The sequence below is a fragment of the Salmo salar genome, chromosome 03 (assembly GCF_965601325.2).
Source record: "Salmo salar chromosome 03, fSalSal1, whole genome shotgun sequence".
Classification (NCBI taxonomy): domain Eukaryota; kingdom Metazoa; phylum Chordata; class Actinopteri; order Salmoniformes; family Salmonidae; genus Salmo; species Salmo salar.
Window position 1 is genome coordinate 43,275,017 of NC_138293.1, and position 72,089 is coordinate 43,347,105.

General features: G+C 42.4%; 3 protein-coding genes and 2 pseudogenes across 3 annotated transcripts; 3 read left to right on the plus strand and 2 right to left on the minus strand.

Annotated features, from left to right (window-relative positions):
- Positions 1-3,737: 3,737 nt before the first annotated feature.
- pnhd (pinhead) lies at positions 3,738-10,584 on the plus strand. The gene is made up of 7 exons (XM_082973094.1): positions 3,738-3,792; positions 4,395-4,487; positions 4,822-4,967; positions 5,290-5,566; positions 6,502-6,683; positions 9,804-9,862; positions 10,257-10,584. Exons 1-7 carry the CDS (start codon positions 3,738-3,740, stop codon positions 10,405-10,407), a joined length of 963 nt encoding a protein of 320 aa, XP_082829220.1. The 3' UTR covers positions 10,408-10,584.
- A 2,919-nt stretch (positions 10,585-13,503) lies between these two features.
- LOC106600474 (bone morphogenetic protein 2-like) lies at positions 13,504-15,791 on the plus strand (annotated as a pseudogene).
- On the minus strand, positions 15,788-19,698 carry LOC106600473 (excitatory amino acid transporter 1-like; annotated as a pseudogene).
- A 2,259-nt stretch (positions 19,699-21,957) lies between these two features.
- On the plus strand, positions 21,958-37,044 carry LOC106600472 (calcium and integrin-binding family member 3-like). Its single transcript, XM_014191831.2, is given in 6 exon segments — positions 21,958-21,972; positions 22,919-23,078; positions 34,163-34,289; positions 34,291-34,305; positions 34,307-34,333; positions 37,014-37,044. Coding segments are annotated over 6 exon segments (375 nt in total).
- A 5,592-nt stretch (positions 37,045-42,636) lies between these two features.
- On the minus strand, positions 42,637-48,016 carry LOC145877500 (ras-related protein Rab-8A-like). Its single transcript, XM_082973095.1, has 4 exons — positions 47,978-48,016; positions 45,748-45,837; positions 42,874-42,990; positions 42,637-42,726 (listed from the first exon to the last, which is right to left on the minus strand). The coding sequence occupies exons 1-4, from the start codon at positions 48,014-48,016 to the stop codon at positions 42,637-42,639; spliced, it is 336 nt and encodes a 111-aa protein (XP_082829221.1).
- Positions 48,017-72,089: the final 24,073 nt, after the last annotated feature.

Consider the following 72,089-nt stretch of genomic DNA (forward strand, 5'->3'; position numbering starts at 1 on the left):
GTGTAACAGTGATGGAGAGTTCAGTAATCTGCAAGCACACAAGAAGTGGACCAAATATTTTGAAAGGTCCAAAAGCATAGATTTTCATTCAGAGCTACTGAAGATTGCACAGTTTTTCTTTACTATTCCTTCTCACAATGCAAATGTAGAGAGAGTTCTTTCACTGATGTAAAGCCAGTGGACAAAGGAAAGGAATCACTTGTCTGAGTCACTGAAGGGGCTTCTGTGTACACAATACAACTTTAAAAACATGTCTTGCAAAGACTTTCATGCCTACTTGATTGGTAATCAAGGACTGTTGGGAAAGTAGGAATGCAAGGCTTTATCGTTGGGATTTATATATAAATGTTTCCCGATCAACTAGTTTGATAAGGTATCCCCTACCTTTTTACTAGACCCGATTACCCCATCAACACACGGCATTCCAAACGTTACTACGAGCCCGCCTAGATGTTTGTTTACTCACAACTGGTATGTGGAGAAGTACAGTATATCCAGTATGTGGGATGTCTGCTACATTAGTCAGAAAGTCTGTATGAATACACGTGTGACCAGACTGGTGACATGGCCAGAGCTGTCCAGAGAAGTTACTCTCCAATGGGAAAAGTATAGCCAACTACGCTACTTTAGCCACACAGGCTCTATGAATCATGGTGGTATATAAGGTATGAATACACGTAAGGCCAAACAGACAGGTGACCGGGCCGAACTGTCCAGAGCAGTTAGCCTACTCTCCGACCTCTGCTGGTGAGATAGGCAGTATGAATCCGTACATAAGGCATGAATACAAGTGCAGCCAGACAGACAGTCGATGATGGGTTGGGCCAAAGCTGTCCAGGGAGGTTACTCTCTTTTTATTTATTTAAATTTTTTCTCCCCAATTTCATGGTATCCAATTGGTAGTTACAGTCCCATCGCTGCAACTCCCATACGGACTCAGGAGAGGCGAAGGTCGAGAGCCATGCATCCTCCGAAGCACAACCCAGCAAAGCTGCACTGCTTCTTGACACAATGCCCGCTTAACCAGGAAGCCACCCGCACCAATGTGTCAGAGGAAACGTCGTACACTTGGCGACCGTGTCAGCATGCATTGCGCCAGGCAGGAGTCGCTAGAGTGCAATGGGATAAGAACATCCCTGCAGGACAAACCCTCCCCTAACCCGGACAACGCTGGGCCAATTGTGCGCTGCCCCATGGGTCTCCCGGTCGCGACAGAGCCTGGACTCTAACCAGGATCTCTAGTGGCACAGTTAACACTGCAATGCAGTGCCTTAGACCACTGAGCCTCTCGGGAGGCCCCGGGAAGTTACTCTCTAACAGGGTACATATACAACCCCTGTTGGACAGATGGCCTGTATGAGTAGGCCTACACGTGAGGCTTGACGTCAGCCTACTCTCTATCCGGCTGTGACTGAGCTCTCCTAGATAGCCATGGCTGTATGAATCAAAGACTGTACATAAGGTTAGGTATGAATATATGTGCAGCCAGACAGGTGATGAGGTGACAGGGCCAGAGCTGTCCAGAGAAGTTCGCTACTCACTTTCAAGAGGATTGTTACTGAACTCTCCTAGCCAGATGGCTGAGACTGGGTCAGTAGTACTAGTCAGTAGTCAGTCAGTACATAGATGTGATGGAACCAATACTGAATCATGTGATGGAACCCATACTGCAGTAGAGGCTTAGTGTTAATCATGGATATCTCAACAGAGACATAATCTCAAAGCCAGTCATACACCAAATCATCCAGTACATGCAGTAGGGTTTATACAGGAGCAGACACGCAGGCCAGGCAATATTCATCATCAGTAATCAAGGGCCGACACAGAAATAGAAACACAGACTTGATGAATGACTAAAAGAGTGGGATGAATCATGGATGGAATGGAGTTAAATTGAATGAATTTAGGATATGGGGGATTTGAGGTAAGGATAGCTTAACTTAAATCTTCTACTATAACAAATATAATGTTTTATTATTGCAACATTTTATATCATGGGAGTTTTATACCATGGTCGGAAAACCCCTCAAATTATTTATTGGGTTATTTTCAAATGCAGAATTCTTTATTTTCTCTAACACTGACATTACATTAACATGTACAGTATAACTTTGATGTCTGAAAACCACTAAACATTCTGGTACAGCTCACATTACAGATTCCCCTTACAATTCAAATGCAGCATTGAGGAAGGCCTTCCGGTTGAGGATTCAGGCCAATATAATGGAAAATATGATTTGAGACGCACATCATGCAATGCCTTGTGTATCTTTCAATCTTAGTAAATTGTGTACAACTTGAGGACAATAGTAAAGGCACTGTTAATATTGTAAATCATTGCTCATTATCTTTTTTGCTTTGTATTCAAGAGAAATAGCTTGTGTTCACAGTACATGTAAGCTAATCTTTAATGTAAAATCATAAATAAATAGTCCCAGGTCCAGTGGTACTGATGTTGCCACGTTCTATTTATGCTTTTTTTTTCCTGTGATAATTTCATAAAATTATTTGGGATTAGGGTAAAAAATGTATCATAATTTTGATTAGACATTAAACTGCATTATTCACTCTAACCTGAAGAAGGGAGGTTCAATAAATACTCGAGCTGGGTGTTGTCCTAATCAGGGTGTCTGATCAGTGGTTAGGTGTGACCCCAGTCACCTGATGTTGATCCAGTGATGTAGGTGAGACAGGAGAGGATCAAGACACATCCAGCACATCAAATACTAATTATTACCTTATTAATACAGGCTTACGGGATCAAAATTGACATAACAAATAAGAGCATTAACAATATACACAAATGTTGTTTGTACTTATGTATTATCATAGACTTAATTTGAAGCACACTTCTAAAATAAAGATACAAATGGATCTAGGTAAACTCATGAGCATTACTATGGAGTTCTAGAATGTTTTACTTGATTCCAAAATAGCCAAACTTGTCTTTCACATTTTGGAATGTCTGGGCTTGAACCAAATAATTTTCTGAAATAGATTACGGTTCAACCTTGTTCTAACAATACACGTTTGGCGAAATCATATCAGTTTTTCTACATCTAAAACTTTCCCTCCCTCTTGCCCTGAGAGAAAACAAGAGTGAAAACAGAGAGAGCGCATGGGGACATGGAAGGCTGGCCTGAGAGTCAAACCCCTGGGAGGACCCTGACCATTTGGCTTGATGTTGAATAAACACAAAGGTGTCTCCCCCCTCTAAAAACAGGCTCTGCTCTGCCCCATGCTGATCCTGTTTATGTGTTTTAGCCAGGTTTCTGTTTTAAGTCCAGGTGCTAAACACCTTCCCTCTGAGATAAGAGATGATTAATGCCTTTGAATGAGCAACGGTTTAATGGCTCAAAGCTTAATTAAGCTGTGGATGGACACACTCACCAATGGGATCCCACGGCATATATACAAGGGCCAGCCCAGCCAGCCGGCTGGGGTGAAAAGAAAACTCCATACTTTGGATATCATCCCTTTGATGTGAATGATGACCCCCGCCTTTTAGGACCCATCCTTGTCCCCTACCACCATGGAAATTTGATTAGCTTGCCCTTTTTAGCTCCACACCACTTGCAGAGAGGGTCCTTGGGCTGGTGGTGACATTTGTGACCAAAGCTTGATCCCATATAAATATCAGAGGGTGTGGAGACCAACAGGTCACTCGGTCAGGAACTAGCTATCAGGGAAGCTGTGCTTTGAGGAGGAACCATAAGGGAGCATAAGGCGTATTTACCATGGATATACTGCAGCCCTACCTACTGCTCATTCTGTGGGCTCTCAACATAGCCTGTAAGTACTGTTGTTTGTTTGTCTTTCTCTATTTGACCATAAAGCTCAATTGTGTACAGTGATGATACCTACTGATGGACTTCAATCAACATTAAGACTTTATAATCCATTTTGATACACAGTAGAACCAAGGCACTGGTACAAAGTGTGAACAGAACAGCCGTGTGACCTGCTGATGTGTATCTGAGTCTGATACTGGCTGTTTGATTTAAACTGTTTGATTTTCAGAACCTTGTTGTGTGATGTGCTATATTATAGATATTGCCTATGATGTGGTTCTTAGAAGAAAACCAAAGGATTTTACTAGTTTTATAGCAGTTCAAATCAGCCAAATCACTTTGTGAATACATACATGCTATACGTGAGAATGTTGTATGTCACTTTATTATTAGGTAGTGTCCTGGAACTGGCCATGACCACTAAGGTCCGGGCCTTCCATAATTAATGGAAAGGGAGGATCTGATCCTAGAGCAGCACTCCTACTCTGAGATGATATTATACTTGACCAAGGAATCAGAGCCCTGACAGCTCAGGAATGCTGATGTGACCTTGGACTGCACAGTACAAGGTGTTGATGTGTCTGTGTTTATCTTATCCAGCAGCTTCCTTGTTGAACAAACATGTGGAGCACAGGAACCCGTTTGCACTGAGAGCCTGCTGCAAGAGACAGAGCCACTTTGTTTACATCGGCCAAGGTAAATCAATGGTAAAGCACCATAAAAGGGCAGCACTGTCTCATTCCCCATACATGACTTCTAAAGTGGTACTATCAGAGTCTAGTCCCATACTGTAGCCAACTCTTCCCAAGGGACTAGGCTACTACAATGTAAAGTCTTCCAAAAACCCTTGACTATACATTCCCTTGTTTTATCATAGACTTATGCAATCAAAACGATATCTTCATGTACATTGGTGTAAGATACATGCTTCCATATAGACGTTTAGGGGCTTACAGAATTTGGGGGGAGAGAAATTGGGGGGCGTAGCAATGATTGTTGTTATCATGGATTGTTTACCTTGTGTCCTCAGACATCTCTGGTAGTCCTGTGAGTGTGGATGTGGGGATGTGCAGGACGCATTGTGGGGGAGAACAAAGCAGGACATCACATGAGGCTGGACTACAGCAGGGCTATTCCAAACATTCCTCCATGTTGGAGTACCTCAGGAGCAAAAAAGTAATTGAGCAGTTCCTCAAATGACCAAAAGAGAGCGCTACAACTTCAGGATTGTAAAGAGTTCAGGAATTCTAAGGAATAAAATCAGGCCTCCTTATTTGAGAATTTGATCAATAAAATACAAACATATATTCGATGAAGACAAAAGTAACTTTTTTTCTTAGTTAAATATGGTTACTATATTGTTGCATTACTAGGGACATTATTATCTCAACATTCGGGTGCTAAGACCCAAGATAAGAACACCATTACAACTTAATAGGCCTATAGTCTTGACTAAAAACATCTCTTGACATGTCTTCTATTTTTCCCATTATAAAAGGTAAAGGTCCGCAAACCTACCACTCCAATCAGTGCCAAGGGTTCTGGTCAGGTTACATCCTGCGGGGTGAACCATAACTGTGAGCCGACCGGGGTGAGGGTGGACCAGATGCTGCTGTTCAAGGGTCCCCGGGAGGTTGAGGTCATAGAGGAATGCCACTGTGAAAACAAACTGACCCAATGTGTCCGGGTTCCGGCACTCAAAACCTACTTCTTTAAGACCCCATACGAGACTGTCATCGATGTGGGAAGCTGTTCGGGTTCGAAAGGTTCTCCAGGTGTGTAGGCTTATCTTTCTGAATGACTACAAAAACAGCCAACATTTTGAGAAGGGTCTGACCGCGTCCAGAGAAGAAGTGCCTTCTCTTTCTGTTGTCTCCCGGCTACTTGCTCGTTCTACGGGTCGACTGTAGCATTGTAGCTAAACCTAACCCTGATCCTAACCTTAACCTAATTCACCCAACCTGTTGTGTTAGTTCTCATATCCTGCTCTGCTAATTATCCTAACCTTATACTTGAATTATCCTAACCTGCTACGTTAGTTCTCCTAACCTACTACGTTAATTATCCTTACCTGGTACATTAATTATCCTAACCTGACAAAGAGGGGGCTTGGTTTTCCCTGGGCTGTTCTTCCCTGGGCTGTTCTTCCCTGGGCGGTTCTTCCCTGGAGTTTCCCTGGAGTTTACCTGGATGCAGGCCGCAGTCAGTCCTTATTGAAACTTTATGGTCGCAAAAACGTAATGCGTAAAAAAAAAACAGGTATGGGAGATAATGTACAAATGTACAATGTGCATAAAAGTGTTGCTCGCATAGGGGTTAGGATTGAGCCCAGAGAGAGTAGATTATTATTTTTTGTCTCCCACAACCACTGATACATATATGTCCTTGTGTTCCTAAATTCAAACCTTATTTATTTTGTGTCATTGCTGTAATACATGGTATAACATTTTTCATAGCACTCATTGCTGTACCAACAATTTGCACACAAAAATAAGTTCCTAATGGTAAAGTTCTACTAATAATTCAGTGGTAGCATAATTACAAAGTCCATATCACAGGACGCATGGAAGACAATAGCATTTGAATAACAAATATCAGACTGAAACAGTTAATGGACACAGAGCTCATGAAACAGACAATCATCATGGTTCATGATCATGTTCAGAATCTAAGTAACTCTAATAATATTGAATAACTATTTCCTTCTCAGATGGGTTCTCCTGCGTGCCCACTAAATTTGACTCGGCCTTAGTGGAGACCCCTAACAAGGTAGACCTGGTCCAGACGGTGGAGGTCTGTGAGCTGAGTAAGAGCTGCTATAGAGTTCCCTACATGGAGTACTACTATGAAATAGTCTATGATGCTAACGGAGTCAAAGAGGAGAAACTCAAGGTGAGCTCACGTTCCGGTATCCTGTCTTTTTTATTAGCAACGCCCTGCCCTGTCAATATGCCAACTCTAGGAATGTATCATTTACTTTATCATAAAAAAAATAGCAAAAAGAAAAGCTTGCAGTAACACCTATGCTTTTTTACTTGTCTTTTGGTCTCATTCTTTATAGAAACTATTTTGCCACTCTTCTTTTTTTAATAATGAACTTTAAAGATATGCACAGACTACATAAGATTAACCCTGATCTTATTAATTTATCAGTTAGGCAGCTTCACACCAATCAGATGTTTAATCAGAGAGCAGAGGAAGTTAGTGATTCCATCTGAGTGTCAGACACACTAACAAGTCACCTCCATTTGTCAGATAGATCTGGAAGTAAAAGGTTATTGGCCCACTTTAATCAATTTCCCCGCACATCCAAACCACTCCCCACTGGTTGGCACCGCACAGTCAGACACAGCAGGTGTGAAATGTTGTACTCTTAATGTACACGTCTGTGACAGCCCAAAAAAGTGTTATCTGTCTCTTTGGCTGGGAAATAAAGAGATGGAGTCTCTTCAATGGGTTCAGCTCCAAAAAAATTGAAAAGTTTAAATGGATGGATGCTATGTGCACAGTGGCTTTTTATGGGGCACATTGCGAACAAAACACTTACACTGCCTTCAGAAAGTATTCACAGCCCTTGACTGACATTTTATTGGGTTACAGTCTGAATTTTAAATGGATTAAATGTAAAAAAACATTGTCACTACACACAATACCACATAATGTCAAAGTGGAATTATGTTTTAAAAAGTGTTTACTAATGAATTACAAATGAAAAGCTGAAATGTCTTGAGTCAATAAGTATTTAACCCTTTTGTTATGGTAAGCCTAAATAAGTTCAGGAGTAAACATTTGCTTAACATGTCACATAATAAGTTGCATGGACTCAGTCTGTGTGTAATAATAGTGTTTAACATGATTTTTGAATGACTACCTCATCTCTGTACCCCACACATACAATTATCTATAAGGTCCCTCAGTCGAGCAGTGAATTTCAAACACAGATTCAACCACAAAGACCAGGGAGGTTTTCCAATGGCTCGCAAAGAAGGGCACCTATTGGTAGGAAGGTAAAAAAAAATTAAAAGCAGACAATGAATATCAATTTGAGCATGGTGAAGTTATTCATTACACTTTGGATGGTGTATCAATACACCCAGTCACTACAAAGATACAGTCGTCCTTCCTAACTCAGTTGCCGGAGAGGAAGGATAATGCTCAGGGAATTCACCATGAGGCCAATGGTGACTTAAAACAGTTACTGTGATAGGAGAAAACTGAGAATGGATAAACAACATCGAAGTTACTCCACAATACTAACCTAATTGACAGAGTGAAAAGAAGGAAGCCTGTACAGAATAAAACATATTTCAAAACATGCAATAAGTTTGCAATAAGGCACTAAAGTAAAACTGCAAAAAATGTGGCAAAGAAATGAACTTAATGTTCTGAATACAAAGCGTTATGTTTGGGGCAAATCCAATACAACACATCACTGAGTACCACTCTTCATGTTTTCAATCATGGTGGTGGCTGCATCATGTTATGGGTATGCTTGTTATCTAGGCAAAATCCTATAGGAAAACCTGGTTCAGTTAGCTTTGCAACATAAACTGGGAGACAAATTCACCTTTCAGCAGGACCATAACATAAAACACAAGGCCAAATATACACTGGAGTTGCTTACCAAGACAAAATTGAATGTTCCTGAAAGACAACATTAAATATTCCTTAGTGGCCTAGTTACAGTTTTGACTTAAATCGGCTTTTAATTCTATGGCAAGACTTGAAAATGGCTGTCTTGCAGTGATCAACAACCATCTTGACAGAGCTTGAAGAATTTTGAAAAGAATAATGTGCAAATATTCTACAATCCAGGTGTGCAAAGTTCTTAGAGACTTTCCCAGAAAGATTCACTGGTGTAATCGCTGGCGAAGGTGATTCTAACACATATTGACTCAGGGGGTTGAATACTTATCTAATCAAGATATATTAGTGTTTATTTTTTACAGATGTTCGATTTTTCCTACACTTTGACAATACAGAGTATTTTGTGTAGATCGTTGACAAAAAAAATGACAATTAAATACATTTTAATCCCACTTGTAAGACAACAAAATGTGGAAAGGTCAAAGGGGTGTAAATACTTTCTGAAGGCACATGCATATATAAGATCAAACAAAAAATACACAGGGTTCAAGTGTGTACAAGGGGGTTCACCATTTTCAAGTCTTGCCATAGATTTCAAAGCCGATTTAAGTCAAAACTGTAACTAGGCCACGAAGGAACATTCCATTTTAGGCCTCCCGAGTGGCACAGAGGTCTAAGGCACTGCATTGCAGCGTCACTACAGACCATGGTTCGTTCCCAGGCTGTGTCACAACTGGCCATGATCGGGAATCCCATAGGGCAGCGCACAATTGGCCCAGTGTTGTCCGGGTTAGGGGAGGGTTTGTCCGGAGGGTAGGCCATCATTGTAAATAAGAATTTGATCTTAACTGACTTGCCTAGTTAAATAAAGGTTAAATAAAAATAAAATAAAAAAATAAAAACCTCAACCTGCAGCACCTTCTTGTTTAAGTAAATTGTATTTACTACTATTGTTTAAGACTAAGTATTTTTGTATTAATTTTTTGCAATATTGTTTGTTGACAAAGACAGAGCTGACAAAATATAGTTATTTAACTAATCTAATTCCCAGGTCTGTTAAAATCTTGCCCTACGAGGTCTGGACTACTGCTGGTTTTCTGTTCTACCTGATAATGAATTGCACCCACCTGGGGTCCCAGGTCTAAATAAGTATCTGATTAGAGGGGAAAAGAGGGGAAAAATGAAAAAAATGCAGTGGAACTGGCTTCAAGGTCCAGATTTGAATTCGAGGGCTATAGACTGTCTGCTACCCCCTCTCACAAAAGGTGTGAGGAGAGGAAACACAAATGGTACTTGCAGGTGTTAAATCAAAGCATTTAACATAGATCCCCCCTCCCTGCTGGTGGGTTGGCCTGGCTGGTGTTTTCAGCCAGTGGTGATTTGATTGCTGATGGCCTTGTCTCTGTATTGCTAATGTTCCAACAGGAAATAGACGTGGGCAGATGTTTAGGAGGCTGCACCACAGGAAACCGCTGTCTTCTCAGGTAAGCTGAACACATGCAGCTGCTCCCTCCCTCCCTGAAGCACCCCAGCCCTCCTCTCTTCTCCTCCTCCATCATTCTACCACCCCTATCCTAACAACTGCCTGCTAGCTTATAGCTCTAACACTCTGTAATACCCATAAAGTGTAGCTGTTGTGGTTTAAATACGGCTTGTTTGGTTTGGTTTCTGATTTACACTCCCTCCCAATTGTCCTCAAGGTATTTTCCATTTTCAAGTTTTGATTTGTGATTTCGGTGTATATTTTAGGGATAGGTCTATATTTTAACATTTGAAAGTGTGTCTGCCAGAGAAATAGATAAGACTTCAGTATTTGGATTGCTTTTTTATGACAAATGTTCAGTCTTACAACTTCTGTTTTCTTTCTCTGTATTGCAGAAGCCACTCTGATTCCGAAGTGTGCTATCTGTGGGCAGAGAGACCCACCAACTCTTGTGTCCCTCGGGGCTACGACAGCCACATGTCCCTCAACCAGCATGGCCAGATCCGTACAGTTCTTTCCATCTCCTCTTGTTTCTGTCAGTCCTGAACCAGTCCTCAGTATGATGCCCTCTAGTGGAGCAGAAACACACTGATATCCCCTGAGAACAAGAGGCTTCTGCCCTGTCAGGACCAGAAACAACCCTTATAGTCTCTAACCCTTAGCAAGTAATGTAGATCTCAAATACTTTGATAGGTAAAAGCAATGAATGATTGTAATCTCACTTGCCAATCCACTTGTCTATCTAAATGCAGCATTGAAGTGCCACATAAAGTGCCCAAGGATTAGGGGCTAGGGATTATATTTGTGTGGGGTCTTCAATTCTTCCTCGGTTTAGACTGCAGTCCTATACAATTAGTTTCTCCACAGTGTAGAGCTAATGATCTCATTGCAACAAATTGCTGGAAATATTCTTGTATTGTATGTAATATATGTATAAAATAATTTTCTAAATAAAACGTATTCCAAAACCATTCATCAACTGGCTATCAGCCATGAAATTATTGAGTGAACCCCAAACTGGCCCAAATTCTCCCATAACAGAACCAGTCAAAATTGGGACATACCTACTCATTCAAGAGTTTTTCTTTATTGTTCCTATTTTGTACATTGTAGAATAATTGTGAAGACATCAAAACCATGAAATAACACATGGAATCATGTAGTAAAAAGTGTTAAACAAATCAAAATATATGTTATATTTCAGATTCTTCAAAGTTGCCACCCATTGCCTTGGTGACAGCTTTGCACACTCTTGGCATTCTCTTAACCAGCTTCATGAAGTAGTCACCTGGAATGCATTTCAATTAACAAGTGTGCCTTGTTAAACGTTAATTTGTGTAATGTCTTTCTAAATGTGTTTGAGCCAATCAGTTGTATTGGGACAAAGTAGGGGTGGTATACAGAAGATAACCCTATTTGGTAAAAGACCAAGTCCATATTATGGCAAGAACAGCTCAAATAAGCAAAGAGAAACGACAGTCCATCATTACTTTAAGACATGAATGTCAGTCAATGTGGGAAAATTTCAAGAACTTTGAACGTTTCTTCAAGTGCAGTAGCAAAAACAATCAAGCGCTATGATGAAACTGGCTCTCACAAGGCCTGCCACAGGAAAGGAAGACCCAGAGTTACCTCTGCTGCAGAGTATAAGTTCATTAAAGTCACCAGCTTCAGAAATTGCAGCCCAAATAAATGCTTCACAGAGTTCAAGTAACAGACACATCTCAACATGAACTGTTCAGAGGAGACTGCGTGAATCAGGCCTTCATGGTCGAATTGCTGCAAAGAAACCACTACTAAAGGACACCAATAATAAGAAGAGACTTGCTTGGGCCAAGAAACACAGGCTGTCTAAGGGCTATTTGACCAAGAAGGAGACTGATGGAGTGCTGCATCAGATGAACTGGCCTCCACAATCACACGACCTGAACCCAATTGAGATGGTTTGGGATGAGTTGGACTGCAGGGCGAAGGAAAAGCAGCCAACATGTGCTCAGCATATGTGGGAACTCCTTCAAGACTGTTGGAAAAGCATTCCAGGTGAAGCTGGTTGAGAGAATGCCAAGAGTGTGCAAAGCTGTCATCAAGGCAAAGGGTGGCTATGTTTTTACCATAGATCTAAAAGCAGATTTAAGTCAAAAATGTAACTAGCCCACTAAGGAACATTGAATTTTAGGCCTTGTCACACTGGTATAAAGGATTTGGAGACAGGTGCAGGATTACACAATAGGGGTTTTTAATACACCCAAAACAAACACATATACAAAAACACTGAGCTGTACCCAAACAAAAGAACGAGGGTAAACCACATTGAACGACACCGGACGATACCCGTAATACACAATATATAAAGCACGCAGCATAACAGCTGCACCAACGCATAAGTACTCACACAACCAACAGACATGGGATCAATAACTGACAAAGACAGAGGGCACATATATAACATAACAATCAGGGGAAATGGGAATCAGGTGAGTGTAATCAGACAGTTCAAGGTTGATGATAATAAATCCTGTTCAGTGAAGCCTAGAAAGCCGGTGAAGTAGACCTCCGGAATTTATGAACAGAATGAGCAGCAGTAACAGGGGGATCCGTCACAGGCCTCCCGAGTGGCACAGCAGTCTAAGGCACTGCATTTTTTAAAACTATTTGCTAACTACCACCCAAGTGGTGACTGCCATTTTACAAATTCTTCATTTTACAGGACTTTTTCTCAATTTGCTAAAAACATGTGTGTAATGATGAAAGGAACCAAAAGGCATACCACCGGTAGTTCTTAATACTCACTATAAAACTTTTGTTAACCAGTAATAATGATAACTACAACATAATGTAAATAATACATGAATAATAAAAACCAATCTAGTGCCTAGTTCTGTTGCTAAAATAGCCCATGTGTAAGAAGATAGAGACTGCTACAATAGTCGAAAACAGCTGAACGTGAAAGACTACATTTAGCAACACAATTCGATTGCCACACACAATTGGCAATCAAAAAAGTTGATTAAGATATTTTACAAGAGTGTTCTAGTCTGGATATAAATGATTAATAGCTTACTGGAACTAAAAAAGCCAACTGTAATGCATCCTGTAAAATCCCTTAATTCCACGAGGGCGCACAAGCCTGAATTTATCCACACTAATAAATGTTGAATTTACACATTTAGAGATGGGTTCAATTATTGTAGCAGGATTTTAAAATTGAGTTTAGCGAGGTCAAAATAGTTGGTGTTGTGTTTGACCAGCTGCCAAGACATAATTAAAATGTAAATGAAGTGTACATCCCCAAATAGGTGGCCTCCTTATGTTTATACAAGTAGGCTAATTGTTGTTCCCGTAAGACATTATCCCCATTTGTCTAAATGAATGGATTCATTTGGTGGAGGTTAACCTCTTCCTCAGGTATGCTGTCTACAGAAAGGTTTAAGCATTTTCTGGATCTTTTACATTTAATGTTTTAATTTGACCCAAATTACCATGAAAACATAATTTTTTTCTCATCAGACATTGAGAGGAACGTTTGAATGAAATCTACAATCGGGTTCACACCTTGTTAAATTAGCCTTCCTTTACAATCGCTGATTGTTGGTTTACATTTGCGACTAAAGAGCATTCTTTTTTTATGGTTGTTGTCCGAGGGTTTAAGAGCACTGTAGCCAATGCTGGAGCATTTGATAAAAACTTGGGACTGCTGGAGGACAAGACACTGATGCTTCAAGGACCCACAACAATAATAATGCATCACCACTCTGAAAAGTTACCTGTTGCCATGATCATCGCCACGTTAGTGGGCTTGGCTACTGCAAAACCATCACTACATTTGGAAAATCACTTTTCCATGGAGAACAAATCTGAAGAAGTGCGTTTAGCTGCTATCAAGAGGCTCCTGGAGGTTTTTGGTATGAGGACCCTTCTCTCCTCAAGGGCGATAAGCAGCCGCCTCAGTACATGCTCGACCTGTACAACGCAGTCGGAGATGTGGACGACGTTACCAAGGACCCCTACATTCTGGGGGGAATACAGTTCGCATTTTCTTCGACAAACGTACGATTGGCCATAGATCATCTCTGTTATACCTACCTGCCAGTATGTATGATTCACTTCATACAATGGTTGAAATTATTTGTCTTTTATGCAGAAATTGCACACAGAAATGATGCACGGGTAGTAAGCCCAAAGTTTATCTATCATCAGGAAACTTTTGTTGCGTTCTCATCTTGACAATACGCATCCTTCTCCCATACAGTGCACAATGAACAAGTGGAGTTCCTGTTCAATTTATCCACAGTGGCCAGGAGTGAGAAGGTTTTAACTGCTGAGTTACCTCTCTTCAAACTGCAGCCCCAGGCCTCCAACATACATCACTTCTGTCAGGTAAATTACTGAATTGTTTCTCTTAGGCAGACATGCACTATCCCTCAACTCCTTAGACTACACAGACTCAACTGTTCCTTATCCTCCCAAAAGTATTAGCTAAGTTAATCCATTCTTTCCCTTTACAGATCAGTGTCTACCAGCTCATAGATTGCAACATAACGAAGGGTAAGAAGCTGTAGTCTTCTAGACTGATCCCTGTCCACTCCACTGGCTGGGAGGTGTTTACCATCACACAAGCTGTAATTCATTCATTAATTAACTCGCTCATCCACCCACCAACCCACCCACCCATTCCGAACCACCACATCCCTCTCCCTATAAAGGTTTGTTCCTGGATGGTTAAAGAGGGCAGTAACCTGGGTCTGCTGGTGACAGTGTGGACCCTAGGAGGAAGCCAGATGGATCAGAAGGTAGTTTGTTTCATTTTAGGAAGGAACCACCACCATGCTGGTGCTGTTCACTAATGACGGCCGCCGTGCTGCTGCTCTGGAGAACACACTCAAAGGTAGATTTTGACAACGCAACTGTGTTATTACATTGGTATTACAACATGATTCTCACTGTGTAGTTTTACTTAATCTTTTATTTGCACTAAAATCATAATTTACTATATCACTACTCTATTTAAGTATTCTATTTTACTATGTCTTTACAATAACATTTTATCACTTTAATCTTCTTTTAACAAACACTACCGTTGAAAAGGTTGGTGTGTTCCAATGGCATGTTGTGTTAGCTAATCCAAGTTATCATTAGAAAACCCTTTTGCAATTATGTTAGCACAGCTGAAAACTGTTGTCCTGATTAAAGAAGCAATAACACTGGCCTTCTTTAGACTAGTTGAGTATCTGAAGCATCAGCATTTGTGGGTTCGATTACAGGATCAAAATGGCCACATACAAAGGTCTTTCTTCTGAAACTCGTCAGTCTATTCTTGCTCTGAGAAATGAAGGCTATTCCATGCGAGAAATTGCCAAGAAACTGAAGATCTCGTACAATGCTGTGTACTACCCCCTTCACAGAACAACGCAAACTGGCTCTAACCAGAACAGAAAGAGGAAAGGGAGGCCCCGGTGCACAACTGAGCAAGAGGACAAGTACATTGGAGTGTCTAGTTTGACGCCTCACAAGTGCTCAACTGGCAGCTTCATTAAATAGTAGCCGCAAAACACCAGTCTCAACATCAACAGTGAAGAGGCGACTCCGGGATGCTGGCCTTCTAGGCAGAGTTGCAAAGAAAAAGCCATATCTCAGACTGGCCAATAAAAAGAAAAGATTAAGATGGGAAAAAGAACACAGTCACTGGACTGAGGAACTCGGCCTAGAAGGCCAGCATCCCGGAGTCGCCTCTTCACTGTTGACTGGTGTTTTGCGGGTACTATTGGTCACATTATGTCTCTGAGCATCCAACAATATCACATTTCCTGGACATGGCTTCATGCACAAGGTTCACATGAAACTTATATACAAGCCTCACAAAGAGCTCTCTCTAAACTGGTGGCAGGCTGTGTTATTCTCTGTGTGCAGGAGGGGTTTACCTCTCTAACTAAAGGGTCCACTGCTGCAATCTAGAGAGATGCTCCACGATGCCCACCCCCAGAGAGTCACCCAGCACGCTAGTGGTGGTCCTCAGATGATCTCTGGAGAGACAGAGAATATGGGTTAAGAAATTATGAAGACAATGATATGGAATGTTGTTGACAGACAGACAGCAACACGCACACTCGTATGCATGAATGTGCACACACACACACACTTTTCATGACATCTACAGGAACCAGTAGAAAGCTATAATGAGGGTGATGTCATTAGTGGGCAGACCGACAGAGTTCAGTACGATCACCATGGTGACCAGGCCAGCTTGAGGGATCCCTGCTGCTCTGATACTGGCTGCTGTAGCCGTGATGCTGGGAACAGGAAACAGTCTCGCGTATTCATATCCTGAAATCACGTTATCACGCTTCCTTTGGAGGTCTGGATAATTTTGTATTAGCTGAAATGGTTAGAATGGTCTGCTACATTATTGGATGTAACATTTCAAGAACCCTCACCCCACATGCCTGTAGAAAGGGTGCTGTGTGTTTTGTTCATCACTGTTTTTCGACCGAGTAGGACACATTTGCAGCACAAATGGAAGAAAACCTGGAAGAAAAACTTAATTCTGTTTTGCCAGAAGTGTGCTCTATACACAAAATCGAGTCGATGAAGGCATTAGAATCTCTCTGCTTGAATACTCTCCGCTCAAGCAAAGCATTTGATTGGTTTGTCGTGTTGCGAGGCGTCACTGATTTACAACGGGTTTGGACCCCTTTCTAGCTACTTCCTGCCATTCACTTCATCAGGCTTTCCAATTAGGGAAGCCTGGTTCTTGACAAAGATAGATAACTACAGAATATGACTATAGGGCCCTGAGGTTTACTGACTTCAACTTGCCTGGTCCCCCCTCCAACACAATGTAATTCACTTTAGCTTCAACAGTACATAACTGTAATGTAACCAAGAAAAATGTATTTTCAGGGACTATAAAATTACTCCAATCTTAACTCCAATCCATTATTATTCAGTATCGTAATCTACCTGATGGTAATGACCTGGCCAAAGTTGAGGTCCATGTGAGGATAGCCGCCACAGCCTCGTAGACCTCCGTCCCGTCCATGGCGCCCACGGGGAGCATGAAGCGCGTCACCCTCTTGTCTACGCCATTTGTATCCTCCAGATAGCGGAAGGTGATGGGCAGGGTGGCAGAGCTGAGGCTGAAAGAAGCAGATGGTTTGGAACTAAATTACATAAGTGGATGGATAGATGAATGAATTTCTGTTTCAATCATAAGACCTTCATCAGGACCCTGAGTTTATTATTTTATGTTATTCAACATAATAACACTGATAATAGCAAATAATGTGTTGTACCTCTTCCTGAAGTCCAACCCAAAGCACCAGGGTGTGCAGTGTTTCCTGAGTAGCCTCACCTGGAGGAGGTGCCCAGTGCAGTGAGTAGGGCCTGCAGCAGGCCTCCTATAAACAGGTAGGGGTTCCTGTGAGGTAGAGCAGGGGCAGGGAGATCAGGCTGTGGACCAGCAGACCTGTTATCACAGAGTGTACATGCCTAGCTGACCCCTCATCTCCCCAACGTCACACATCTCAACGATTTTTCCAGCAATCAGGAACAAGATTCCTACCTGTGGGATGGAGACCAGGGTGGGGCAAGATTAGTGAAGAGAGACAAAGGGAGCTCAGCAGATTTCCACCATTCACATACTGTAATTTGTAAAAATAAAAAATACAAAAATAAAATAAAGCATTGGCCTGTTCTTGTAGCCCTGGGTCTTCAGGAAAAAAGGTATACAATGTTTATCTATAAACAATGTTTAAAACAAACTATACATACTACTATACAGTATAATCCCTTACCAGATGATGATGCTGACCAGGCGCATGATGGCTTCATTCAGGCAGTCAAAGAAGTCCTTCAGTGGCTGTCCCCGTGTCTTCATCCCTCCCAGGACCAGACCAAAGGCTGTAGAGAAGACCACCAGACCCAGGGCATTAATTTCGCTGGATGAGCCTGCTATAGGCATCATGTCCATCCCCTGTCTGGGATGGAGGAGGTGATGGTCCCACTGGTCTAGGCAAGATTGACCATGGTGGTTATGTTCTTCTTGGAGATTCTCTTGGAGTAAAGGGTTTTATGCTAGATGGATATTGATAGAGATTTATGTTAATGTTACTCGTTGATTTTCCTATGAAAAGAGATATGTAAATCATCAAATAATCCTAATCTTGGTGGGCCTTTTGAGATACAGGAAAAGAAAAGGCTTGACCTCACCTGTTTGAAACAGGCTTCCACCAGATTAGAAGGGAACATGTTTCTAGTAGAAAAACAACCATTTGGTGAGCAACACTGACAATAAGCACTCAACAAAATACATACATACATATATGTGGAAAATAGATGCTTAACCCTCTACTTACTTTTAGATTTAGTACAACATTATCAATTATTTTGTCAGGAGTTTTTCCCTAACAACATGAGCTGACCAGGGAAACATTGATCCCCCTATGAATGACGAATCACCTTTAAAAATAGGAATATTAAAAGGTAGGCAGGCTCATGTCACCTACCTTTAAAAAATCCAAACAGTTCTTTAACTGACCAGATCCATGAAGGAGTCTAGAGTCTGCACCGTCTTAATGGTGCCACCAGAGGGTGCTGTTGCAGCCCAGGTGCCTTTCCCTGGCTGGAGTATTATCACCAGGATGATGCTAGTGAACACAGCGATGATGGTGTAGAAGATGATAGCCTGAACACCCATCCTCCCTGATGCTTTATTGTCCAGAGAACTAATCCCTTGAAGATAGAAACCAAGGAATGGCTGAAATAGTAGTCTAATAATAGGATGTGATTGCGTGCATGCATACGTGTGTAATTCCATGCGTGCATGCGTGGGCATGTGCACTTCCTTTACCTGTGACAAGACTGGAGACGATGAGAGGAAGCACCAGCATCTGCAGCATCCTGATCAGCAGCTCTCCAGGGAAAGATAAATATTTATTCTCTCTGGCCGTCATGTCCCGGGAGCACAGAGCGAAACCCACACCAACCCCTAGAGAGAAATAAACTAACAATAAACAAATTGAAGTCACTCAATTCAGAAAGTGATTTGAATTTTTAAAAACGAAACCAAAATAACGTTTTGATATAAATAGATTCTCCTTTTCAGTTTATTGAGAAATCATTGCAAATGTATGTAATTCTTTCAATTATTGAATTGGAATTTCAGTTTATTTCCTGAATTCTCTGAATACAATATACAGTACAATATAATATAGAAACATTTATAATTGAATTGTATATATTATACAATAAAGAGAAATGTGAGCTCTGTATTTTGAAAATGTAATTTCACTTCCCTATTATGGCTGCAGCCACAGTGAGGACCACAAAGGCATTCTTCCTGAGGTGGCTGATAGCATGGTCAGAGCTCCGAGTCCCGTGGCTCTGTCCCTGCCTGGGTCTCTGTGCCCCGTTCTGGGCTGGGCATCCCTCTTTTCTATGTCCTCAGCAGCCAGAGAAGAGCCATTACAGCTGGGAGGCATCAAGGTCAAGATACAGGATATGGTTTATTATTTCTACCTGACCATAAGGATCATTTTAATACCATAGAATAAGCTATAGAATGTAACAAAAACATAACCAACTTTCACAATAGAAAGTTGGTTAAATTAAACAATAATCATCAAATTTTCAATTGTTAGAAACCTTTTGTCAAATTTTACCAAAACTGTCACTCGTGTTTATCCAAACATTAACATGGTAAGAAAATATTTGCTCACCTTTTTTAAATGTAAATATTCCAGATGTCCTTCCCTGTTTATTTGCCAGCGCTTTAGATTACCATCAGAATAATCTTTACTTGACGTGCGGTTCTGTCTGGGGCTCAGGGCGTAGGCCAACCATGTCTCCTTCAGATTAGGAAAAGGCACTCAACACAAAACTACTGAATATCCACCTGTCATCCAATGATATGACTTATTTTAAAGTTAATTACAAAATACCATCTAAATGTATAGGACATGTACTGTTTCCAAGGCATGCTCGCAGACTATACATTCCCATAGCTACAGTTGAAGTCAGAAGTTTACATACACCTTAGCCAAATATATTTAAACTCAGTTGAACAATTCTTGACATTTAATCCAAGTAAAAATTCCCTGTCTTAGGTCAGTTATGATCATCACTTTATTTTAAGAATGTGAAATGGCAGAATAAAAGTAGAGAATGATTTATTTCAGCTTTTATTTCTTTCATCACATTCAGAAGATTACATACACTCAATTAGTATTTGGTAGCATTGTTGAACATGGGTCAAACGTTTTGAGTAGCCTTCCACAAGCTTTCCACAATAAGTTCGGTGAATTTTGGCCCATTCTTCCTGACAGAGCTGGTGTAACTGAGTCAGGTTTGTAGGCCTCCTTGCTCGCACACACTTTTTCAGTTCTGCCCACAAATTTTCTATAGGATTGAGGTTAGGACTTTGTGATGGCCACTCCAATATCTTGACTTTGTTGTCCTTAAGCCATTTTGCCACAACTTTGGAAGTATGCTTGAGTTCATTGTCCATTTGGAAGACCCATTTGCAACCAAGCTCTAACTTCCTGACTGATGTCTTGAGATGTTGCTTCAATATATCCACATAATTTTCCATCCTCATGATGCCATCTATTTTGTGAAGTGCACCAGTCCCTCCTGCAGCAAAGCATCCCCACAACATGATGCTGCCACCCCCGTGCTTCACGGTTGGGATGGTGTTCTTCGGCTTGCAAGCCTCCCCCTTTTCCCTCCAAACATAACGACGGTCATTATGGCCAAACAGTTCTATTTTTGTTTCATCAGACTAGAGGACATTTCTCCAAAAAGTATGATCTTTGTCCCCATGTGCAGTTGCAAACCGTAGTCTGGCTTTTTTAATGGCGGTTTTGGAGCAGTGGCTTCTTCCTTGCTGAGCAGCCTTTCAGGTTATGTCGATATAGGACTCGTTTTACTGTGGATATAGATACTTTTGTACCTGTTTCCTCCAGCATCTTCACAAGGTCCTTTGTTGTTGTTCTGGAATTGATTTGCACTTTTCGCACCAAAGATCGTTCATCTCTCAGAGACAGAACACATCTCCTTCCAAGAGCGGTATGACGGCTGCGTGGTCCCATGGGGTTTATACTTGCGTACTATTGTTTGTACAGATGAATGTGGTACCTTTAGGTGTTTGGAAATTGCTCCCAAGGATGAACCAGACTTGTGGAGGTCTACAATTTTTTCTGAGGTCTTGGCTAATTTCTTTTGATTTTCCCATGATGTCAAGCAAAGAGGCGCTGAGTTTGAAGGTAGGCCTTGAAATATATCCACAGGTACTCCTCCAATTGACTCAAATGATGTCAATTAGCCTATCAGAAGCTTCTAAAGCCATGACATTTTCTGGATTTTTCCAAGCTGTTTAAAGGCACAGTCAACTTAGTGTATGTAAACTTCTGACCCACTGGAATTGTGATACAGTGAATTATAAATTAAATAATCTGTCTGTAAACAATTGTTGGAAAAATGAATTGTGTCATGCACAAGGTAGATGTCCTAACTGACTTGCCAAAACTATAGTTTGTTAACAAGAAATTTGTGGAGTGGTTGAAAAACGAGTTATAATGACTCCAACCTAAGTGTATGTAAACTTCCGGGGGGGGGGGCTGTGGGGAGGTCTCGGATGGCGGTTGGGAGCTTGGGCCGGTGGATCGCTGGTTTGGGTCCCCGTTTTTGACCTTGTGTAATATCTGTCGACGTGCCCTTGAGCAGGGCTTTGACCCTGGTTGCTTCTGTGTTTCGCTCTGGACGGGAGTCTGTTAGATGACTAACGTGATGTAGTTGTTGAGCGGCTTCTCTGCAAGTATATTGTATGTTTTAAACATAAAAAATACAATAAAAATGCCTACAACAGTTCATTTTTCTTTGCACCTGTTGTTTTATCACACAGACCATTTTCTGATATATTGATAACAAAGCCAGAGCAGATTTCATAATATACAAAATAGATATTACAAAGTCTGACTCTGATGTGATATCTGATATTGTATGTAGTCAACTTCAACTTTCTTTCCCCCTCGTAGACTATTCTACCGTTATTGTGACTTGGCACCACTGACCAGCCAGATGTGAGACTACCATACGAGCAGTATGCCGGAACTGAAAGTATACCCCCATTAGTGGATACGTCCCAAATGGCAACCTATTCCCTAGATAGTGCACTACTTTTGGCCAGGGCCTTAGTGCTGTGGACAAAAGTAGCGCACTATATAGGGAATAGAGTCCCATTTGGGATGCAGCCAATGTGTGATTATTAATACACAACTAATTGATAACAGTCTCTGAGCGTCTATGTGTTACCTGACTCTATTAAACTTGAAAGAGGCCAGTGAGGACCTATAGGGCACACTTGGTACGATTGGGTCTATTATGCTCATCTTTCCCACACACACACACACACACACACACACACACCACACACACACACACACACACACACACACACACACACCACCACACACAATGACAACAACAGAAACAACTGATATCAGTGCCCTCAGGTCTGTTGTTGTGGCACCTGAGCGAAAGGGAGATGCCCTTCAAGCCCTGTACTCCTCTTGGCTATTTCCTGTTCCTCATAGAGGTTGTGTAGTAGCCGGAGCTGGTTTAGTGAACCTTGCCTTAACACAAATCTTCAGGACTAACTCCCCGCAATATTACCAAGTCTTTAGCTCAGTGTGTTAGAGTTCAAATCTTGTGTTAGTCACAGGGTTTGTTTTCTCCAGCTAAGGATCGTTGACTTGTGTTAGCTCCCCAAACGAATGAGGCTTTAGCTCAGTGAGCTAACACAAACATGCAGGGGAATCCGGGTTAAAATCCTGTTTCAGTAATAGTGTTTGGTCTCTTCTCATGACAACACATTTCAGAGGCTTGCTTACTTATGTTTGCTCCCCAAGTTAATGCCAAGGTTTTAGCTCAGCAGTCTAACACAGCAGGCTAACACAGCAGGCTAACGCAATGACCTACGTTCAGTAACAGTGTTGCATCTCTCAAACAGAAGCGATGCCAAGGCTTTAGCACAGTGGACTAACACAGACGTGTCTCTCCTCAGGACAACCCATTCCGCCAGAGGATCGCTGAGGTTTTCTCAGAGGACAGAGAAGGAAACATGACTCTGGATGACTTCCTAAATAAGTTGTCATTGCTGAGTGAGATGTCTCCACGAGACCTGAAGGCCTACTACACATTTAAAATAAATCGACAGTCAGTGGGCCAAAATTCATATTGTCTAGTCAATCATAGAAAGGGAAGTTAATTAGCAAACAGACACACAAAGCAATGTCCAAGACAAAGTCCATAGAAGATGGGATCCGACCTGGGTTCAAATACTAATTGGTCTATGGCCCTGGCAGTCTATGGTCATGGATAACTATTAATATTTAAGAAGCAACTTACAAAAAGGGCCTCATTCTTGTAGCCATGGAGGTGAGCAGCTGGAGCAGAGGCTATAGATGTACAGTATAATAACCACGCTTGGAGGACCAAAAGGTTGTGAAGGATTGATAAGGGCATTATAGAGGAGTCCAGGCAGCCTATAGTGCCTTCAGAAAGTATTCACACCCCTCGACTTTTTCCACATTTTGTTGTGTTACAGACTGAATTAAAATGGATTCAATTGAGATTGGGGCATTGTGTGTAGGCCAGTGACACACATAATGTCAAAGTTTTAAAAAAGTATGAAAAAATGAAAAGAAGTTCTTGCGTCAAAAAGTATTCAACCCCTTTGTTATGGCAAGCCTAAGTAAAAAGTGTTTTACAAGTCACATAATAAGTTGCTTGGCCTCAATAAGAGTGTTTAACATGGTTTTTTAATGACCTAATCTCTGTACCTCACATATACTGTACAAATATCTCCAAGGTCCCACATTCAAGCAGTGAATTTCAACCACAAAGACCAGGGAGGTTTTTCAATTCCTCGCAAAGAAGGGCACCCATTGGTAGGTGGGTAAAAATAAATTAAAAGCATACATTGAATATCCCTTCAAACAGGGTGGTTATTAATTACACTTTGGATGGTGTATCAATACACCCAGTCACTACAAAGACACAGGCGTCCTTCCAAACTCAGTTGCCGGAGAGGAAGAAAAACGCTCAGGGATTTCATCATGAGGCCAATGGTGACTTTCAAAGCAAATCAAATCAAATTTGTCAAAATGCGCCGAATACAACAGGTCTACCTACAAGACCTTAACCATCAAAGCAGTTAAGAAAATACCTATAAAACAATTATAATAATAAAAAACATTACAAAAGTATAACAGAATGAAAATGTTATAAAAAATTATAAATAAATAAGTAAGAGTGTCACGACTTCTGCCGAAGTCGATGCCCCTCCTTGTTTGGGTGGTGCTCGGCGATCGACGTCACCGGTCTTATAGCATGATCAGTTTTTCATTTTCCATTGGTTTTGTCTGGTCTCCTTACACACCTGTTTCTTATCCCAGTAATTACATGTTGTGTATTTAACCCTCTGTTTCCCCTCATATCCTTGTCGGTGATTGTTTGTTATGTACGTGTTGTTTATGTATCGGTGTGCGACGGTTATTGTTTACCCAGATTATTTACTACCTTGGTTTTGGAGTTAGTTTTTTAAAATAAATACTCCATTTTTTACCACTTTGGTTTCTCCTGCGCCTGACTTCCCTGCCACCTACATATACGGATAATGACAGAATCACCGACCATTTTATTGAAGTCAGCAGGAAAAGATATCGCGGACAGGGAGGTGGAGGAGCGCATCCAGAAGAATGCAGAGAGGATACTACATCTATGCGCTGCTCTGGATCGCGCTGTTCAGATGATGGACCGCTTGGAGAGATGGGAGATTCATCCAGCACCTCCACTAGCCCAACCGGGGTCGATCCAAAACGCCCTTTGTCAACCTGAACCGGGTGGTATCCGTCTAGCCATGCCTCGGGGTTACGACGGAAGTGCTGCCAACTGCCGGGGTTTCCTGTTCCAATTAGAACTTTGTCTGGCCACGGTCCACCCAGTTCCATCAGACCGTGAGAAGATTTTCGCCCTCGTCTCGTGCCTCACCGGGAGAGCCCTGGAATGGGCCAGTGCTATGGTTGAAGGAGGAGATGTGGCGTTGGACCATTATGAGGAGTTCATCCGCCGTTTCCGGGCAGTCTTCGACCACCCACCCGAGGGCAGAGCGGCGGGTGAGCGCCTCTACCATCTGAGGCAGGAGACGAGGAGCGTCCAGGATTTTGCATTGGTGTTCAGGACCCTGGCAGCCGGTGCGGGATGGAATCATGGGGCCCTGATCGACCATTATCGCTGCAGTCTGTGGGAGGACGTCCGTCGGGAGCTGGCCTGCAGAGACACCACCCTCACCTTCGACCAGCTGGTGGATTTGTCTATCCGGTTGGACAACTGGCTGGCTACTCGAGGACGTCCAGATCGGGGTCTGGTGGTTCCATCCTCCCGCACCCCTTCTCCTATAACCATGGAGCCAGGAGAGAGGGTGCACAGGGAGACCGGAGGGAGTTCCCGCTCGTGCACCATCGGTGCCCGCAGAGGACACACTGCTGGTCGGTGCCGGGTAGGTTCTTCTGGGAATCGAGGTAACAGGCAGGGCGCTCTGGCGCCACCCCAGGTGAGTAGGCACCATTCTCATCCAGAGCCCTCTGTTTGCCCATATATTTGTGTCTGTCACTTTTCCTGATTTTTTTCCCCCCCTCATTCCCAGCATAAGGCACTAGTAGATCCAGGCGCGGCTGGGAACTTTATTGATCAAACGTTGGCTCATTGTCTAGGGATCCCTATTGTACCGGTGAAAGTGCCTTTTCCCATTCAAACCTTAGATAGTCGACCATTAGGGTCAGGGTTGATTAGGGAGGCCACAGCTCCTTTGACTATGGTGACGCAGGGGGGTCACAAGGAGAAAATTAGTATTTTCATTATTGACACTCCTGCGTATCGAGTGGTGCTGGGTCTGCCCTGGTTAACTAGTCATAACCCCACTTTTTCTTGGCCACAGAGGGCTCTTACGGGGTGGTCGCGAGAGTGCTCAGGTAGGTGTGTAGGGGTTTCCGTTGGTGCTACTACGGTGGAAAGTCCAGACCAGGTCTCTACCGTGCGCATCCCCCCTGAATATGCCGATTTGGCTCTCGCCTTCTGTAAAAAGGCGACTCAATTACCACCCCATCGACAGGGGGATTGTGCGATAAATCTCATGGCAGACGCTACACTTCCCAAGAGTCACGTGTATCCCCTGTCGCAAGCGGAGATGGTAGCTATGGAGACATATGTTTCCGAATCCCTGCGTCAGGGGTACATTAGGCCCTCCATCTCACCCGTCTCCTCGAGTTTCTTTTTTGTGAAGAAGAAGGATAGGGGTCTGTGACCATGCATTGATTATCGAGGTCTTAATAAAATCACAGTGGGGTACAGTCACCCGCTACCTCTGATCGCCCCGGTGATTCAATTAATGCACGCCGCTTCTTCTTCACAAAACTGGATCTCAGGAGTGCGTACAACCTGGTGCGTATCCGAGATGGAGACGAGTGGAAGACAGTATTTAGTACCACCTCAGGGCATTATGAGTACCTTGTCATGCCGTACGGGTTAACTTGTTATGGATAGGGGGCAGTATTTTCACGGCCGGATAAAAACGTACCCGATTTAATCTGATAATTACTCCTGCCCAGAAACTAGAATATGCATATAATTATTAGCTTTGGATAGAAAACACTCCAAAGTTTCTAAAACTGTTTGAATGGTGTCTATGAGTATAACAGAACTCATTTGGCAGGCCAAAACCTGAGAAGATTCCAAACAGGAAGCGCCCTCTCTGACTATTTCTTGGCCTTCTTGATCATCTCTATCCAAAACATGACATTTTCTAACGCTCCCATAGGCTCTCAGAAGGCGCCAGAACGTTGAATGATGACTTTAACCCGTACGGCATGACAAGGTACTCATAATGCCCTGAGGTGGTACTAAATACCGTCTTCCACTCGTCTCCATCTCGGATACGCACCAGGTTGTACGCACTCCTGAGATCCAGTTTTGTGAAGAAGAATGGCTGAAAAACAGTAACGCATTTGGATAGTGGTCGATCTGAGAACAATGAGACTGGGGGCGCGTGCACGAGACGACTCCATGTTTTTATTTTTTCGTCTTTGAACGAAAACAGGGTTTCCCCGTCGGAATATTATCGCTTTTTTACGAGAAAAATCGCATAAAAATTGATTTTAAACAGCGTTTGACATGCTTCGAAGTACGGTAATGGAATATTTTGAAATTTTTGGTCACGAAACGCGCCGGGCGCGTCACCCTTCTTTACCCTTCGGATAGTGTCTTGAACGCACGAACAAAACGCCGCTATTTGGATATAACTATGGATTATTTGGAACCAAACCAACATTTGTTATTGAAGTAGAAGTCCTGGGAGTGCATTCTGACGAAGAACAGCAAATGTAATCCAATTTTTCTTATAGTAAATCTGAGTTTGGTGAGTACCAAACTTGGTGGGTGTCAAAATAGCTAGCCATGATGGCCGGGCTATCTACTCAGAATATTGCAAAATGTGCTTTCACCGAAAAGCTATTTTAAAATCGGACACCGCGATTGTATAAAGGAGTTCTGTATCTATAATTCTTAAAATAATTATGTTTTTTGTCAACGTTTATCGTGAGTAATTTAGTAAATTCACCGGAAGGGTGGGAATGCTAGTTCTGAACGTCACATGCTAATGTGAAAAGCTGGTTTTTGATATAAATATGAACTTGATTGAACAAAACATGCATGTATTGTATAACATAATGTCCTAGGAGTGTCATCTGATGAAGATCATCAAAGGTTAGTGCTGCATTTAGCTGTGGTTTTGTTTTTTGTGACATTATATGCTAGCTTGAAAAATGGGTGTCTGATTATTTCTGGCTGGGTATTCTGCTGACATAATCTAATGTTTTGCTTTCGCTGTAAAGCCTTTTTGAAATCGGACAGTGTGGTTAGATAAAGCAGAGTCTTGTCTTTAAAATGGTGTAAAATAGTCATATGTTTGTAAAATTGAAGTTTTGGGATTTTTGAGGAATTTGTAATTCGCGCCACGCCTATCATTGGATATTGGAGCAGGTGTTCCGCTAGCGGAACGTCTAGATGTAAGAGTGCTCCATCAGTCTTCCAATCTTTTGTCGACAAGATTTTCAGGGACCTGCACAGGCAGGGTGTAGTGGTGTATATCGATGACCGTCTGATTTACTCCGCTACACGCGCCGAGCATGTGTCCCTGGTGCGCAAAGTGCTTGGTCGCCTGTTGGAGCATGACCTGTATGTCAAGGCTGAGAAATGCTTGTTCTTTCAACAGTCCGTCTCTTTCTTAGGATATCGCCTATCTACGTCAGGAGTGGAGATGGAGAGTGACCGTATTACAGCCGTGTGTAATTGGCCGACTCCCACCACGGTAAAGGAGGTGCAGCGATTTTTAGGGTTTGCCAATTACTACCGGAGATTTATCCGGGGTTTTGGTCAGGTAGCTGCTCCCATTACCTCACTGCTGAAGGGGGGTCCGGTGTGCTTGCAGTGGTCGGCTGGGGCGGATAGGGCTTTTAGGAAACTGAAGGCTCTGTTTACCTTGGTTCCTGTGTTGGCTCATCCGGATCCGTCTCTGCAATTCATAGTGGAGGTGGACGCATCTGAGGCTGGGATAGGAGCTGTGCTCTCTCAGCGTTCGGGTAAGCCACCTAAGCTCTGCCCCTGTACCTTCTTCTCTAAGAAGCTCAGCCCGGCGGAGCGAAACTATGATGTGGGGGACAGGGAGCTGTTGGCTATCGTCAAAGCTTTGAAGGCGTGGAGACACTGGCTTGAGTGGGCTAAACACCCTTTTCTCATCTGGACTGACCACCGCAATCTGGAGTACATCCGGGAGGCGAGGAGACTGAATCCTCGCCAGGCAAGGTGGGCCATGTTTGTCACCCGTTTTGTGTTTACCCTCTCTTACAGACCAGGTTCCCAGAACGTCAAGGCAGACGCACTGTCCCGGCTGTATGACACAGAGGAGCGGTCCATGGATCCCACTCCCATCATCCCAGCCTCTTGTTTGGTGGCACCGGTAGTATGGGAGCTGGATGTGGACATTGAGCGGACGTCACATACAGAGCCCGTTCCCCCACAGTGTCCAGCTGGGCGTCTGTACATTCCGTCCGCTGTCCGTGACCGATTGATCTACTGGGCTCACACGTTACCCTCTGGTCATCCTGGGATTGGTCGGACGATGCGCTGTCTTAGTGGGAGGTACTGGTGGCCCACCTTAGCTAAGGACGTGAGGGTTTATGTTTCCTCCTGCTCAGTGTGCGCCCAGTGCAAGGCTCCTAGATACCTACCCAGAGGTAAGTTACAACCCTTACCCGTTCCACAACGGCCGTGGTCGCACTTGTCGGTGGATTTCATAACCGATCTTCCACCTTCACAAGGTAACACCACGATCCTGGTCATTGTGGATCACTTTTCTAATTCCTGTCGTCTCCTCCCTTTGCCCGGTCTCCCTACGGCCCTACAGATGGCGGAGGCTCTGTTTACCCACGTCTTTTGGCACTACGGGGTGCCTGAGGATATAGTGTCTGATCGAGGGCCCCAGTTCACGTCAAGGGTCTGGAAGGTGTTCATGGAACATCTGGGGGTCTCGGTTAGCCTTACCTCAGGTTTTCACCCCGAACGTAACGGGCAGGTGGAGAGAGTTAACCTCTCTAGGCTTAAATTTCTCAAACATATGACTATTTTACAGCCATTTAAAGATAAGACTCTCGTTAATCTAACCACACTGTCCGATTTCAAAAAGGCTTTACAACGAAAGCAAAACATTAGATTATGTCAGCAGAGTACCAAGCCAGAAATAATCAGACACCCATTTTTCAAGCCAGCATATAATGTCACCAAAACCCAGAAGACAGCTAAATGCAGCACTCACCTTTGATGATCTTCATCAGATGACAACCCTAGGACATTATGTTATACAATACATGCATGTTTTGTTCAATCAAGTTCATATTTATATCAAAAACCAGCTTTTTTACATTAGCATGTGACGTTCAGAACTAGCATACCCCCCGCAAACTTCCGGGGAATTCGCTAACATTTTACTAAATTACTCACGATAAACGTTCACAAAAAGCATAACAATTATTTTAAGAATTATAGATACAGACCTCCTCTATGCACTCGATATGTCCGATTTTAAAATAGCTTTTTGGTGAAAGCACATTTTGCAATATTCTAAGTACATAGCCCAGGCATCACGGGCTCGCTATTTAGACACCCGGCAAGTTTAGCACTCACCATAATCATATTTACTATTATAAAAATGTCATTACCTTTTGTTGTCTTCGTCAGAATACACACCCAGGACAGCTACTTCAATAACAAATGTTGGTTTGGTCCAAAATAATCCATCGTTATATCCGAATAGCGGCGTTTTGTTCGTGCGTTCCAGACACTATCCGAAATAGTAAAGAAGTGTCGCGCGCATGGCGCAATTCGTGACAATAAAATTCTAAGTATTCCATTACCGTACGTCGAAGCATGTCAACCGCTGTTTAAAATCAATTTTTACGACATTTTTCTCGTAGAAAAGCGATAATATTCCGACAGGGAATCTCCTTTTCGGCAAACAGAGGAAAAAATCCCAAAGGCGGGGGCGGTCGGGGTCACGCGCATAAGCTAGTGTCTCTTGATGGGCCACTTGAGAAAGGCGATAATGTGTTTCAGCCTGGGGCTGGAATGACGACATTCTGTTTTTTCCCGGGCTCTGAGAGCCTATGGAAGACGTGGGAAGTGTCACGTTAGAGCAGAGATCCTTAGTAAATGATAGAGATGGAAAAGAAGTTCAACAAATGGTCAGACAGGCCACTTCCTGTAAAGGAATCTCTCAGGTTTTGACCTGCCATTTGAGTTCTGTTATACTCACAGACACCATTCAAACAGTTTTAGAAAATTTAGGGTGTTTTCTATCCATATGTAATAAGTATATGCATATTCTAGTTACTGAGTAGGAGTGGTAACCAGATTAAATCGGGTATGTTTTTTATCCAGCCGTGTCAATGCTGCCCCCTAGCCCTAACAGGTTAATCAGGATGTGGGTAGGTTTCTGAGGTCTTATTGCCAGGACCGGCCGGGGGAGTGGGCGGCGTTTGTGCCCTGGGCAGAGATGGCTCAGAACTCGTTCCGCCACTCCTCCACTAACCTCTCTCTCTCAGTGTGTGTTGGGGTATCAGCCGGTTCTGGCCCCTTGGCATCAGAGTCAGACCGAGGCTCCTGCGGTGGACCACTGGTTCCGGCACGCGGAGGAGACCTGGGACACAGCTCACGTCCACCTTCAGCGCGCCGTACGACGTCAAAAAGCTGGCGCAGACCGTCACCGCAGTGAGGCCCCGGTGTTCACACCCGGGGACAGGGTCTGGCTCTCGACCCGAAACCTGCCCCTCCGCCTGCCCTGCCGGAAGCTGAGTCCGCGGTTTGTGGGGCCGTTTAAAGTCCTGAGGAGATTGAACGAGGTACAGTATATCACAAAAGTGAGTACACCCCTCACATTTTTGTAAATATTTGAGTATATCTTTTCATGTGACAAAACTGAAGAAATGACACTTTGTTAATGTAAAGTAGTGAGTGTACAGCTTGTATAACAGGGTAAATTTGCTGTCCCCTCAAAATAACACAACACACAGCCATTCATGTCTAAACAGCTGGCAACAAAAGTGAGTACACCCCTAAGTGAAAATATCCAAATTGGGCCCAAAGTGTCAATATTTTGTGTGGCCACCATCCTTTTCCAGCACTGCCTTAACCCTCTTGGGCATGGAGTTCACCAGAGCTTCACAGGTTGCCACTGGAGTCCTCTTCCACTCCTCCATGATGACATCACGGAGCTGGTGGATGTTAGAGACCTTGCACTCCTCCACCTTCCGTTTGAGGATGCCCCACAGATGCTCAATAGGGTTTAGGTCTGGAGACATGCTTGGCCAGTCCATCACCTTTACCCTCAGCATCTTTAGCAAGGCAGTGGTCGTCTTGGAGGTGTGTTTGTGGTCGTTATCATGTTGGAATACTGCCCTGCGGACCAGTCTCCGAAGGGAGGGGGATCATGCTCTGCTTCAGTATGTCACAGTGCATGTTGGCATTCATGGTTCCCTCAATGAACTGTAGCTCCCCAGTGCCGGCAGCACTCATGCAGCCCCAGACCATGACACTCCCACCACCATGGTTGACTGTAGGCAAGATACACTTGTCTTTGTACTCCTCACCTGGTTGCCGCCACACACGCTTGACACCATCTGAACTAAATAAGTTTATCTTGGTCTCATCAGACCACAGGACATGGTTCCAGTAATACATGTCCTTAGTCTGCTTGTCTTCAGCAAACTGTTTGCGGGCTTTCTTGTGCATCATCTTTAGAAGAGGCTTCCTTCTGGGACGACAGCCATGCAGACCAATTTGATGCAGTGTGCGGCGTATGGTCTGAGCACGGACAGGCTGACCCCCCCCCCACCCCTTCAACCTCTGCAGCAATGCTGGCAGCACTCATACGTCTATTTCCCAAAGACAAACTCTAGATATGACGCTGAGCACGTGCACTCAACTTCTTTGGTCGACCATGGCGAGGCCTGTTCTGAGTGGAACCTGTCCTGTTAAACCGCTGTATGGTCTTGGCCACCGTGTTGCAGCTCAGTTTCAGGGTCTTGGCAATCTTCTTATAGCCCAGGCCATCTTTATGTAGAGCAACAATTCTTTTTTTCAGATCCTCAGAGTTCTTTGCCATGAGGTGCCATGTTGAACTTCCAGTGACCAGTCAGTATGAGGGAGTGTGAGAGTGATGACACCAAATTTAACACACCTGCTCCCCATTCACACCTGAGACCTTGTAACACTAACGAGTCACATGACACCATGGAGGGAAAATGGCTAATTGGGCCCAATTTGGACATTTTCACTTAGGGGTGTACTCACTTTTGTTGCAAGCGGTTTAGACATTAATGGCTGTGTGTTGAGTTATTTTGAGGGGACAGCAAATTTACACTGTTATACAAGCTGTACACTCACTACTTTACATTGTAGCAAAGTGTCATTTCTTCAGTGTTGTCACATGAAAAGATATACTCAAATATTTACAAAAATGTGAGGGGTGTACTCACTTTTGTGATATACTGTATGTTATAGGTTAAAGCTTCCCCCCAATTACCGCATTAACCCCTCGTTCCATGTGTCTCTCCTCAGGCCGGTGGTGGCTGGCCCGCTCCAGGAGGCCGAGGTGCGGGAGGTTCCTCCGCCCCCTCTGGACATTGAGGGGGCCCCGGCGTACTCCGTTCGATCCATCCTGGATTCGAGACGTCGGGCGAGGGGTCTTCAGTACCTCATGGACTGGGAGGGGTACGGACCGGAGGAGAGATGCTGGGTTCCGGTGGAGGACGTGTTAGATCCTTCCATGCTGAGCGAGTTCCATCGTCTCCATCCTGATCGCCCAGCTCCTCGTCTCCCGGGCCGTCCCCGAACTGCTGGAGCCGATGCACATCTTGTGCCGCGCGTCGGGGGGGGGGTGGGGGGGTGGGGGGGTGGTACTGTCACGACTTGCAAAATTTGCAAAAATGTCTTCACACAAACTGGTGCGCTTGGCACCTACTACCATACCCCATTCATAGGCACTTCAATATTTTGTCTGGCCCATTCACCCTCTGAATGGCACTCATACACAATTCATGTCTCAATTGTCTCAAGGCTAACAAATCCTTCTTTAACCTGTCTCCTCCCTTTCATCTACACTGATTGACATGGATTTAACAGGTGACATCAATAAGGGATCATAGACTGACGAGGTGAAAGCTACGTTATGGAAAGAACATTCATAATGTTTTGTACACTCAGTGTACATGTAGCCTGGCTGTTCAAAAAAGGACTTGATGACAGATAAAGATGTTTCACCGCAGGCGATGGAGCGGAGACAACCACGGTCATGGGTCAATTAACATTTTCAGCCATTCATTCATAAAAGAAAATGCATAGGAAATGTAGGAAAGCTCCATTCAGAAAGGCTTAGCTACTGGATGAAACGAAAGTAAAAGCATCTGAACTGGCCTTTTCTCTCAATAGATATGAGGTCTGTTGGTTATGTTAAGGAACATGGAAATATGATACAGTAAACAACCTTAGTCATCATACATAGTCATCAGTCATACATCATATACAGTATTATACATCAAACCAGGACTTAGTGCATACATATTGGCTAAGTGAAAACAGACAAAGTCCTTGAGACTAGTAGACTACCTAGCTTACTCTGTTCTTCCTGCTCTCCTCTCAGACTTCAACAATAACTTCCTGTGTAAGTCTGACCTGGAGAAGACCCACGAGCAGATGGAGGACAAGGTGCGGATGGTGTGTGAGAAGGTGATCGACAAGGCTGACCTGGACAACGATGGAAGGCTCTCGGGAGGACTTCCAGCACGATTGTCCGCACACCAGACTTCCTCAGGTCTGTCTGGTGTGCAGAGTGCCTTCATAGTTACAGCCAGTTGCAACCCGTCATTCAAAAAGTTGCCTGTTTTGCATGTTATTTTGGCATTAATACGTGTCACATATCAGTTTGCAAACAATGAAACAAAAATCAATAAATCCTTGAGTTAATAAACATGGTCTCTTTTGTCGCTTTCTTGAGTAAGGGAACTCCAAAATGCAGCCTAGCTCAGTGATCTCTGTGGTGATGGTGCAGGCGGTGGAAAATACAGAGCGTAGGGGTTATTAAGTTAATGTCTTCTAGTTGCGCCGTGATTGGCTCAGTGTTCTGTCACTCATGGGGACATTACGTCACCGCGAAGTCTACGGGGAGAACTCGAAAATTCAAGCCCCTTGGGTGCTGCCATAGAGTTACATTAGAAGTGTTGATCCACGAAGGAACAAGGTTATTGGCCACAGGTAAAAGTACATCAAACCTTTATTTATCTTACAGTTCTGACCTGGTGTAGAGGGAGAATACTGTAAGAATGCCCATGTTCTGAATTCTGTCGCTGTACATTTCAAAAGTGCTGAACAAATAGCTATATTGATTACATCTGTCCTAGCTCGCTCTTTAATGTCTTAATCAAAATTACGGATTGCCTCTTATCTGCTCTTCGTCCCCGTATGCCATAGTTTGTACATCTCAATAGTCAGTAGAAACCACATTTGTTTAAACAAGTCAGCCATAGTGGCTATGTTTTTTAACCTCTATGGGCTAGGTGGGATGCTTGCGTCCCACCTACGTAACAGCCACTGGCAGCCTGTGGCGCGATTTTCAAAACCGTAAAAATCCTATTACTTCAATTTCTCAAACATATGACTATTTTACAGCTATTTAAAGACAAGACTCTCGTTAATCTAACCACACTGTCCGATTTCAAAAAGGCTTTACAACGAAAGCAAAACATTAGATTATGTCAGCAGAGTACCAAGCCAGAAATAATCAGACACCCATTTTTCAAGCCAGCATATAATGTCACCAAAGCCCAGAAGACAGCTAAATGCAGCACTCACCTTTGATGATCTTCATCAGATGACAACCCTAGGACATTATGTTATACAATACATGCATGTTTTGTTCAATCAAGTTCATATTTATATCAAAAACCAGCTTTTTACATTAGCATGTGACGTTCAGAACTAGCATACCCCCCGCAAACTTCCGGGGAATTCGCTAACATTTGACTAAATTACTCACGATAAACGTTCACAAAAAGCATAACAATTATTTTAAGAATTATAGATACAGACCTCCTCTATGCACTCGATATGTCCGATTTTAAAATAGCTTTTTGGTGAAAGCACATTTTGCAATATTCTAAGTACATAGCCCAGGCATCACGGGCTCGCTATTTAGACACCCGGCAAGTTTAGCACTCACCATAATCATATTTACTATTATAAAAGTTTCATTACCTTTTGTTGTCTTCGTCAGAATGCACACCCAGGACTGCTACTTCAATAACAAATGTTGGTTTGGTCCAAAATAATCCATCGTTATATCCGAATAGCGGCGTTTTGTTCGTGCGTTCCAGACACTATCCGAAATAGTAAAGAAGTGTCGCGCGCATGGCGCAATTCGTGACAATAAAATTCTAAGTATTCCATTACCGTACTTCGAAGCATGTCAACCGCTGTTTAAAATCAATTTTTACGACATTTTTCTCGTAGAAAAGCGATAATATTCCGACAGGGAATCTCCTTTTCGGCAAACAGAGGAAAAAATCCCAAAGGCGGGGGCGGTCGGGGTCATGCGCATAAGCCCAGTGTCCCTTGATCGGCCACTTGAGAAAGGCGATAATGTGATTCAGCCTGGGGCTGGAATGACGACATTCTGTTTTTTCCCGGGCTCTGAGCGCCTATGGACGACGTGGGAAGTGTCACGTTAGAGCAGAGATCCTTAGTAAATGATAGAGATGGAAAAGAAGTTCAAGAAATGGTCAGACAGGCCACTTCCTGTAAAGGAATCTCTCAGGTTTTGACCTGCAATTTGAGTTCTGTTATACTCACAGACACCATTCAAACAGTTTTAGAAAATTTAGGGTGTTTTCTATCCATATGTAATAAGTATATGCATATTTTAGTTACTGGGTAGGAGTGGTAACCAGATTAAATCGGGTATGTTTTTTATCCAGCCATGTCAATACTGCCCCCTAGCCCTAACAGGTTTTAAAAGGCAGTAAATGAGGCTAAATTAACTGTTTCACTGCCAGACAAGGTTCCACTGATAGCCAGGTGTAGCAGTGATAGTTGTTGGGACTCTGCTGTTGGGACAGCTTTAAGTAGGCCCTAACAGTTTATGGGCACTGTTCGTCACCACTATAGTGCAATTAATGTATTGTTTAGTGTTGTGGCTTTCTTGGCATGTATACACGGTTTTTTTTTGGGGGGGGGGGGGGTTTGCCCCACCAAGATTTACATGCTAAAATCACCACTGGTTAGAGCCATGAGATTTTCCTGACACATAATGGGGAAATAACAAGCCATAACTTCATACTTGTTATTTTGAGGGCTGGTTTTCATACACAGATTTAGCCCAGTCCTGGATAACACATGATCCATTGAGCATGCTTTTTTTTAGTCCAGGTACAGTTCTTAATTAGCCAGGTAAGTCAAAAACCTGTATTCTAACATGTCTGTTGTCTTTATTCCCAAAGTACCTTCCATAGGATAGGATATGAAGACTAAAGAGATGCCATAAACACTAGCAATGAAAAATACACTTTAGGAAGAATTACATTGGATTCCACCTTGGATCGATCTAGAGTGCCTTCGGAAAGTATTCAGACCCTTTGACTTTTTCCACTTTGTTAGGTTAAAGCCTTATTCTAAAATGGATTAAATCGTTTTTTCCCCCTCATCAATCTACACAAAATACCCCATGATTACAACACAAAAAACAGGTTTTAGAATTTTTTGCTAATTTATAAAAAAAAAAAAATGAAATAACATTTACATAAGTATTCAGACCTTTACTCAGTACTTTGTTGAAGCACCTTTGGCAGCGATTACAGCCTCAAGTCTTCTTGGGTATGACGCTACAAGCTTGGCACACCTGTATTTGGAAGTTTCTCCCATTCATCTCTGCACATCCTCTCAAGCTCTGTCAGGTTGGATGGGGAGCGTCGCTGTACAGCCATTTTCAGGTCTCTCCAGAGATGTTAGATCGGGTTCAAGTCCGGGCTCTAGTTGGGTCACTCGAGGACATTCAGAGACTTGTCCAGAAGCCACTCCCGCGTTGTCTTGGCGATGTGCTTACAGTTGTTATCCTGTTGGAAAGTGAACCTTCACCCCAGAGGTCCTGAGCGCTCTGGAGCTGGTTTTCGTCAATGATCTCTCTGTACTTTGCTCCGTTCATCTTTCCCTCTATCCTGACTAGTCTCCCAGTCCATGCCACTGAAAAACATCCCCACAGCATGATGCTGCCACCACCATGCTTCACTGTAGGGATGGTGTCAGGTTTCCTCCAGATGTGACGCTTGACATTCAGGCCAGAGTTGAATCTTGATGTTCATGGTCTGAGGCCTTTTAGCAAACTCCAAGCGGGCTGTCATGTGCCTTTTACTGAAGAGTGTATTCCGTCTGGCCACTCTACCATAAAGGCCTGATTGGTGGAGTGGTGCAGAGACAGTTGTCCTTCTGGAAGGCTCTCCCATCTCCAGAGTGACCATCAGGTTCTTGGTCACCTCTCTTACCAAGGCCCTTCTCCCCCGATTGCTCAGTTTGGCCGGGCGGCCAGCTCTAGGAAGAGTCTTGGTGGTTCCAAACTTATTCCATTTAAGAATGATGGAGGCCACTATCTTCTTGGGGACCTTCAATGGTGCATGAATGTTTTCGTACCCTTCCCCAGATCTGTTCATCGACACAATTCTGTCCCGGAGCTCTACGGACAATTCTTTCGACCTCATGGCTTGGTTTTTGCTCTGACATGCACTGTCAACTGGGGGACCTTAGCTACACAGGTGTGTGCTTTCCAAACAATTTCCAATCAATTGAATTGACCACAGGTGGACTCCGATGAAGTTGTAGAAACATCAAGGATGATCAATGGAAACAGGATGCACCTGAGCTCAATTTAGAGTCTCATAGCAAAGTGTCTGAATACTTATGAGAATAAGATATGTTTTTTGTTTTCAATACATTTGCAAACTTTTTAAAAAACCTGTTTTTACTTTGTCATTATGGGGTATTGTGTATAGATTGATGAGAACCTTTCTTATTTTAGCCATTTTAGAATAAGGCTGTAATGTAACAAAATGTGGAAAAAGTCAAGGGTTCTGAGTAATTGCTGAATGCACTGTAAACATTCTCTAAAATATGTTGTATGAACATTATACAGTAGTGTGTGGGCCTTCTTGTTTCTTCATGGCAATGTAGGCCAGCCCAGAGCCTTATGTTTTAATCCAAGTACATTGGCAGCTGACCTGCTATTGCAGCTAAATAGTATATTATGAAGATCTAACTCCTATAGCTAACAGGATTGGGCTCCTTAACTATGATGACCAACAGTAAATTTGTATTCTCGTCTACCGGGGCTCAGTTACAGCAGGCTATAGAAACATCTGCCGTGATATTTCACTGAACCATGGAGGAGTAATGGAGGGAGAGGCATCTGTGTCATGGACGTATAAACACTCCATTCTAAACTAATTTGTTCAGCTGACACTCAATAGTCCCTATCCACAATGTATGTCGTCACTCATTAGTGCACACACCGTAGGCAAAGGTTTTATAATGAAAATGAGAGAGAACAACCAAAAGTTCAGGTAGTCCCTCCCTGTTTTGGTCATTTCCCCCCCCCCCCGTTTAGTTTCCAGTAAATAAGGCCTGTAACAGTCATTTAAAATAAAACATTTACAAATCAGTTTTTTTTTAAGAATCTTATATTAAATTGAAAGCACAGATATCTACAAAACTGCAGATCAATTTCAGTATGATTTTAGAAAGTACAGTACAATTAAAGTAGACATTTTTTACATGATGTACTTACAACAATTTCTTTCAAAATGTAACTTATGTTATTTGATTCTCCCGGTGTACCTCGCAATCGACAATGGAATGAAAATGTGCTCTTAATTTGTTTATTTTTTTTTAACTTAAGTGATATGCATTTAGGGATGAATCGTAACTTTTCCTAATCCGGCATTTTCACTTAGTCATGCATTGATGTCAATGGAGAAAATCATAATTCACACCTTTACTGACAGAAAGAACAAGGAGACATGGATAACACATTTTACTGTTGTAAGATTAAAGCTATCAAAAGAAAGAAAACAGTCATCTCTCCTTTGTGCCAACTTCTGTCTACCCATCTTCAGTATCACAAAAAAATGTAGCATATCATTGCATTGAAAGTACCAAAAATAGAAGGGGAAAAACCAAGTATAGATTGGTCATATGCTTGGTTCAAGGCAAGACAAACAAGTCCATACTCTTTCAATAATAGCGTCATCGAATTCCACGTCAAGAGACAGGTTTTTAAAGGAAGAATGTATGACATGTGGGGCAACCATTTCACAGATATAGAACTCTCAAAATAACAAAATCACAGAAATACACAAAAATGGAGAGGTCCAAATGTCATAATGCATAGCTTCAAACTAGGCTGGGTGACAGCCTGTTTCTGCTCTCTTGCCAACTCCTTCTGGAATTCTCATGTCAAACACTTGCAATGGCTTGACAATGACGGAATTGACAAGAGCACAGACAGATCTGGGACCAGGCTTGCTCCAAACTGGAAAATACTGAGTATTAGTTATTATTAAGACATGTGGTTTAGAGGAGGGTGCAATATTAGGTCCCAGTACAGTAGTAGATATAGAAAAGTGCAGGCTAGGATAAAGGAGTTGGCATGATAGCACAAACAGACTGGCACTCAGGCATGTAAAATAACAGGAAGTGGAAAACTGGAAAGTCTGGGGTAAAGAGGACTCGATGGTATAGATCAACAAAGCAAAAATGTTTACATAACACATGCACATTTTTTCTTCCATTTCCAAAACATTACACAGCATTTTAATGGAATTGTCAGTGCATACTAAGGATATTTTCTTGCTGTTAGAACACACAATGTATTATTCCCATGTTATAACAGCGTCCGCTGGTGATATGGTGCCACCTAGCTGTCAAACAAGGTTCTGACCAAAAGGACAAACAAAAACAGAGGACATACTACAACAAACAAAAACTTGAAGTTGACTGGTTTTAACTTGACTTCATAAGCCAAGAGATCATCACATAAGGAGTATACTTAAATCTGTCAGGGCAGAAGCATACAACTAAAACTGTAAACACCATACCATAACAAATTATTGTTGGAACAACCACCATGACAATGTAGGATTTCTTTACTGATACCAGGGCCCGTATTCATCAAGTATATCAGAGTAGGAATGCTATTCTAGGATCAGTTTTGCCTCTTAAATCATAACAAATAAGAGGGAGTACCAGATTCTAGATCAGCATTCATATTCTGAGACATTTGTCAACACATGCCCTAAACCGTAGAACACAAATTAAAAGTAGAAAAGGATCGAAAGCCATTTATAAAAAGGTGTAAGAATTGTCTAATAGAATTCATATATTATCTAAGGTATGGACAAAGTATCTACCACTCATTACCATAATCCAATCAAATAGATCAGAAATGCCATTCAATTCAACCAAAATAAAATGCTCGTCTTGTATTGCGAAATAATCACTTGGCACAGACTTCACACAGGTTACTGGTAAAAGTGCAAGGAATGGATTGGAAGGTGTTTTGTCTGTCCACACTGTAACATTGATGTTTGTACAAGCAGACAGACAGATACACACCCCTGTTCAGAGATGTCATATAGCTGGGGATAAACCAGATCTCATGAATGGATGTTGTTGCTGTGCTGCCCTGACTGAAAACAAATACACTACGGGTGTGTCTGAAAAGGCAACCTAATCCCTATGTAGTGCCCTACTCTCTGGCTGGCTAAGTGACAACTCTGTACAATATTACATTTCAACAAATTTTACACTACTGTTCTAAAGAAACAACAACACTGTAGAGCTGGAATGTAGTCCCAGGCCTTGTCTTAAGAGGTAAACCTTCAAGGACATTCGTGTGTGAAGGTTCTCAAGCCTGAAGAAAAAAGACCAGGGACTGGCAGTAAACAAGTCAAAACAACAGCGGAATAGCTACAGCACAAGAACATTCAGAGAAAGCGGCTTGTTGCAATTCAGGCATCTCATGTTTAGAGTACTGTAGCATTAAATGATTGTCTAAAACGGAACAGAATAGAATGCACATAGAACAAATTGTCTTTCTTTCAGTCTGAATAATCAAATGATTTAGTGATCACTTTCCTGAAAAAAAGTGCATCTTCAAGGCAAATTTCATCATTCATTAAACAACTCTGTTTCATCAAACCAAAAAAAGCTTATCAGCCTCTGGACCATGTTAACAATGTGGCTAGAGAGTAAATATAATCTAAACATCCACATCATGTTCCCTAACCCAAACCTCTGAGGTTATTCAAGCTACTCTAACAGGGAAGTAAGTGGGGCTCCAACTTTGGCAGTTGTGCATCCAGGTGGGTGAGTGTGAAAAATGTAAAATGTTATACATAGAGAGACCAATGTGAAACAGAAGGACGAGCCCATCTTTTGTGTGAAATTATATTTTAACAAAGTTTTGAAAAACGAGTGGCGTCTTCACCGGTTGGTCAGTCTGTCTGACTCGTGGAGAGAGAAACACGAGCTTGGTGGGCGAGCTGGAAGAACTGCAGCATCACCAGGTATCATGTGGACGTTGTGAATGGGAGACGTGGAGTAGTCAACCTGCCCTTGAGCATGATGTTGGGAGAGGAGGACAGGGAGGGAGGCAATTTCCAATTCTCTCCCTACCAATTCCCGTTGGTCCTAAGTCTTCAATGTTCAGATCTGTAAGGTGTAAACAGTATGGTGGAAGCTCCAACACTAAACTGCTTATACCTATCCAAACACTTCAGATGCACAAACATCTAAAAGGTTAGGTCCAAGGGGAAGAGGTAGGGAATGAATTGGGACTGGTTGAAGAAAATAGGTAGAAGGAGAGGGGGTGCTGGGAGCAAGCACAGTCCAGTTGTGTCCAGCTAGCCAGCGCCCCAGCCAGGGATGGGCAGGCAAGGCCTTGGGTGTACATCCCAAACAGCACCCTATTCTCTACATAGCGTACTACTTTTGACCAGAGCCCTATAGGCCATGGTCAAAAGTAGTGCACTAAATTGGGAATAGGGTTCCATTTAGGATATAACCTTGGTCTGGTCCTCACAGTAGGGCACAGGGGAAGAAGCTGATCTTCTTCTGGGGCTCAGAGATCTTCACCCCGTGGCTGCTCCCCTGGGGACTATTGCCCTCCTGGAACAAAGACAGTTTATTTTTAACTTCTTAAAAAATATATATATTGTTGACATTCTTAAAGTTCCTTCTTTAAAACCTAAGTCATTATTGAACTATAATCTATTGTTCATATGGAAAAGTGGAAGAAAGGGAGGTTGAACTTACCAATTTTGTGTCCATCTTCGATTTGATGTCTCTGGCAAGTGTCAAAAACGCATTTTCCACATTGATATTGGCCTTTGCACTGGTCTCCATGAACTTGATACCATACTCCAACGCCAGCTGAGAAAAAAAGGGAGTAATGCTTTGACTCTACATCAGGGACATCAGAATTTATTTTGCCCGTGTCTTCAACGAAGTTTGGAGGTTCGCACTGCCTTGCCGCGGAAAGTTGTGGTGGATAATTCCTCTATCCATCAATTTTGCCATATCTGATGCTTTCTGAAACTGTAGCCTTTGTTTTCCATCAGTTCTGTAATGATTTCAGTGGTTATTACCAGGCTAATGTTACTATTAGGCTTGGGCCGTATGCCATATACTGGGGTATTTGGAAATAGCCACTAAATGTTTTTGAATACAGTCAAAACTATTTATCTCAAGTTTTTCAATACATTTTAAGATTTGTAGCTACTTAATTAAATACCTGCAGTCAACTTGTGCAATACGTTAGGAGATAAAGCAGATAGCGTTCTTTATTTCACCGGTCACATTATGAAGCTTACCATAGTTCACCAGAAAAGTTGAGCCAGTGAAATGTTTGTTTGTAAATAGCAAAACGGGAGAAAGTGGTAGCAGGTGAGTCCAGCTGTGTATTGGTAGCAGGTGAGTCCAGCTGCGTTTTATATTGAAAGTCAGTGTTTTTCTTGCGTCAATAGAGTGATCAGGGGCCTGCAACTATAGTTCTTTCACAGAGAATACATTAGTGCAACACATTCGGCATAAAATAGCATCATTTTCATCAGATGACAACAGAATTGCAGCGCTATTTGGCTGGCAGCCACACAAATAAATGAGCTTAGAATGAAAAAGCAAGGTCTTTTGGCAAATATGATACATGGCCATCATATTTCTGTTTTCCATAGAAAGAATGTAGCCAGTTACATTTCCTAATGTTTTTCTTAAAGTTAATCTTGCATTTTACAGGAGAAAAGTAGGATACACCTAGAAAAGAACCAGAGAAAAGTAGCTACACATCAGTCAGAGCGTGGTCTGCTGATAGAATGCCTGTTCGTGAATTCTCACCAGAGCGGAGAAGTGCAACTGAAGCAAAGATGTGTCGAGCAGGAATTTAAGCATTTTAGATCAGCATTTACAAAACGCAGCCAGATATTCCTTATACAGTCCCTTTTTTTCCCCTGCGTGACAAACACAGAATTCTGTGTTAACTAGCAAGTTAAACTTAGATGCATTCTCTAATCCTGCCTGTTCTGGTCAGAGAAGTGTTATCTTTCTGCCGTGTTTGAGAAGTCAAAGCCATTGGATGAATTATATGTACAGCTGCCACTGCTATCTTGATTTTTTGTTGTTTTTTCTCCTCTCCGTTCTTGGCCCGTCTGCTCCTCCAACCTCTTCTCTGACCAGAACAGGCAGGCCTGTTGCCCTAGCCACTCCAGACAGACAGTGTGTGCACATGCTGCACCAGAGCCAGTACAGTTCTTCCTTCAGACAAGCAGACATTTGGCAGCTACTATCTATTTATGTATAACTTTATGAGCTGATTGCCTGTCATTACAATTAGTTTATTTTTGATTGTGCTCGATAACATATTTAGCAAGCAACCTCCATGGAAATTCGCTATTACTTGTGCTAATTATGTTAGCTTTCTGGTATAGACGACCAATGGTCTTTTTTGCATTTTTGCCGCCCCCTTGTGTACTAAGCCGGTAAAACCGTAAATCCTGGGATGAGAGAAGGATGGTATGTTGACATGAAAATCTGGATACCGTCAATCCTAGTTACTATCGTCATGTGTGTTACTAGTTACTATCGTCATCCTAGTTACTATCGTCAGTTTCTATCTGTTTTTTTTATATGTACCTACACAACATGTCAGGCCACATGGCGGACTTTGTGTTATACAATGCTCTACATCAGTGGTCGCCAACCGGTCGAGCGCGATCGTATTGAGCTGTTGTCGGTAGCTGCACAAAAGTCCTGCCCAATCAGATATCTCAAATCACTGTGGCTACAGAGCTTCCATGACCCTGGCCACAGCCAAGTTTAATAGGCTACTAGCCTGCGTAAGATTTAACAACTTTTAAAAACATGACTACAGAGAGAATGTCAACGAATACAGAAAAGACCTGCCGTTTTTATGAGTGAGTTCATGTTTAAGTTCATATTCAGGATTGTCACAGTTTTTATTCAACACTATTACAAAACGCGCTTCTCAGTACTTCCGCTCGGGCTGCAGCTGCAATGAATGAGTAGCCAAGAATTGATAGCCCTGTGTTTAATTATTATTAGCAGCTCGTCATGTCGATTTTAATATTAAGGAATATTTCACTTTCTCTGGTCATAGGAACAACATGAATTTGTGCATGAGGCAGATGCGGTGCAACTCGAGTTTCGCCATTAGGTGGAAGACCGTGTCCCCTCTCTCTGGTCAGTCTCACCGGAGGGAAAGGAAGGAGAGAGCAGGGACCGTGAGAGGCGGTTGGCAAAAATAATTTTGAACGGGCATCCAATTCGGAAAACTCGGGCATCTTCCTAGAGCTCAGAATTTTCAACCTGAATATCACTGACGTCGTGATTTGATCTTAACAATATTGGCAGGCCAATCATATAGCCAATATGCTGTGATAATGTATTAGGCCTACTGCCCAAACCTCATTACTAAAAAACTGTTTGTGTGAGGTTAATGTAAAAAAAATAATAATATGAGCAGTAGTTCTCAGCTTGCTTTTTGACTGCAAAAGTGATCTTGACTCAGAAAAGGTTGGTGACCACTGCTCTACATCATCCAAGCCATTTAGGCTGTACAGTAACAACCACAAGAACTGAGCTTGTGATTAATTACATGATTGCAGCAGAACTCACCTTCTCTCCCCTTTCTTTGGACACCTGCCGTTTGTCATTGATGTCACATTTGTTACCAAGGACCATCTTCTCAACATCAGCCGATGCATGCTATGGAGAAGACAAGAGTGGTCGGTAATGGGCTCCAAGTGGCACAGTGGTCTAAGACACTGCATCTCAGTGCTAGAGGCGTAACTGGCGTAACCTGGTTTGGATCCAAACTGTATCACAACCGGCCGTGATTGGGAGTCCCATAGGGATTGGCCCAGCGTCGTCTGAATTTGGCCGGTGTAGGCCGTCACTGTAAATAAGAATTTGTTCTTCACTGACTTGCCTTGTTAAATAAATAAATAAAAAATAACAGTAAGGCAAAATCCTTCGTGGTGTAGCCTAGGCTCTCTCTCTGTATGAAAAGCAGTCCACGCTCAAGGAGAAGTGCATGAAAAGGACACAACTTACCATATCTGTAACTTTATCTTCCTGCCATCTAGTTCTATTGTTCTAATCTTAAAGTCAATGCCTACAGGAGAATAATAAGAGCGACAGGGAATATGAATTTAGATACTATTGTGTGTAATGGCTAGGTATGACTCATCTCTAGTAGCATACAGTTACATCTACAACTTCCTATACAATAAAAAATGTAAAAGGTTCATGTTTATGATACGTGGCATCAACAGCATCCAGGGTAAACTAGCCGAATTGTTAACTAGCTGGATAATACGCCATGAATTATGTTCTGCACACGCCCACTTCACAGAGGACGCTCTTTAACGGAAATATGCAAATACATGTTACAACGCACAAATAGGATCTCGCTAGCTCATGCCTGGCTCTGCCCATCTCCTAGTTTGTTCGGCCCACTATGTTTCATTCGCTCCCACTATAAACGACATAGATGAACTATCTTGAGTTAGTTAGAAATATATTTGGCCCGTAGCTACACTTTAACATTTGGATTTAGCTAGCGGATTTAAAGATAACATCAGCTATTTACTAGGCTAACAATTAGTAAACTATAGAAAGTTCAGTAGCTAGCTAAAATGTTTGGATAAGATATAGCTATGTACTACAGCTAACGTCAATGGCATTGTAACTTTACACTGTATTCAATGTGATTGTAGATAATCAGTTAGCTAACTAACCTTACTTAGTCCGTTACTCAATAATCAAAGGCTAATAAGCTAACTGCTTTATGTGGTGATGAGACGTTTTGTAAACATGGAATTGTGTGGCTAACCAAAGTCACACCTACTTATGGTGTAAAAAAAAACACCTACCTATGGTGGAGATGAATGTGGAGTTAAATGCATCCTCTGAGAACCTGAACAACACGCATGTCTTCCCGACACCAGAATCTCCGATTAACAGTAATTTAAACAAATAATCGAATATGTGCTTTGATTTCAATTAAACACAGGTAGGTTATGCTACATTTTGTTAACACCATCTGTTCTAAAATTCAATCACTGCACAAAGTTCAAAACATTGTAGGCTATTTCGAAACAACACTATTACTCAAGAAGTTGTAAATTCATACCCCCATCAAAATGATTGAGATAAAATGGTTGGTATGCTGATGCTGCATGGACATTTCACTGGTAAAACTAGAAGAATTATCCTTCAGGATAGACAGTGAGAAATGTGAAGGGAGGGTGAACACACAAATGTGTGTAAAGTTTAAGAAACACATGCGCAGAACACGATTTGGATCTTCAGTGCTGAGGAAACGGGATCCAAGAAGGGAGTGACGGGGGCAGACCTGCTGTTTTCAACTCTCTAGAGACAGCAGGAGCAGTAGAGATACTCTCAAAGATCGACTATGAAAAAGCCAACTGACACTTACTCTTGTGTTACTGACTTGTTGCACCCTCGACAACAACTGTGATTATTATTATTTGACCATGCTGGTCATTTATGAACATTTGAACATTTTGGCCATGTTCTGTTATAATCTTCACCCGGCACAGCCAGAAGAGGACTGGCCACCCCTCATAGCCTGGTTCCTCTCTAGGTTTCTTCCTAGGTTTTGGCCTTTCTAAGGGAGTTTTTCCTAGCCACCGTGCTTCTACACCTGCATTGCTTGCTATTTGTGGTTTTAGGCTGGGTTTCTGTACAACACTTTGAGATATCTAAGAAGGGCTATATAAATACATTTGATTTGATTTGAAGGGGGGGGGGCAGGACAGGGCGGTTACCTAAGGATCCACAGCCTCGGCCATAAAAGTATCCACTGACACCTAACACTCACAAGACCGAACTCAGCTGCCTCCCCAGAAAGACGTGACATAACCAACATTCTGTATTTCATATTACAGTACACCTACTGTAATATAAATGTCACGGGCTGGCTCGAAAAAACAACAGGAGAGGTAGAGTCAGGCGCAGGAGACAGAGAGTTCTTGACCACACTTCTTTATTCAAGACAACTGGATGTGGTCGCCAAAAGTATAGGGGCGCAGCCCTTAAATTATTCTGCGGTGGTGTACACAATGAAAACAAACCACAGGCAGAGGGAAAAAAACAGTACACGTTCCTATAGCACAAAACCCGGACAAGAAACACAATCACGCACAAACACATACATCCTACGCTAAACTAAAGACCCCCCCCTACTAATGACTAACCCAAAACAGGTGCGTGCCTACCTAGACCTAACCAACAGAAAGTGAAACAAAAAGGGATCGACGGTAGCTAGTAGGCCGGCGACGACGACCGCCGAGCTCCGCCCGGCCGAGGAGGGGCACCACCATCCGTCACTGTCGTGACAATAAATACGGTATCAAAGCTACTACTGTGTAATGACACACAGTACAATACCATAAAATGGACTGTATTATATTGTAAAAAGTAAATACTATTGTAATCGAAATGAATGAATGAATGAATGAAATTTGTGTATTTCACGGTACTTACCGTAATTACATGGGATTGGTGCAAGCAGGTTGGTGCTTGGTATAGTGTTTACACATTACAACACATCAATTAATATTTTGTGTTTTATATCACTTGCATTTCTAGAGGCATTAACAAAGGCTTCCAAAATGGCAGTGACTACAGGGCGAAACAGACTAATAGGACATTTCAAAATGCTCAACCATTTAAGGCAGGGATCATCAACTAGATTAAGCCGGGCTGATTTTATTTCTTGAGCGGAACATAATGACAAATAATTTGTAGACTGCAAATTGACCGGAAGAAGCCCAAACAGATATAATATCACCTCTCCATTACCTGACACTATAGAGCAGGCCTGGGCAACTCCTGTCCTCGGGGGCTGATTGGTGTCACACTTTTTCCCCAGTCCCAGCTAACACACCTGACTCCAATAATCAACTAATCATGATCTTCAGTTTAGAATTCAATTAGTTTAAATCATCTGTGATTGCTAGGGATGAGGGAAAAGTGTGACACCAATCAGGCCCCCGAGGACAGGAATTGCCCAGGCCTGCTCTAGACCCACTGCAATTTGCATAGCGCCCCAATAGATCCACAGACAATGCAATCGCCATCGCACTGCTCACTGCCCTATCACATCTGGATAAGAGGAATACCTATGTAAGAATTCTGTTTATTGACTACAGCTCAGCCTTCAACACCATAGTACCCTCCAAGCTCATCATTAAGCTCGGAGCCCTGGGTCTGAACCCTGCCCTGTGCAACTGGGTCCTGGACTTCCTGACGAGATGCCTCCAAGTGGTAAAGGCAGGAAACAACACCCCCACTTCGCTGATCCTCAACACAGGAGCCCCAGAAGGATGTGTGCCCAGCCCCCTCCTAAACTCCCTGTTCACCCATGACTGCGTGGCCACGCACGCCTCACACTCAATCATCAAGTTTGCAGATGACACAACAGTAGTAGGCCTGATTACCAACATTGACAAGACAGCCTACAGGGAGGAGGTGAGGGCCCTGGCTGAGTCAACGTCAACAAAACTAAGGAGCTGATAGTGGACTTCAGGAAACAGCAGAGGGAGCATGCCCCTATCCACATCGACGGGACCGCAGTGGAGAAGGTGAAAAGCTTCAAGTTCCTCTGCGTACACATCACTGACAATCTGAAATGGTCCACCCACACAGACAGTGTGGCGAAGAAGGCGCAACAGCGCCTCTTCAGCCTTAGGAAGCTGAAGAAATTTGTCTTGGCCCACTCCACTTTCTATTCTGGTTAGAGTCAGTTTGCACTGTTCCGTGAAGGGAGTAATACACAGCATTGTACGAGATCTTCAGTTTCTTGGCAATTTCTCACATGCAATAGTCTTCATTTCTCAGAGCAAGAATAGATTGACGAGTTTCAGAAGAAAGGTCTTTGTTTCTGGCCATTTTGAGCCTGTAATCGAACCAGTAAATGCTGATGCTCCAGACACTGAACTAGTCTAAAGAAGGCCAGTTTGATTGCTTCTTTATTTAGGACAACAGTTTTCATCTGTGTTAACATAATTGCAAAAGGGTTTTTTAATGATTAATTTGCCTTTTAAAATGATAATTTGGATTAGGTAACACAACGTGCCATTGGGACACAGGAGTGTTGGTTGCTGATAATGGGCCTCTGTACGCCTATGTAGATATTCCATAAAAAAATCTGCTGTTTCCAGCTACAATAGTCATTTTAATGTCTACACTGTATTTGTGATCAATTTGAAGTTATTTTAATGGACAAAAAAATGTGTTTTTATTTCAACAACAAGGACATTAATAAGTTACCCCAAACATTTCAACGGTAGTGAAGATCTCTTATCTCTCTATTGCGTGGGAACACTGGAACAGATTTCCTAAATTAGAATCACTTGGTGACGATTTGCTGGTGTTTTTACAGTCTTTAATGTCCAACAATAAAACAAAAAATAAACAGTACCAGTCAAAAATGTGGACACACCTCATTCAAGGGTTTGTCGTTATTTTTACTATTTTCTACATTGTAGAATAATGGTGAAGACATCAAAACTATGAAATAACACATATGGAATCATGTAGTAAGCAAAAAGTGTTCAATAAATCAAAATATATTTTATATTTTATATTCTTCAAAGTAGCCACCCTTTGCCTTGATGACAGCTTCGCACACTCCAGGGTGCATAGGGCTCTTACAGGTGCAAGTTAATTACTTTTGACAAGAGCCCTATGGGTTTCAGGGTTGAGTCGCATAGGGCCCTGGTCAAAAGTAGCATACTATGTAGGGATTATGGCATTCTTTCAACCAGTTTCATGAGGAATGATTTTCCAACCGTCTTGAAGTGTAATTGACCTGTGTGTAGCTGGTGTGGAGGAGTCAGGCGCAGGACAGCAGAAATGAGTAAGGAACGTAATTTACTCAAGGAATCAATAAATACAACTGTCACAACGTCCACCGAAGGTGGCTCCTCTCCCTGTTCGGGCGTTGCTCGGCGGTCATCGTCGCCGGCCTACTAGCTGCCACCGATCCCATTTTCCTTTTTCGTTTAGCACTGTCTGGTTTGTCACACTTGTGTCTTGTTGTGTCTGATTCGGTGCGTTTATATTTCCCCGCTGCAGGTTAGGCTGTGTGCGGGATTTTTACTAATTAGTACGGTAAGGGGTGCATGCCTGCACCGCGGGGTTTTGTTTCGTTTTGAACATTATGTGTTTTACCGTGGACATTTGTGTTCGCTAGATTTCGGAGTTGAGATTTCTCCTCTGTGTGAACTGTGTTCCTATCCCTGTGGGTGGATGATACATTTCGTGTGGTTACCTTGTGCGTTTTGTGCTGTGCCTTTGGGACCGCCTGTATTAAAATACATTTGATTCCCTGGAACCCTTCTGCTCTCCTGCTCCTGATTCCACACACACCACCCTCTTGAAAGAGGTTGTTACAGAATCCCGCACCCAGCAATCATGGAGTCAGCAGGAGCTGACGCGCCCTCCACGTCCATGGAGTAGCACGTTCTACATCACACCACCGTCCTCCACCGTCTCGGGACAGGCAGGGATCAGGTGATTGCAACGATGGAGAGATGGGAGAGGGGTGGTCTGCCTACCCCTGCACCCACCGTGTACCACCCTACACCATCACCTGTGCCGGCACCATCTGGGCCCAGCGGTATTCAGCTCGCCCTCCCGAGGGAGGACGATGGGACGGCTGCCGGGTGCAAGGGTTTTCTGCTCCAGTTGGAGCAGTACCTGGCAACCGTTCACCCGGCTCCTTCAGGAGAGGAGAGCGTGAGCGCCCTTGTCTCCTGCCTGTCCGGTAAAGCTCTGGAGTGGGCCAACGCGGTCTGGGAGGGACCAGACTCAGCGAGGGACGCCTACCCAGAGTTCACCCGCCGCTTCCGGGCCGTGTTCGACCATCCCCCGGGTGAGCGTCTGTTCCATCTGCGGCAGGAGACAAGGAGCGCTCAAGATTTCGCATTGGAGTTTCGGACCTTGGCCGCCGGCTCGAGGTGGAACACCCCCCTCTTGAAAGAGATTGTTACAACAACACAATAAACTAGCCCACAATAACAGACCGTATACATAAATACAATCACTCACAAAAAAACATGGGTGAACAGAGTGTTAAATAATGAACAAGTAATTGGGGGATTGAAACCAGGTGTGTAAAACAAAGAAAAAAACAAATGGAAAATGAAAAGTGGATCGGCGATGGCTAGAAGGCCGGTGACGTCGACCGCCGAACGCCGCCCGAACAAGGAGAGGGACCGACTTCGGCAGAAAGTCGTGACATGAAGGAGTTCCCACAAATGGTGAGCACTTGTTGGCTGCTTTTCCTTCACTCTGCGGTCCAACTCATCCCAAACCATCTAAATTGGGTTGAGGTTGGGTGTGATTGTGGAGGCCAGGTCATCTGATGCAGCACTACATCACTCTCCTTCTTGGTCAAATAGCCCTTACACAGCCTGGAGGTGTGTTGGGTCATTGTCCTGTTGAAAAACAAACTATAGTCCCATTAAGCGCAAACCAGATGGGATGGCTTATCACTGCAAAATGCTGTGGTAGACATGCTGGTTAAGTGTGCCTTGAATTCTAAATAAATCACTAACAGTGTCACCAGCAAAGCACCCTCACACATTACACCTCCTCCCCCATATTTCACGGTGGGAACCACACATGCGGCGATCATCTGTTCACCTACTCTGCGTCTCACAAAGACATGGCGTTTGGTTCCAAAAATCTCAAATGTGGACTCATCAGACAAAAGGACAAATTTTCACCGGTCAATTGCTTGTGTTTCTTGGCCCAAGCAAGTCTCTTCTTCTTATTGGTGTCCTTTAGTATTGGTTTCTTTGCAGCAATTAGACCATGAAGGTTGGACTTACGCAATGTCCTCTGAACAGTAATTGTTGAGATGTGTCTGTTACTTGAACTCTGTGAAGCATTTTTTGGTGCTGAAATTTCTGAGGCTGGTAACTCCTCTGCAGCAGAGCAAGCAAGTCTCTTCTTCTTATAGATGTCCTTCAGTAGTGGTTTCTTTGCAGCAATTTGAGCATGAAGGCCTGATTCACACACAGTCTCCTCTGAACAGTTGATGTTGAGATGTGTCTGTTACTTGAACTCTGTAAAGCATTTATTTGGGCTGCAAATTCTGAGGTAGTTAACTCCAATGAACTGATCCTCTGCAGCAGAGGTAACTTTAGGTCTTCCTTTCCTGTGGCGGTCCTCATGAGAGCCAGTTTCATCATAGCGCTTGATGGTTTTTGCGACTGCACTCAAAGAAACGTTCAAAGTTCTTGAAATGTTCTGCATTGACTGAACTTCATGACTTAAAGTAATGATGGACTATCATTTTTCTTTGCTTATTTGAGCTGTTCTTGCCATAATATGGACTTGATCTGTTACTTAATAGGGCTATGTTCTGTGTGCCACCTTTACCTTGTCACAACACAACTGATTGTCTCAAATGCATTAAGAAGGAAAGTAATTACACAAAATGAACTTTTAACAAGGCACACCTGTTAATTGAAATGCCTTCCAGGTGACTACCTCATGAAGCTGGTTGAGAGAATGACAAGAGTGTGCAAAGCTGTCATCAAGGTAAAGGGTGGCTACTTTGAAGAATCTCAAATAGAAAAATGATACTACATGATTCCATATGTGTTATTGCATAGTTTTGATGTCTTCACTTTTATTATACAATGTAGAAAATAGTAAAAATAAATAAAAACCCTTGAATGAGTAGGTGTGTTTTTGACTGGTAGTGTATATTTATTTTTTAGATTTGCTCAGAAAACTTGGAGAGCCAAATAAATCACAGAAGACCCAAATTAAATCTCGTGGGCCGTCAGTTGGGGAAGCCTGATTTTAAGGTTTAAGACTTTCTGCTTGTGATATTGTGTTTGATACAGGAGTTCCGAGACATGCGTTGAAGTCTCTAAACAGCTAACAAGGAAGCAGTGTGTGTATCGCTTGATCAGAATTACGTCATCAATGATGTCTGAAGCTTATCTTGGTCATCTGCTTTTTCAAACCGTGTGTTGCAAAATGTGAGATCCCACTGATTTCGCCGTGATTCCGATGCTTTCTTCGATTCAAATCTGCTTTCAAACATTGACCTCTACTGGACACATTACTTACAAATATAGTTAGGATTTTGTACATGTAGCTTAGCAGGTAGAGTAGGGAACTATGGAACATTCAGGGACGTGAGGGTAAGTGGTCGAATACCGTTGAAGACGCACTACTTTGAGAAGTTGTTTATGTGAAACCACACTGTCTGCACTATTGTTCAAATAATTCGCATTATTTAGAATGCTTAAGACAGAATAGTATACGTTTCTGTCTTAAGCATTCTAAATAATGCCATAGATTCAATTTTTGAAAAATAGTCAACTTGAAGGTGTAACAGTATAGCTTCCGTCCCTCAAATCAGGGACCCTCTGCACACATTAGCGCTATTAGCACTCAGCCCCTTTTGACCTCCTCCTTTTCCACAGCAACCAGTGATCTGGGTTACGGCACCAATGTAACAGTATAGCTTCCGTCCCTCTCCTCGCCCCTACCTGGGCTCGAACCAGGGAGCCTCTGCACACATCTACAACTGCCTCCCACGAAGCATCGTTACCCATCGCTCCACAAAAGCCGTGGCCCTTGCAGAGTAAGGGGAACAACTATTTCAAGGTCTCAGAGCGAGTGACATCACCGATGTTGAAACGCTATTAGCGCGCACCCCGCGAACTAGCTAGCCATTTCACATCGGTTACAAAGGCAAAAAAGGGAAGCATGATGTAAGATGCGAATCTGGTATTCCAACGATCCTATTCTACCAAAGCCAACAACTTATTCTTGCTCCACAGAATTTTTATGAAAACACTGAGGAAAAAAACAGCTGACCATCAGATGTCAATAATGTGAATTTTGAACAGATAATGAAGCTCTGTGTAATTAACTGTACAGTACTGTATTATGTGGGATGAAATTACAGTACTATTCGAAATATAGCAATTATAATACCTAACATTACCATATAATATACAGTTTTCTGTTACAGTGTAGGTCATTTAGTGAGCAATGTCACTTCCTCCAAGTAACTACATCATCCGGTCTCACGTCAGAATTAGATGTTTCTCAAACGTCAAATTTTGAAGTTGTTGCAAACATCACATTGTTTAAGGTTATGTTTAGGTATTAACTCCGAATTTTTAAGGTTAGTGTTACGTTTAGGCATTAACTCTGAAATCTTAAGGTTAGGCATTAACTCCGAGTGGTTAAGGTAAGTGTTAAGGTTTAGGATAGGCTTAAAACAAAAAAAATTATATTGCTGGATTCAAACTTGCACCCTTTCAAATCAGAGGCCGATGTTTACACCATCTGCCATCCCAGTCCACAACTCCCTAGCAAACCCCGAAACCTACTTGAAAGGTAACAGTGCTCACCGTTGCCCCTAGTGGCTGGTTTCCATGTCATCTCCCAACATCCTCAGACATGGATGGTGGTCAAATACTGACTTGTAACACGGGTGACCTGGCTGGGTTTGCAGGCCAGACTGGCAAGTCATATTCTGATGGATTGCAAAGTGTTATATACAGTTGAAGTCGTAAGTTTACATACACTTAGGTTGGAGTCATTAAAACTCGTTTTTCAAACAATCCACACATTTCTTGTTAACAAACTATAGTTTTGACAAGTCGGTTAGGACATCTACATCGTGCATGACACAAGTAATTTTTCCAACAATTGTTTACAGATTATTTAACTTATTCACTGTATCACAATTCCAGTGGGTCAGAAGTTTACATACACTAAGTTGACTGTGCCTTTAAACAGCTGGGAAAATTCCAGAAAATTATGTCATGGCTTTAGAAGCTTCTGATAGGCTAATTGACATCATTTGAGTCAATTGGAGGTGTACCTGTGGATGTATTTCAAGGCCTACCTTCCAACTCCGTGCCTCTTTGCTTGACATCATGGGAAAATCAAAATGAAATCAGCCAAGACCTCATAAAAAAATTGTAGACCTCCACAAGTCTGGTTCATCCTTGGGAGCAATTTCCAAATGCCTGAAGGTACCACGTTCATCTTTACAAACAATAGTACGCAAGTATAAACACCATGGGACCATGCAGCTGTCATACCGCTCAGGAAGGAGACGCGTTCTGTCTCCTAGAGATGAACGTACTTTGGTGCTAAAAGTGCAAATCAATCCCAGGACAACAACAAAGGACCTTGTGAAGATGCTGGAGGAAACAGGTACAAAAGTACCTATATCCACAGTAAAATGAGTCATATAATGACATAACCTGAAAGGCCGCTCAGCAAGGAAGAAGCCACTGCTCCAAAACTGCCATAAAAAAGCCGGACTACGGTTAGGATTGTTTGGCCTTAATGACCATCATTATGTTTGGAGGAAAAAGGGGCAGGCTTGCAAGCCAAAGAACACAATCCCAACCGTGAAGCACGGGGTTGCAGCATCATGTTGTGGGGTGCTTTGCTGCAGGATGGACTGGTGCACTTCAAAAAATAGATGGCATCATGAGGACGGAAAATTTTGTGGATATATTGAAGCAACATCTCAAGACATCAGTCAGGAAGTTAAAGCTTGGTCGCAAATGGGTCTTCCAAGTGGACAATGACCCCAAGCATGCTTTGCCAAAGTTGTGGCAAAATGGTTTAAGGTCAACAAAGTCAAGGTATTGGAGTGGCCATCACACAGCCCTGACCTCAATCCCATAGAAAATTTGTGGGCAGAACTGCTAAAGCATGTGCGAGCAAGGAGGCCTACAAACCTGACTCAGTTACACCAGCTCTGTCAGGAGGAATGGGCCAAAATTCACCCAACTTATTGTGGGAAGCCTGTGGAAGGCTATCTGAAAGGTTTGACCCAAGGCAAACAATTTAAAGGCAATGCTACCAAATACTAATTGAGTGTATGTACATTTCTGACCCACTGGGAATGTGATGAAATAAATAAAAGCTGAAGTAAATCATTCTCTCTACTATTATTCTGACATTTCACATTCTTAAAATAAAGTGGTGATCCTAACTGACCTAAGAAAGGGAATTTTTCCTCGGATTAGATGTTAGGAATTGTGAAAAACGGAGTTTAAATGTATTTGGCTAAGGTGTATGTAAACTTCCGACTTCAACTGTACATACATGACTTCAGTACGAAAATGCTCACCTTCAATGGCTACTGGCTGTATACCGGTTTCAAATCTACCGGGCAGATGGCAGACAACGTGTATGGCATTGGGTTGATGAGCGGTTGTCTTATGTCAACATTGTGAACACAGTGCACAATGGTGGGGTTATGGTATGGGCAGGCATAAGCTACGGACAACAAACACAATTGCATTTTATCGATGGCAATTTCACTGCACATAGAAACCTTGACAAGATCGTGAGGCTCATTGTCATGCCATTCATCCGCCTCCATCACTTTATCTTTCTTCATGATAATGCACGATCCATGTCGCAAGGATCTGTACACAATTCCTGGATCCTGAAAATGTCCCCAGTTTTTCCATGGCCTGCATACTCACGAGACATGTCATCTATTGAGCATGTTTGGGATGCTCTCGATTCGACATGTACGACAGCGTGTTCCAGTTCACGCCAATATCCAGCAACTTTACACAGCAATTGAAGAGGAGTGGGACAATATTCCACATGCCACAATCAACAGCCTGTGAAGGAGACGTTTGTGGTGGATTAATCAGAACTAGTTGGGTAACATAGATAATTAAGATGTTTTATTAGTATAATATGCTTATGTGAGATACTTGTCATTAGAAAGTGTCCTTTGGACTCTGGTATGTTTCAGTTGCACGTTTCCCTTAGCTGGGGCTCAGACACTTGGGGCCCAGAGAGGGGAGAGGTCAGACTTGTCTTTTACTTGTCTCTGTTGCTCTGCAGAATATCAGCAAGAGAGGAGGACAGAATGCAATATTGTCTTCATATGTGAATGTCTCTTTACCTATTCTTAAACCATGTGAAGGGATGGCGTGATTAATGGGGAACCAATGACTTGTCTCCACAATGTCTGTGAGCAAGTCCCACCCTCCTTTTCTTTTTGTGGGGAGGTTTATGGCAGTGTCTGGGACCATAGTCTCTTAGATCTCGCACTTATCCTGTGGTAGTATATGGCCTAGAGGCTCACTCACCCCAGTGAGCCTGTCTAGGAGTGGGGTCAAGAGGGGGTTTGCTTGAGATGGGAGTATCTAGAGTTGACAATTGATATATGCCATTGGATGAAATGGTGTTTTTGTTCTATGAAGTACCAGGGACGAGATTAGAACCTCGTCATTAGGGATCAAACTGAACGATAATTTATACGGAATGTTATCTAGCTGTGGATACTCCTCTCTAAAGTAAACAGTCTTTCTTTGTGAACCGTTCCTAACTGTCTGTGGTTTGTCATGTCAAAAGGGGGTGGATCTTATTATAAAGATCTCAGTAGTCATTGTGTTCAACACTCTCAACGGGTCATTAGAAAAGGTGAATCGTTGAAAGTCAACTGCTAATGCAAAGCTCTTATAATTAAAATTGTAGTTTAACTATAAACTCTGACTGGTGTGTGTGAAGTTTGTCTCTCCTCATTTGGTAATACAGAAATTAGCAACCACACGTCACACTACAATTGACAAATGGTGGTCACACCAGATACTGAAGGGTCTATTTAATTCATTTCAATTGAGTGACTTCCTTATGTGAACTGTAACTGTACATTTGAAAAAATTGTTGTATGGTGCGTTTATATTTTTGCTCAGAGTATGTTCTCCTGAGTGACAAACACACACAGACCCAACAGATAGTGTCTTTTTATGTAATTCATTTTGATCCAATACACTGAATATGATAGATAAGAAAACTTGTCATTTAATGGAAATTTATTCTAGCATAAATAGCACAAAAAGCACACATACTGCAGACAAAACATACAGCATACTTACACTGATCGAGATATATCATTATGAATGGTATGTGCCCTTATGTGCACTGTCTGTTTCTTTCATTTGATTCCTACAACTGTTAAAATTAAGTGCTTTGTAAAAATAAAACTAGTGGAAACTGAGCTGCCACCACTTTAAAGGAGAGAGAACCGTAACTTTGCTAGCGTATTGAAACACATGGTTGTGAGGGTATTAGAACAGATTTAACCTCTTGGGGCTAGGTGGGACGCTAGCGTGCCACCCGTGGTGCACTCCATCAACAGCAGGTGCATTTCAAGAGCGGCAAATTTGAATCCAAATAAATGTCAAAATTCAAATTTTTCAAAAATACAACTATGTTACACCATTTGAAAGATAAACATCTCCTTAATCTAACCACGTTTTACGATTTCAAAAAGGTTTTACGGCGAAAGCATAAATTTAGAGTATGTTAGGACAGTACATTTACAAGAGTTGTGTGTAATGTTTTGTCAAGTCAAAGACAGGGTCACCAAAACCATAAAACCAGCTAAAATGATACACTAACCTTTTACAATCTCCATCAGATGACACTCCTAGGACATTATGTTAGACAATGCATGCATTTTTAGTTCTATCAAGTTGATATTTATATCCAAAAACAGCGTTTTACTATGGCATTGATGTTGAGGAAATCGTTTCCCTCCAATAACCGGCAGTCAAGTCAGCGTCACAAATTAAATAATTAAAATTAGAAAACATTGGTAAAATATTATATTGTCATTTAAAGAATTATAGATTTACATCTTTTGAACGCAATCAACTTGCCAGATTTAAAAATAACCTTACTGGGAAATCACACTTTGCAATAATCTGAGCACTGTGCCCAGAAAAATACGCGTTGCGATACAGACTAGACGTCATGTTGGGGAGATCTAAAATCGAAAATACTATGTAAATAATCCATTACCTTTGATTCTCTTCATCAGATGTCACTTCCAGGTATCACAGGTCCATAACGAATGTAGTTTTGTTCAAAAAAGCTCATCATTTATGTCCAAAAATCTCCGTCTCGTTAGCACATGATGTAAGCCAGCCGGACTTCTCGTCATGAACGAGGGGAAAAAATATATTTCCGTTCGTTCAAACATGTCAAACGTTGTATAGCATAAATCATTAGGGCCTTTTTTAACCAGAACATGAATAATATTCAAGGTGGACGAATGCATACTCTTTTATAACCTATTGGAACGAGGGTACCCAACATGAAGTAGCGCGCCAGGTGTCTAATGGGACATCACCGTTCCATGGCTCTTGTTCGGTCAGATCTCCCTCCAGAAGACTCAAAACACTTTGTAAAGGCTGGTGACATCTAGTGGAAGCAATAGGAAGTGCCAAAATATTCCTAAACCCCTGTGTTTTTCAATGGGATAGGTTTAAAGTCAATACAACACATCAGGTATCCACTTCCTGTCAGAAAATGTCTCAGGGTTTTGCCTGCCAAATGAGTTCTGTTATACTCACAGACACCATTCAAACAGTTTTGGAAACTTTAGAGTGTTTTCTATCCATATATAATAAGTATATGCATATTCTAGTTACTGGGTAGGATTAGTAACCAGATTAAATCGGGTAAATTTTTTTTATCCAGACGTGCAAATGCTGCCCCCTAGACCCAACAGGTTAAGGTTACTAAAACATTCATCCTGAGGTGTCCTGAAACATGGCATGGTGTCTTGTAACACCAAATACTCAAGTTACAAGATTGCGCCGACAGAGATGGTCGCCTCGCGTTCTTAGGAAACTATGTTTTTTTAATGTATTGTTTCTTACATTGTTACCCCAGGAAATCTTAAGCCTTATTACATACAGCCGGGAAGAACTATTGGATATAAAAGCAACGTCAACTTACCAACATTACGACCAGGAATACAACTTTCCCGAAGCGGATCCTCTGTTTGGACCACCCCCCAGGACAATGGATTTAATCCCAGTAGCCGACCCAAAACAACGGCGCCGCAGAAGGGGCAGACGGAGCTGCCTCCTGGTCAGGCTCTGTAGACGTGCACATTGCTCACCGCTCCCGATTATACCACTCGCCAATGTCCAGTCTCTTGACAACAAGTTAGATGAAATTCGAGCAAGGGTTGCCTTCCAGAGAGACATCAGAGATTGTCACATTCTCTGTTTCATGGAAACATGGCTCACTCGGGATATGTTATCAGAGTCGGTACAGCCACCTGGTTTCTTCACACATCGCACCGACAGAAACAAACATTTCTCTGGTAAGAAGGGCAGGGGTGTATGCCTTATGATTAATGATAACAACATACAGGAACTCAAGTCCTTTTGTTCACCTAACCTAGAATTCCTTACACTCAAATGCCGACTGCATTATCTACCAAGAGAATTCTCTTTGATTATAATCACAGCCGTGTATATCCCCCCCCCCCCCCCCACCCAAGCAGACACCTCGATGGCTCTGAAAGAACTTAACTGGAAACCATATATCCTAAGGCTGCATTTGTTGTAGCTGGGGATTTCAACAAAGCTATTTTGAAAACAAGGCTTCCTAAATTTGATCAGCATATCGAATGCACGACTCGAGCTGGCAGCATTCTGGATCATTGCTACTCTAACTTCCACGACGCATACAAAGCCCTCCCTCGCCCTCCTTTCAGCAAATCTGACCACGACTCCATTTTGTTGCTCCCTGCTTATAGACAGAAACTAAAACAGGAAACGCCCGTGCTCAGGTCTGTTCAATGCTGGTCCGACCAATCGGATTCCACGCTTCAAATCAAAATCAAATTAATTTATATAGCCCTTCTTACATCAGCTGATATCTCAAAGTGCTGTACAGAAACCCAGCCTAAAACCCCAAACAGCAAGCAATGCAGGTGTAGAAGCACGGTGGCTAGGAAAAACTCCATAGAAAGGCCAAAACCTAGGAAGAAACCAAGAGAGGAACCAGGCTATGAGGGGTGGCCAGTCCTCTTCTGGCTGTGCCGGGTGGAGATTATAGCAGAACATGGCCAAGATGTTCAAATGTTCATAAATGACCAGCATGGTCAAATAATAATAATAATAATAATCACAGTAGTTGTCGAGAGTGCAACAGGTCAGCACCTCAGGAGTAAATGTCAGTTGGCTTTTCATAGCTGATCATTGAGAGTATCTCTACCGCTCCTGCTGTCTCTAGAGAGTTGAAAACAGCAGGTCTGGGACAGGTAGCACGTCCGGTGAACAGGTCAGGGTTCCATAGCCGCAGGCAGAACAGTTGAAACTGGAGCAGCAGCATGGTCAGGTGGACTGGGGACAGCAAGGAGTCATCATGCCAGGTAGTCCTGAGGCATGGTCCGAGGGCTCAGGTCCTCCGAGAGAGAGAAAGAAAGAGAGAATTAGAGAGAGCATACTTAAATTTACACAGGACACCGGATAAGACAGGAGAAATACTCCAGATATAAAAGACTGACCCTAGCCCCCCGACACAACTTCTGCAGCATAAATACAGGAGGCTGAGACAGGAGGGGCCAGGAGACACTGTAGCCCCATCCGATGATACCCCCGGACAGGGCCAAACAGGCAGGATATAACCTGACTCACTTTGCCAAAGCACAGCCCCCACACCACTAGAGGGATACCTTCAACCACCAACTTACCATCCTGAGACGAGGCCGAGTATAGCCCACAAAGATCTCCGCCACGGCTCAACCCAAGGGGGGTGCCAACCCAGACAGGAAGACCACATCAGAGATTCAACCTACTCAAGTGATGCACCCCTCCTAGGGACGGCATGGAAGAGCACCAGTAAGCCAGTGACTCAGCCCCTGTAATAGGGTTAGAGGCAGAGAATCCCAGTGCAGACAGGGGAACCGGCCAGGCAGTGACAGCAAGGGTGGTTCGTTGCTCCAGTGCCTTTCCGTTCACCTTCACAGTCCTGGGTCATACTACACTCAATCATAGGACCCACTGAAGAGATGAGTCTTCAGTAAAGACTTAAAGGTTGAGACCGAGTCTGCGTCTCTCACATGGGTAGGCAGACCATTCCATAAAAATGGAGCTCTATAGGAGAAAGCCCTGCCTCCAGCTGTTTGCTTAGAAATTCTAGGGACAATTAGGAGGCCTGCGTCTTGTGACCATAGCGTACGTGTAGGAATTAATGGCAGGACTAAATCAGAAAGATAGGTAAGAACAAGCCCATGTAATGCTTTGTAGGTTAGCAGTAAAACCTTGAAATCAGCAGTTGCCTTAACAGGAAGCCAGTGTAGAGAGGCTAGCACTGGAGTAATATGATCAAATGTTTTGGTTCTAGTCAAGATTCTACCAGCCATATTTAGCACAAACTGAAGTTTATTTAGTGCATTATCCGGGTAGCCGGAAAAGTAGAGCATTGCAGTAGTCTAACCTAGAAGTGACAAAAGAATGGATTCATTTTCTGGATCATTTTTGGACAGAAAAGTTCAGATTTTTGCAATGTTACATAGATGGAAAAAAGCTGTACTTGAAACAGTCTTGATATGTTTGTCAAAAGAGAGATCAGGGTCCAGAGTAATGCCGAGGTCCTTCACAGTTTTATTTGAGACGACTGTACAACCATCAAGATTAATTGTCAGATTCAACAGAAGATCTCTTTGTTTCTTGGGACCTAGAACAAGCATCTCTGTTTTGTCCTAGTTTAAAAGTAGAACATTTGCAGCCATCCACTTCCTTATGTCTGAAACACAGGCTTCCATGGAGGGCAACTTTCCCCATGTTTCATCGAAATGTACAGCTGTGTGTCATCCGCATAGCAGTGAAAGTTAACATTATGTTTTCGATTGACATCACCAAGAGGTAAAATATATAGTGAAAACAATAGTAGTCCTAAAACGGAACCTTGAGGAACACCAAAATTTACAGTTGATTTGTCAGAGGACAAACCATCCAGAGACAAACTGATATTATTCCGACAGATAAGATCTAAACCAGGCCAGAACTTGTCTGTGTAGACCAATTTGGGTTTCCAATCTCTCCAAAAGAATGTGGTGATCGATGACATCAAAAGCAGCACTAAGGTCTAGGAGCACGAGGACTGATGCAGACCCTTAGTCTGACGCCATTAAAAGGTCATTTTCCACCACAAGTGCTGTCTCAGTGCTATGATGGGGTCTAAAACCAGACTGAAGCATTTCGTTTACATTGTTTGTCTTCAGGAAGGCAGCAACAGCTTTTTCCAACATTTTTGAGAGGAATGGGAGATTCGATATAGGCCAATAGGTTTTTATATTTTCTCTGTCAGGGTTTGGCTTTTTCAAGAGAGGCTTTATTACTGCCACGTTTAGTGAGTTTGGTACACATCCGGTGGATAGAGAGATGTTTATTATGTTGAACATAGGAGGGCCAAGCACAGGAAGCAGCTCTTTCAGTAGTTTAGTTGGAATAGGGTCCAGTATGCAGCTTGAAGGTTTAGAGGCCATGATTATTTTCATAATTGTGTCAAGAGATATAGTACTAAAACACTTGAGTTTCTCCCTTGATCCTAGGTCCTGGCAGAGTTGTGCAGACTCAGGACAACTGAGCTTTGGAGGAATACGCAGATTTAAAGAGGAGTCCATAATTTGCTTTCTAATGATCATGATCTTTTCCTCAAAGAAGTTCATGAATTTATCACTGCTGAAGTGAAAGCCATCCTCTCTTGGGGAATGCTGCTTTTTAGTTAGCTTTGCGACAGTATCAAAAATAAATGTTGGATTGTTCTTATTTTCCTCAATTAAGTTGGAAAAATAGGATGATCGAGCAGCAGTGAGGGCTCTTCGATACTGCACTGTTGTTAAAGGAATTTTATATCTTGATGATAATAATCAATAATCAATTCGCCTTGACTAATGCCCAAGGTTTGTAAGACAATGGGTTAAAATAATTAGGCAAGGACTCAGCTTTCTGCAAAAGGTTTCTGTAGCTTTATTCAGAGAACGTTCTGGCGTCAGGATAACAAAACAGTCATTATATAGTTCTTGCTTACTTACGCACATGCATTTACACACAATCTGTTGGTGACCTGCAACCCCCATAAACTTCTCACACTGTTTATCACCTTCTGGCTCAGCCTGTTCCTTTCCTTCAAGGTTAGGAACTCTCTGAGGTTTTACTCCCTTGACCATCTGCTTCTCTATCTCTCTATACTAATTGCATACACACATTTCTTTCCTTCTCCAGTGGTTCCTGGACTTTCCGGAACTAATCAGACTAATCGATCCCTACATTGATCATTACATTGATTATTCATTAAACCTGCTGTATGACTAATAATTCATCATGGTTTATTGATTCATTTACCTTTATTAGATCATTCTCTTATCAAGTGTACTGTCTTTTCAAGCTAGTCGGAAGACTTCCAGTTTGGTGTGGCGCCATTTCCGTTCCAATTTTCTGGAAGCTTGCTTCAGAGCTCGGGTATTTTCTGTATACCGGGGAGCTAGTTTCTTATGACAAATGTTTTTCGTTTTTAGGGCTGCGACTGCATCTAGGGTATTGCACAAGGTTAAATTGAGTTCCTCAGTTAGGTGGTTAACTGATTTTTGTCCTCTGACGACCTTGGGTAGGCAGAGGGAGTCTGGAAGGGCATCAAGGAATCTTTGGGTTGTCTGAGAATTTATAGCATGACTTTTGATGATCCTTGGGGTTGGGGCCTGAGCAGATTATTTGTTGCGATTGCAAATGTAATAAAATGGTGGTCCGATAGTCCAGGATTATGAGGAAAAACATTAAGATCCACAACATTTATTCCATGGGACAAAACTAGGTCCAGAGTATGACTGTGGCAGTGAGTAGTTTGGGTGGGTGATGGCTCCGAAAGCCTTTTGGAGCCTTCTGTGGACTTTTCCATGTGAATATTAAAGTCACCAAAATTAGAATATTATCTGCCATGACTACAAGGTCCGATAGGAATTCAGGGAACTCAGTGAGGAACGCTGTATATGGCCCAGGAGGCCTGTAATGACTAGAAGCTCAAAAGACAAAAAAAAAAAAAGAAAATTGTAAATTGAAATTTGCTGTCGTAAATGTTAGCAACACCTCCGCGGGATGCGCGGGGGATATGGTCACTAGTGTAACCAGGAGGTGAGGCCTCATTTAACAAAGTAAATTCATCAGGCTTAAGCCATGTTTCAGTCAGGCCAATCACATCAAGAATATGATCAGTGATTAGTTCATTGACTATAACTGCCTTGGAAGTGAGGGATCTAAAATTAAGTAGCCCTATTTTGAGATGTGAGGTATCACAATCTCTTTCAGTAATGGCAGGAATGAAGGAGGTCTTTATTCCACTGAGATTGCTAAGGCGAACACCGCCATGTTTAGTTTTGCCCAACCTAGTGTCGTGTCTTTGGGGCACCATTAACCTGTTAGGGCTAGGGGGCAGAATTTGCACGGCTGGATAAAAAAATGTACCCGATTTAATCTGGTTACTAATCCTACCCAGTAACTAGAATATGCATATACTTATTATATATGGATAGAAAACACCCTGAAGTTTCTAAAACTGTTTGAATGGTGTCTGTGAGTATAACAGAACTCATTTGGCAGGCAAAACCCTGAGACATTTTCTGACAGGAAGTGGATACCTGATGTGTTGTATTACCTTTAAACCTATGCCATTGAAAAACACAGGGGCTGAGGAATATTTTGGCACTTCCTATTGCTTCCACTAGATGTCACCAGCCTTTACAAAGTGTTTTGAGTCTTCTGGAGGGAGATCTGACCGAACAAGAGCCATGGAACGATGATGGCCCATTAGACACCTGGCGCGCGAGTTCATGTTGGGTACCCTCGTTCCAATACGTTATAAAAGAGTATGCATTCGTCCACCTTGAATATTATTCATGTTCTGGTTAAAAAAGGCCCTAATGATTTATGCTATACAACGTTTGACATGTTTGAACGAACGTAAATATATTTTTTCCCCTCGTTCATGAAGTGAAGTCCGGCGGGCTTAGATCATGTGCTAACAAGACGGAGATTTTTGGACATAAATGATGAGCTTTTTTGAACAAAACTACATTCGTTATGGACCTGTGATACCTGGAAGTGACATCTGATGAAGAGAATCAAAGGTAATGGATTATTTACATAGTATTTTCGATTTTAGATCTCCCCAACATGACGGCTAGTCTGTATCGCAACGCGTATTTTTCTGGGCGCAGTGCTCAGATTATTGCAAAGTGTGATTTCCCAGTAAGGTTATTTTTAAATCTGGCAAGTTGATTGCGTTCAAGAGATGTAAATCTATAATTCTTTAAATGACAATATAATATTTTACCAATGTTTTCTAATTTTAATTATTTAATTTGTGGTGCTGACTTGACTGCCGGTTATTGGAGGGAAACGATTTCCTCAACATCAATGCCATAGTAAAACGCTGTTTTTGGATATAAATATGAACTTGATAGAACTAAAAATGCATGCATTGTCTAACATAATGTCCTAGGAGTGTCATCTGATGGAGATTGTAAAAGGTTAGTGCATCATTTTAGCTGGTTTTATGGTTTTGGTGACCCTGTCTTTGAATTGACAAAACATTACACACAACTCTTGTAAATGTACTGTCCTAACATACTCTAAATTTATGCTTTCGCCGTAAAACCTTTTTGAAATCGTAAAACGTGGTTAGATTAAGGAGATGTTTATCTTTCAAAGGGTGTAAAATAGTTGTATGTTTGAAAAATTTGAATTTTGACATTTATTTGGATTCAAATTTGCCGCTCTTGAAATGCACCTGCTGTTGATGGAGTGCACCACGGGTGGGACGCCCACCTAGCCCATAGAGGTTAATATTAACCTGTTAGTTTCTAAAACTGTTTGAATGGTGTCTGTGAGTATAACAGAACTCATATGGCAGGCCAAAACCTGAGAAGATTCCATGCAGGAAGTGGCCTGTCTGACAAGTTGTTGTTTATCTTGGCTCTTTTTATTGAAGTCTGAGGATCTTTGCTATAACGTGACACTTCCTACGGCTCCCATAGGCTCTCAGAGCCCGGGAAAAAGCTGAACGATATCGAGGCAGCCTCTGGCTGAAACACACTATCGCGTTTGGCAAGTGGCCGATCAGAGTACTATGGGCTTAGGCGTGTGCCCGAGTCGACCCCATGCTTTATTTTCTTTCGTCTGTTTACCTAAAAGCAGATTCCCGGTCGGAATATTATCGCTCTTTTATGAGAAAAATGGCATAAAAATTGATTTTAAACAGCGGTTGACATGCTTCGAAGTACGGTAATGGAATATTTAGATTTTTTTTGTCACGAATTGCGCCATGCTCTTCACCCTTATTTACCCTTTCGGATAGTGTCTTGAACGCACAAACAAAACGCCGCTATTTGGATATAACAATGGATTATTTGGGACCAAACCAACATTTGTTATTGAAGTAGAAGTCCTGGGAGTGCATTCTGACGAAGACTGCAAAGGTAATAACATTTTTCTTATAGTAAATCTGACTTTGGTGAGTGCTAAACTTGCTGGGTGTCTAAATAGCTAGCCCTGTGATGCCGGGCTATCTACTGAGAATATTGCAAAATGTGCTTTCACCGAAAAGTTATTTTAAAATCGGACATATCGAGTGCATAGAGGAGTTCTGTATCTATAATTCTTAAAATAATTGTTATACTTTTTGTGAACGTTTATCGTGAGTAATTTAGTAAATTCACCGGCAGTGTTCGGTGGGAATGCTAGTCACATGCTAATGTAAAAAGCTGGTTTTTGATATAAATATGAACTTGATTGAACAAAACATGCATGTATTGTATAACATAATGTCCTAAGATTGTCATCTGATGAAGATCATCAAAGGTTAGTGCTGCATTTAGCTGTGGTTTGGGTTTAAGTGACATTATATGCTAGCTTGAAAAATGGGTGTCTGATTATTTCTGGCTGGGTACTCTGCTGACATAATTTAATGTGTTGCTTTCGTTGTAAAGCCTTTTTGAAATCGGACAGTGTGGTTAGATTAACGGGAGCCTTGTCTTTAAAATGGTGTAAAATAGTCATATGTTTGAGAAATTGAAGTAATAGCATTTCTAAGGTATTTGAATAACGCGCCACGGGATTCCACTGGCTGTTACGTAGGTGGGACGAAATCGTCCCACTGGCCCTAGAGAAGTTAACCTCTTGGGGCTATGTGGGACGCTAGCGTGCCACCCGTGGTGCACCCTATCAACAGCAGGTGCATTTCAAGAGCGGCAAATTTGAAACCAAATAAATGTCAAAATTCAAATTTTTCAAACATACAACTATCTTACACCCTTTGAAAGATAAACATCTCCTTAATCTAACCACGTTGTCCGATTTCAAATAGGTTTTACGGCGAAAGCATAAAGTTAGATTATGTTAGGAGAGTACATTGACAATAGCTGTGTGTAATGTTTTGTCAATTCAAAGACAGGCGTCACCAAAACCATAAAACCAGCTAAAATGATGCACTAACCTTTGACAATCTCCATCAGATGACACTCCTAGGACATTATGTTAGACAATGCATGCATTTTTAGTTCTATCAAGTTCATATTTATATCCAAAAACAGCATTTTACTATGGCGTTGATGTTCAGGAAATCGTTTCCCTTCAATAACCGGCAGTCAAGTCAGCACCACAGATTAAATAATTAAAATTAGAAAACATTGGTAAAATATTATATTGTCATTTAAAGAATTATAGATTTACATCTCTTGAACGCAATCGACTTGCCAGATTTAAAAATAACCTTACTGGGAAATCACACTTTGCAATAATCTGAGCACTGCGCCCAGAAAAATACGCTTTGCGATACAGACAAACGGCCATGTTGGAGAGATCTAAAATCGAAAATACTATGTAAATAATCCATTACCTTTGATTCTCTTCATCAGATGTCACTTCCAGGAATCCCAGGTCCATAACGAATGTAGTTTTGTTCAAAAAAGCTCATCATTTATGTCCAAAAAGCTCTGTGTTGTTAGCACATGATCTAAGCCCGCCGGACTTCACTTCATGAACGAGGGGAAAAAATATATTTACGTTCGTTCAAACGTTGTATAGCATCAATCATATAGTGCCTTTTTTAACCAGAACATGAATAATATTCAAGGTGGACGAATGCATTCTCTTTTAAAACGTATTGGAACGAGGGTACCCAACATGACCTCGCGCGCCAGAGTCTAATCGGCCATCACCGTTCCAAGGCTCTTGTTCGGTCAGATCTCATAGTAGAAGACTCAAAACACTTTGTAAAGGCTGGTGACATCTAGTGGAAGCAATAGGAAGTGCCAAAACATTAATCAGCCCCTGTGTGTTTCAATGGCATAGGCTTAAAGGTAATTCAACACATCAGGTATCCACTTCCTGTCAGAAAATGTCTCAGGGTTTTGCCTGCCAAATGAGTTCTGTTATACTCACAGACACCATTCAAACAGTTTTAGAAACTTTAGGGTGTTTTCTATCCATATATAATAAGTATATGCATATTCTAGTTACTGGGTAGGATTAGTAACCAGATTAAATCGGGTACGTTTTTTTATCCAGCTGTGAAAATACTGCCCCCTAGCCCCAATAGGTTAACATCAGTACATAGCATCTCAATGTATTACAAATAGCTTTATCCTTATTAATACATTTTATACAACCATTTAGATGCAAGTCCCATAGCTGAGGCTATTATATAAACAGTATTATGGTAATATGGCTATGTTGTCTCTTCTGAGTATCACAAAATTGTACCAAGCGGACCAGTTCATAGCTGGATTCTTCACCAATCTTTTATACCTTCTCCAGAACATAAATGTCGTTCGGTTCCCCAATTCTGTGAGTTGGAAGAATTTCCTGTGTCTCTCTATGGGCCATGTGGCCGGAGATTCTCCTCTAGAATTTTACCACCCCTTCACACAGGGCCTGGGTGTCATCGTGACAGTCCCCTCTGGTGGTTGAACTTGGTAGGCTCTCTGAAAGCGGAGCAGTCCACCACAAGGATGGGCAGTTGATGTCCGGTTGGTGATCACCATTGCGGTCTCCTCTAGTGGTGTACCTTGGTAGGTTCCCTGGAAGATGCAAAGTACCCCAGGAAGGGCCAGGGGATGTCCTGGTTGGTGATCGCCGTTGCGGTACCCCCCTCTGGTGGTTTACCTTGGTAGGCTCTCTGACAATGGGCATGCCGCCACAAGGATAGGCCGTGGGTGTCCGGATTTGGGGTCGCCGTTCCGGACCCGTCGTCCAGACTGGAAGATCTGGGCAGTAACTTAGGCAGATGTTAACAACGCACACACACTCATGAAATATTTATAATTACATTCATTCCCCAATGAGCGGCGTTGTGGCACTAAGTGATGGTTGTATGGGGACTTTGTTTATGGCTCTATCACTTCCTAAGTGTCAAAGGACCTGAACCGAAAAGGAATGAAAGCATAAACAAAACAAAAAAATATACAAAATATAGTTCTCACACAAAAATCATCTAATTGGACTCTATTCTATATACGTCCAATGTTCTGGCAAAATGATTATCATAGCATTGTCTCTAATGCCATATCTAGGGTTTTCCTACTTGGTGTGTTGCTTAGGCGCTATCCTAAGTTGATAACTATATGATAAGTCTACAGTTGTAATGCACTAGTTTTTGGCAGTCTACAGGGATGACCTATGGACTTCTGGGAAGAAAACTGGTGAGTGCTGTAGAGTCAAAGGCCTAGAAGTAAATGTTCAACTTTACTAAGGCTGGTATTTTGCTTGGGCCCTTAAGTGGTCCTAGTTTAAATCCTAATTGGATGTTCCGTTGTGCATGTGCGCTTATGCTTACACAAGCGCGCATGTCAAGGGAAGAAAACCAAGTATCCGGGCAGAATACAACTTGTTCAGAATGAGTCTGACGTAGTCAGGTAATTTTCAGGTCAATGCCTGGAGGTCAGTCAGAATTGGTGTCAAGGGAGTCTGTAGTAGTTTTTCTACAAGTCACTGTGTTTTCCACTATTGTAGTGGTGATAGGTATGAAGTCTATTTCATAGCTATGTTATCCACGGAGGAGCTAACCTCACGACGGAAGTACTCTAAGTATTGGACCAGTCA

Bases quoted from the DNA above. Each gene is read 5' to 3' on its own strand.
- pnhd (XM_082973094.1), top strand. From the start codon at position 3,738: ATGGATATACTGCAGCCCTACCTACTGCTCATTCTGTGGGCTCTCAAC. The intron at 3,793-4,394 runs GTAAGTACTGTT...CTTATCCAGCAG, and splicing joins GTGGGCTCTCAACATAGCCT to CTTCCTTGTTGAACAAACAT. The intron at 9,863-10,256 runs GTAAGCTGAACA...TCTGTATTGCAG, and splicing joins GGAAACCGCTGTCTTCTCAG to AAGCCACTCTGATTCCGAAG.
- LOC145877500 (XM_082973095.1), bottom strand. From the start codon at position 48,016: ATGTCACGTCTTTCTGGGGAGGCAGCTGAGTTCGGTCTT. The intron at 45,838-47,977 runs GTGAGTGTTAGG...TCTTCTCCATAG, and splicing joins AGGCAGCTGAGTTCGGTCTT to CATGCATCGGCTGATGTTGA. The intron at 42,991-45,747 runs GTGAGTTCTGCT...TTTTTTTCTCAG, and splicing joins CCAAAGAAAGGGGAGAGAAG to CTGGCGTTGGAGTATGGTAT.